Genomic DNA, 72,089 nt, shown 5'->3' on the forward strand with positions numbered 1-72,089 from the left:
CTCGGGGGCTCTCTTCTGGAGGGTCACAGGCCTTGCCAACCTCACGAGGGAGGCGCTTGGGCACCACTTGGAGGCATGCCACGTGGCACGTTTTCCTCAGGAGAACGCAGGGCAAGGGTTCCCACCGCTCAGGAGTTCATCGCCAAGACCACACAAGAACTGCAAGACGCAAGAGCCATGCGCGGTGATAGCCGCTCACAGGGCGCAGCTCACCACCCAGGCGAGGGTGCTGAGCTGCATGTCTGCATCAACGTCCCAGGGCTCAACAGGGTCGTGTCTCAGGAGCGCTTCTGGTCTTCGCGTGTGGGCCGTTGTGAGGGCCCGCCACACAGCTACGTTCGCATGCCCCTCGGTTTGACGAGTGTGGCGTCGGCCTATCAGCACGCCATGCAGCGTGACCTGACGGCTCAAGAGGCCAGGTACCACGTCGTCCTGGAGGGAATGGAGACGGTCTTCAGGAAGCCTCCTGAGCCCCCAGAGCCTCCCGAGGCTCAGGGCTCTAATGGCTCATGAGGAGTATTTTCTTCGACGCACGCCTTCAGCTACACCAACTCTGCTTCGTCTACAGAACTAGGTGACATCTTCCAAGCTCGTTAAGCTGGGAGCGCCCATTGGGCTGCATTATTGCCAGGCTATGCGGGTCCGTCCCTATGGCATGTATCCCATTTGCTTATGTCTTTAGCTTACCTTGCTGGGGGCGCCCCTCGGGCTGCATCATCCCCAAGCCGCTCAGGCCGGACCCAGTGGCATGTATCTTCCTGCATTTACCCAAGCTGATCTGCCTTCCCTGCTTAACCTGCCTACGGTTATCGCCTGCTCGATTGGCACCCGCCGTAGATACATTCACCCCGTGCAATTCGCTTGCACATCAAAAGGGGGGCTCCTGAGCATCGTGACTCAGGAGCTCTTACTGGCTCTCTGATATGTCTCCATCGTATCTATAATTTTTGATTGTTCCATGCCAATATTCTACAACTTTCATATACTTTTGGCAACTTTTTATACTATTTTTGGGACTAACATATTGATCCAGTGCCAGTTCCTGTTTGTTGCATGTTTTTGTTTCACAGAAAATCCATATCAAACGGAGTCCAAACGGGATAAAAACGGACGGAGATTTTTTTGGAATATATGTGATTTTTGGGAAGTGAAATCAACGCTAGACGATGCTCGAGGGGCCCACAAGGCAAGGGGCGCGCCCCTGACCCTCGTGGCCACCCCGTAAGGCTTGATGCCCTTCTTTCTCCGCAAGAAAGCTAATATTCGAATAAAGATCGTGTTAAAATTTCATCCCAATCAGAGTTATGGATCTTTGGGAATATAAGAAACGGTGAAAGGGTAGAATCTGAGAACACAGAAATAGAGAGAGACAGAGAGACAGATCCAATCTCGGAGGGGATCTCGCCCCTCCCACGCCATGGAGGCCAAGGACCAGAGGGGAAACCCTTCTCCCATCTAGGGAGGAGGTCAATGAAGAAGAAGAAGGAGGGGGGCCCTCTCCCCCTTGCTTCCGGTGGCACCGGAGTACCACCGGGGGCCATCATCATGACTGCAATCTTCACCAACAACTTCACCGCCATCATCACCAACTCTTCCCCCCTCTATGCAGCACTGTAACCCCTCTCTTACCCGCTGTAATCTCTACTTAAAAATGGTGCTCAACGCTATATATTATTTCCCAATGATGTATGGCTATCCTATGATGTTTGAGAAGATCCGTTTTGTCTTATGGGTTATTTGATAACCGTGATTGGTTTGAGTTGCATGTTTTATTATTGGTGCTGTCCTATGGTGCTCTCCGTGTCACGAAAGCATGAGGGATCCCCGCTGTAGGGTGTTGCAATACGTTCACGATTCGCTTATAGTGGGTTGCGTGAGTGACTGAAACACAAACCCGAGTAAGGGGGTTGTTGCGTATGGGATAAAGAGGACTTGATACTATAATGCTATGGTTGGGTTTTACCATAATGATCTTTAGTAGTTGCGGATGCTTGCTAGAGTTCCAATCATAAGTGCATGTGATCCAAGTAGAGAAAGTATGTTAGCTTATGCCTCTCCCTCATATAAAATTGCAATAATGATTACCGGTCTAGTTATCGATTGCCTAGGGACAAATAAGTTTCTCGTAACAACAAGCTCTTTACTAAACCTAACTTAGTTGTGTCTTTATCTAAACAGACCCTACTTTTTATTTACGTGCTCTTTATTATCTTGCAAACCTATCCAACAACACCTACAAAGTACTTCTAGTTTCATACTTGTTCTAGGTAAAGCGAACATCAAGCGTGCGTAGAGTTGTATCGGTGGTTGATAGAACTTGAGGGAATATTTGTTCTGCCTTTAGCTCCTCGTTGGGTTCGACACTCTTACTTATCGAAAACTGTTGCGATCCCATATACTTGTGGGTTATCACTCTCCAGCGCTCACCCCTGGCCTTGACCACGGCATCGTGACCTGGCATACCAGCGGCGGCTGAGCTCGCTCGAGGGCCGGGACCTGGGACGTAGAGTGCTTGCACCTGACCGCCTTGCAGGAACATACAGTCACCAAGACTCAAGACCAGGTGCTACCCGCCCTGAGGTAGGGCCTCGTGGGTCCCGCGCTGGCTCATGAGTGCCCAGATACACCCCGTAGCCCCGCCGTGCAAGCCACGTGTCAAGGTGGGGCTGTACACACCCTGGGGGCTCCTCCCGAAGGGGGCCCCCCATCCCACGCACAAGTGGAAGCACCATGCTCCGCGCTGGCCGTCGACACTGCCGTGGAGCGGCTATGCCCGTGCACAAGCGGAAGCACTATGCTCCGCGCTAGTGATAAACAACTAAGGGCGGCCCCATGGTCGTACCAACCTTAGGGAGCCCAGAGCGCAGCGTCTGTCCTCACCGCAATGCCTCCCTTCGGGAGAGCCGCGTGAGGGGGCTGGGCACGGGGGCTGTGCTCGGGCCACACCCAACCAGGTCTCTCGGACCTGGGCGTCACGCGCCCCTCTCGAGGCCTTGGCGAGGGCAGGTATGGAAATTTTTTGCATGCCAAGGGGGACTCCTGAGCATCGCGACTCAGGAGCCTAACTGGTCACGTAGCCCCTCACTCCTTGGTCCATCCTGGTCTTCGGTCGACCCAATGGCGGTTGAGGTATGCGCGGGCTCGGGCCCTACCAACGTAGAACATCAGTCTATCCTCGCGAACTCTCCGTATAAGCTGTTTGCACGTCAAGGGGGACTCCTAAGCATCGCGACTCAGGAGCCTAACTGGTCATGTAGCCCCTCACTCCTTGGTCCGTCCTGGTTTCCGGTCATCCCAATGGCGGTTGAGGTATGCGCGGGGCCGGGCTCTGCCAACGCAGAACGCAAAGCAAATAGGAAGGAAATCACAAAATCTCAAAGCAAATATTAGAAACACATTGTCCTCACACGTTGTCCTCATGATACCAAATGAAAAGTCTAAACGCCTCCCCAAGGCCTAATGCATGTTGCAGGAACGAAACAGGAGAGTAGCCGCAGGTCACCCCTAGACGCCGCCATCACCTGTGGAAGGCGCACTTCGTGAGCAACGTTGTCTTCACTTTCACCCCCAGCTGCAGGATCGGCGACATCGCCGGACAGAGGAGCAGAGACAAAGCCACCGAACTTCTCCAACAAGGCCTCCACCTGACCTTGCACAGCTGCGGCGGCAGCCACGTATTCACTAGTAGAAAACAGGGCTTTGGTCCAGGTCGGGTCAGCCCATTAGTCCCGGTTCAGTCCAGAACCGGGACCAATGGGGGCATTGGTCCCGGTTCGTGAGCCCAGGGGGCCGGCCGAGCCACGTGGGCCATTGGTCCCGGTTCATCTGGACCTTTTGGTCCAGGTTGGTGGGATGAACCGGGACCAATGGGCCTCGCTCCTGGCCCACAACCATTGGTCCCGGTTCGTGCCTCAAACCGGGACTAAAGAATAGACCTTTAGTCCCGGTTTGAGGCACGAACCGGGACTAATGGGGTTGAGACCTTTAGTCCCGGTTCGTGCCACGAACCGGTACTAAAGGTCCCATTTTCAAACTGTACCCACCCCCTCCGTGGATCGCCTTTTCAGTTTTAAAAAAAATAAAAGAAAATGATGGAAATGTCAAAAAAAATAAAAGAAAATAAGTTTCCCATGTGATATGTGGTCTAGTTGTTGGGAAAATTTGCAAATGTGAATTTTGACTTTATTTGCAAAATCTCTCTGAAATTTGTAAAAATGGGCATAACTTTTGCATACTAACTCAGATGAAAAAGTTTTTTATATGAAAAATCATCTACTCGAAAAGTTACATCCGAATTTAACTGGGGGAACCCCGTTAAACATTTTCAAAATCCTCAAAAACCTAATAGAAAAAAGTTACGGGGCTTTTAAGATCTAGAGTGAAAAAATCAAAAACAATTCAAACAGTGGGCAAACTGTGGTCAAACAATGGTCAAACTAATTATTCTAGAATATTAGTGTTACTAAATAATTATTTCTGTTATTTCAATTTTGGTCAAATCTGGTCAAATTATGGTCAAACAATGGTCAAACTAATTATTCAAGAAATATTAGTGTTACTAAATAATTATTGTTTTTTAAAACAATAGTTTCAAAATAAGACTATGAAATGTGTCACTTCATGCTCAAGCAAAATTCCTGAAGGTTAATAGGATTGACATCTTAGTATTGTCAGGAAAACAACAAGTGCAGACTTGGAGCGAGGGAGAATAGAACCCAGAAGTTAAGCGTGCTCAGGCTGGGGGAGTGGGAGGATGGGTGACCGTTCGGGAAGTTAGATGATTTGGAATGATGAGGGGTGATTAGAGGATAAATTGAGAAGTGATGAGGGGTGGTGATTACAGACTAGAGGTTAAAATAATTCAGAAATTTGAAAATAAAAAAAAATTAAAAAAATTTCAAAAAAAAAAATTCAAAAAAAAATCATAAAATTTCCTTTAGTCCCGGTTGGTGTTACCAACCGGGACTAAAGGTGGAGCTCCACGTGGCCGCGCCCTTTAGTCCCGGTTCTGGATTGAACCGGGACTAAAGGGATAGGCATTAGTACCGACCCTTTAGTCCCGGTTCCAGAACCGGGACTAAAGGCCCTTATGAACCGGGACTGAAGGCCCTTTTTCTACTAGTGATTGGACTTCAGCCACAGGCTCCAGCAGCTCGTCAAGGCAAGCATCGGGGTCGCGAAGGTGCAGGTGGCTGAAGACGCGAGTCAATGCAGCTGAAGACAGGACACGAGCCTCCACCTCCGCCATAGGAACAACGCCGTCAACGACTTCCTCGAGCGCCTGCACCAAGAGAGGAATCAGCTGAGCGGGGTCGTCCTCGTCGGTGGCCAGCGACCTCTCCAGGCCGTGCTCGTAAAGCGTCTTCAGCGCCTTGCGGGACCTCTTCTCGAGACCGGCAAAGGCCGCACGGTCTTCGGTCAGGACTCGCGCCTTGGCGTCGAGATCAGCCTCCCTCGCCTTCGCCTCCCGCTCCAGCTCTTCCAACCGGTTGCGCTCGGCGGCCTGCATCCGCCCCAACTCCGCCAGCTCGGCATCACGGTTCTTCACGGCGTCCTCCCGGGCCTTCATTCCCCCTCCTTCGCTTGGTGGCAGCGTGCTTCTTCAGCGAGCTTGGTGCGTAGGCCCTGCAATTCGTCCTCCAGCGCCTAGTAGCGGTCATGGGCGACCTCGGCGTCTTTCAAAGCCATCTCACGACCGGCTGCGGCGTTGGCGGCACTCTGCTTCTCCTTTTCAGAAGCCGCAGCGGCCTGGCCCAGCGCCACGCGAACCACCAAGTCGGAATGGAGACAGCCTAAAGCCAACTCCAGGCGCCTGGCTACAAGGCGTGGGTCTGCGCCAAGGAGATCCGCCTGCAGCTAGGTCATCCCCGAGAGAGCACGTTCCAGAGTAGCAGGAGCAGAAGAACCTGGAAGTGGAGGTGCAGCAGTGGGAGGAGGTGACATCATCACCAGGGCCTGGGAGACCGCGACCTCCGGAACAGATTGGACCTCATCAGCCGCGCCAGGCGCTGGCACTTCCGGAGCTAGCAGGGCCATGGGGGCTGGTTCCATGTGGCGATGCTCTTCTTGGCCCCGCGAGGACGACCGAGTTGGGGAGATGCGGGCGCTGCTCCCACCTTTCCCTGAGGAAGGAGGCACGGACACCGCATCCTCCTTCATCTTCTTCGCAGAAGACGTCGGCCTGACCAACCAAGGGCCAGCATCAGGAAATGAAGAGTGCAAACAGGGAAAAGGCGAAGCTTGAGACACTTACTGATCCACCGCGACTTACTTCCGCTTAGGAAGCCTGAAGCCTGACAGCATCGGGGCGGAGGTGGCATCGCGAGGCACCAACGACGACCTACCCCTCATTGGGATGGGGGGCTTCTCCCTCTCCCTTTGGCGGGCATCGGCCTCGGCATCGTCAGGAAGGGCGCGGAGGATCTCGGCCTTGCTCAGAGGGGAAGTCTCCCACACCTCTGCCAGAGTCTTCTCTGGGTCCACCTCCTCTCCCCCCTCCCCGCGGGGCTCGCCAGAAGACACCTCCACTGGTTTCGGTGCCGCGGGGGCTCCCAGGAGCACCGGCGGCACCAACCCACGCGCATCAAAGGTCGGTCTGGAGGCGACGAATTCCTCCCGATCCTTGCGCTGGAACAGGGGGATGAAGGCGCTTGGTGGGTACTCCTGGTTGTCCCCAACTATGAGGCGCAGGACAGCAACCAATTCATCGTCAGGCAGGGCCCCCGGCCTTAGGCGGGTCATGTTCCCCTCTTCTTCAAGCTCCCACAGGGGGCGTGCATGCGCCTAGAGTGGAGCTACTCGCAGGGTCAAGAACTCCCTCAGAAGCATGACACCCGTCACCTTTGCCGCCCTCGTGTTGCCCGGTTTCAGGTCGGTGACCATCTTCCCCAACACTGACGAGGCCCGCTCATCAGCAAGCTCCGCCCTGGTCCATCCCCCGTGGAAAGAGGGCGCCGCCATGGGCAACACCAAACGCGGATCGGTGCACTTGGCGTCCATCATGACCCATTTGGATCGAATGTTGTCGGCCCTCTTCCCGGTACTCGAGATCGAGTTGGCCTTGCCGGATGCAATGAAGTTAGCGCATCCAGAGATGTTACCCTTGCTGACACGGAGGAAGAAGAAATGGCGCAGGAGCACCATGGACGGCATCACGCCTAGGTACGCCTCACAGTAGTAGGCGAATATGGGAAGGAGGAGGACAGAGTTGGGATGGAGATGCAACGTGTGCAGCCCGTAGTGGTCGAGGACTTCATAAAAGAAATCGGAGAAGGGAGGAACCAACCCGACGGCGACACTGCTCGAGAAGAAGGGGAAGAAGGTGCTTTCCTCGGGCTCCGGCGTGTCGGAGGCAAGCTGGAGCTCGGTCTTCCCCCACTCATTGCTCTCGCCCTCCATCAGCAGGTACACGGAGGCGAGGCTCTTCTCCGTGACGGTGGGCGCCTCAAGGTCCGGCTCGTAGCAAGCCGGCGCTAAGGAAGCCTTGGCCTTGCGCAACGCCATGGATCACAGCTACGGGATGAGATTGGGGATCTGGAGATAGCGGTGGTGGAGAGCAAGGAAGGGGATCTGGAGCAACGCAAGGGAGAAGCAATGAAGGAAAGTGCTGCCTGCGCCAACCTTTTGTCAGGTCGAGCAGTTGCCGAGGCAGCGTGCGGAAGTGGAGACGCCCACGTCCAATCAGCCGCCACGCGTCAACCGAGGCCGCAGGCTTTTGGGGCCCGCGATGCTCCGTGCTTGACCCTTGGCTTCGCCGCGAAGCCAAGCCCGAGCGCACCTTGGGCCCGGGAGCTACTGTCGGCGTCCTGGGAACGGGGGTCCCTAGGCTTGCCTGTCCGCGGCCCGCGGCATGGCTAAGCGAGCAGGTCGTACGACCCATCTTCATCAACAAGGCATCCAAGACCCTCGCGAGGGGCCAAGCCTCGCAAGGCGGACGACACAAGACCTCCTCTGGAGTGGCCTAGTTGGACAGGCTAATGAGGAGCGGAGATATCAAAGCGAGGCGAACCTCACGAGGCTCTCGTGACGTGAGCCATGACGATCGACACCAGGCGGGCGCCAGCGCGCGCAGCGTCCTTATTTCCTCTTTGGTGCTAAGGAAACCAACGCAGGCGAGGAGTACCGATGCATGATACGTCTCCAACGTATCTATAATTTTTGATTGCTCCATGCTATATTATCTACTGTTTTGGACATTATTGGGCATTATTATCCACTTTTATATTATTTTTGGGACTAACCTATTAACCAGAGGCCCAACCCAGAATTGTTGTTTTTTGCCTATTTCAGAGTTTCGCAGAAAAGGAATATCAAACGGAGTCCAAACGGAATGAAACCTTCGGGAACGTGATTTTTGGAATGAACATGATCCAGGAGACTTGGACCCTACGTCAAGAATTAAAGGAGGAAGCCATGAGGTAGGGGGGCGCGCCTACCCCCCAGGCGCGCCCTCCACCCTTGTGGGCCCCCTGTTGCTCCACCGACGTACTCCTTCCTCCTATATATACCTACGTACCCCCAAACGACCAGATACGGAGCCAAAAACCTAATTCCACTGCCGCAACCTTCTGTATCCACGAGATCCCATCTTGGGGCCTGTACCGGAGCTCCGCCGGAGGGGGCATCCATTATGGAGGGCTTCTACATCAACACCATAGCCTCTCCGATGAAGTGTGAGTAGTTTACCTTAGACCTTCGGGTCCATAGTTATTAGCTAGATGGCTTCTTCTCTCTTTTTGGATCTCAATACAATGTTCTCCCCCTCTCTTGTGGAGATCTATTCGATGTAATCTTCTTTTTGCGGTGTGTTTGTTGAGACCAATGAATTGTGGGTTTATGATCAAGATTATCTATGAACAATATTTGAATCTTCTCTGAATTCTTTTATGTATGATTTGTTATCTTTGCAAGTCTCTTCGAATTATCAGTTTGGTTTGGCCTACAAGATTGATCTTTCTTGCAATGGGAGAAGTGCTTAGCTTTGGGTTCAATCTTGTAGTGTCCTTTCCCAGTGACAGTAGGGGCAGCAAGGCACGTATTGTATTGTTGCCATTGAGGATAACAAGATGGGGTTTTTTTTTATCATATTGCATGAATTTATCCCTCTACATCATGTCATCTGGCTTAAGGCGTTACTCTATTTTCATGAACTTAATACTCTAGATGCATGCTGGATAGTGGTCGATGAGTGGAGTAATAGTAGTAGATGCAGGCAGGAGTCGGTCTACTTGTCTCGGACGTAATTCCTATATACATGATCATACCTATATATTCTCATAACTATGCTCAATTCGGTCAATTGCTCAGCAGTAATTCGTTCGCCCACCGTAAAATACTTATGCTCTTGAGAGAAGCCACTAGTGAAACCTATGGCCCCCGGGTATATCTTCATCATATTAATCTTCCAATACTTAGTTATTTCCTTTGCTTTTTTACTTTGCTTTTATTTTACTTTGCATCTTTACCACAAAAATACCAAAAATATTATCCTATAATATCTATCAGATCTCACTCTCGTAAGTGTCCGTGAAGGGATTGACAACCCCTTATCGCGTTGGTTGCGAGGAGTTATTTGTTTTGTGCAGGTAAGAGGGACTCGCGCGCATCCTCCTACTGGATTGATACCTTGGTTCTCAAAAACCGAGGAAAATACTTACGCTACTTTGCTGCATCATCCTTTCCTCTTCAAGGAAATCCAATGCAGTGCTCAAGAGGTAGCAAGAAGATTTCTGGCACCGTTGCCAGGGAGGTTTGCGCAAGTCAAGATTTGACTCCTAACAACGAGCCATTTCTGGCGCCATTGCCGAGGAGTCTATGCAAAAGTCAACGTACCAAGTACCCATCACAACCCTTATCTCCCGCATTACATTATTTGCCATTTGCCTCTCGTTTTCCTCTCCCCCACTTCACCCTTGCCGTTTTATTCGCCCTCTCTCTCTATCCTCCCTCTCTTTCTCTATTTGCCTCTTTTTGCCCGCTAGCTTTTTGTTTGCTTCTATGTTGGATTGCTTGCTTGTCGCTATGGCTGGTCCCTTATCCACTCCGTTGTCCCCTGAGTTTGAAGTCTTTCACTTCAAACAAAGACAAGGACAAAACTTAAAAGATGCCTGGCTGAGGATAATGGAGTCTTATGTAACTGTACCTTTGAAGTGAACCTGAGAATTTTGCTTTGCAATTTCTATGTTGGATTAAATATGTCTCATAGACAACTCTTGGATTGTGTTGCCAAAGGCAATTTTATTGAAATTGATCCCCATATTGTGCTTGAAATTATAGATGGTATAGTGGGAACACTACCTCAACAAAAGGGGCCTCATCCTACCCAGGAAGAGACACAAGTTTTTGAAAAAATTTGTGAAGTTACTAAGATTTTACAGTAGTCTCTTGAACCTCTTAAGAACGTCAGCGGAAATATTCACTGCATGAATATGTTGATTGCTCTTTGCAATAATCGGTTGTGTTCTTTAGATCTAAAATTTTCAGAATATGTAGGGAAACGTAAAGAACCTCCTGGATTCGAGCTTGATTCCGCTAAAAAGTTGAAAACCAAAGATGGCAATACCTAGATCTAACCTTGCTTTTTATGCCTAGCTAGGGGCGTTAAACGATAGCGCTTGTTGGGAGGCAACCCAATTTTATTTTTATTCCTTGCTTTTTGCTCCTGTTTAGTAATAAATAATTTACATGGCCTCTGTTTTGGTTGTGTTTTTTGTGTTTAATTAGTGTTTGTGCCAAGTAGAACAGTTGGGAAGACTTGGGGAAAGTCTTATTATCTTGCTGTAAAAAACAGAAACTTTAGCGCTCATGAGAACTGCTGCCATTTTTATTTGGAAAGTGATATTTAGTTAATTATTTTTGCAGGTTATTAATAGATAAATTCCTCACGTCCAGCAATTTATTTTAGAATTTTTGGGATTCCAGATCTAGCGCTAGTTACAGATTACTACAGACTGTTCTGTTTTTGACAGATTCTGTTTTTCGTGTGTTGTTTGCTTATTTTGATGAATCTATGGCTAGTAAAATAGTTTATAAACCATAGAAAAGTTGGAATATAGTAGGTTTAACACCAATATAAATAAATAATGAGTTCATTATAGTACTTTGAAGTGGTGTTTTGTTTTCTTTCGCAAACGGAGCTCACGAGATTTTCTACTTTAAGTTTTTTGTTGTGAAGTTTTCAAGTTTTGGGTAAAGATTTGATGGATTATGGAACAAGGAGTGGCAAGAGCCTAATCTTGGGGATGCCCATGGAACCCCCAAGATAATCTAAGGACACCTAAAAGCCAAAGCTTGGGGATGCCCCGGAAGGCATTCCCTCTTTCGTCTACTTCCATCGGTAACTTTACTTGGAGCTATATTTTTAACCACATGATATGTGTTTTGCTTGGAGCGTCTTATATGATTTGAGTCTTTGCTTTTTAGTTTACCACAATCATCCTTGCTGTACACACCTTTTGAGAAAGCCATACATGATTTGGAATTTGTTAGAATACTCTATGTGCTTCACTTATATCTTTTAAGTTATATAGTTTTGCTCTAGTACTTCACTTATATCTTTTAGAGCACGGTGGTGGATTTGTTTTATAGAAAATATTGATCTCTCATTCTTCACTTATATTATTTTTAGAGTCTTAAATAGCATGGTAATTTTCTTAAATAATCCTAATATGCTAGGTATTCAAGATTAGTAATTTTTTTCTTATGAGTGTTTTGAATACTAAGAGAAGTTTGATGCTTGATGATTGTTTTGAGATATGGAGGTAATAATATCAAAGTTGTGCTAGTTGAGTAGTTGTGAATTTGAGAAATGCTTGTGTTGAAGTTTGAAATTCCCGTAGCATGCACGTATGGTAAACGTTATGTAACAAATTTGAAACATGAGGTATTCTTTGATTCTCCTCCTTATGAGTGGCAGCCGGGGACGAGCGATGGTCTTTTCCTACCAATCTATCCCCCTAGGAGCATGCGCGTATTGCTTGGTTTTTGATGACTTGTAGATTTTTGCAATAAGTATGTGAGTTCTTTATGACTAATGTTGAGTCCATGGATTATATGCACTCTCACCCTTCCATCATTGCTAGCCTCTTCGGTACCGTGCATTGCCCTTTCTCACATTGAGAGTTGGTGCAAACTTCGCCAGTGCATCCAAACCCCGTGATATGATACGCTCTTTCACACATAAACCTCCTTATATCTTCCTCAAAACAGCCACCATACGTACCTATTATGGCATTTCCATAGCCATTCCGAGATATATTGCCATGCAACTTTCCACCATTCCGTTTATCATGACACATTCATCATTGTCATATTGCTTAGCATGATCATGTAGTTGACATAGTATTTGTGGCAAAGCCACCGTTCATAATTCTTTCATACATGTCACTCTTGGTTCATTGCATATCCCGGTACACCGCCAGAGGCATTCATATAGAGTCATCCTTTGTTCTAGCATCGAAATGTAATCATTGAGTTGTAAATAAATAGAAGTGTGATGATCATCATTTTCTAGAGCATTGTCCCAAGTGAGGAATTAAAAAAAGGGGGAGAGAAAGGCCATAAAAAAGAAGAAGAGAAGGCCCAAAAAAAGAGAAAAAGAGAGAAGGGACAATGCTACTATCCTTTGCCACACTTGTGCTTCAAAGTAGCACCATAATCTTCATGATAGAGAGTCTTTTGTTTTGTCACTTTTCATATACTAGTGGGAATTTTTCATTATAGAACTTGGCTTGTATATTCCAACAATGGGCCTCCTCAAGTGCCCTAGGTCTTCATGAGCAAGCAAGTTGGATGCACACCCACTTAGTTTCTTTTGTTGAGCTTTCATACATTTATAGCTCTAGTGCATCTGTTGCATGGCAATCCCTACTCCTTGCATTAACATCAATCGATGGGCATCTCCATAGCCCATTGATTAGCCTCGTTGATGTGAGACTTTCTCCTTTTTTGTCTTCTCCACATAACCCCCATCATCATATTCTATTCCACCCATAGTCCTATGTCCATGGCTCGCGCTCATATATTGCGTGAAAGTTTATAGGTTTGAGATTACTAAAGTATGAAACAATTGCTTGGCTTGTCATCGGGGTTGTGCATGATGAGAGCATTCTTGTGTGACAAAAATGGAGCATGACTAAACTATATGATTTTGTAGGGTTGAACTTCCTTTGGCCATGTTATTTTGAGAAGACATAATTGCTTAGTTAGTATGGTTGAAGTATTATTATTTTTATGTCAATATGAACTTTTATCTTGAATCTCTCGGATCTGAATATTCATACCACAATTAAGAAAAATTACATTAAAATTATGCCAAGTAACACTCCGCATCAAAATTATCTTTTTTATCATTTACCTACTCGAGGACGAGCAGGAATTAAGCTTGGGGATGCTTGATACGTCTCCAACGTATCTATAATTTTTGAGTGCTCCATGCTATATTATCTACTGTTTTGGACATTATTGGGCTTTATTATCCACTTCTATATTATTTTTGGGACTAACCTATTAACCGGAGGCCCAGCCCAGAATTGCTATTTTTTTGCCTATTTCAGAGCTTCGCAGAAAAGGAATATCAAATGGAGTCCAAATGGAATGAACCTTCGGGAACGTGATTTTCAGAACGAACATGATCCAGGAGACTTGGACCCTACGTCAAGAAATAAAGGAGGAAGCCACGAGGTAGGGGGGCGCGCCTACCCCCCCAAGCGCGCCCTCCACCCTTGTGGGCCCCCTGTTGCTCCACCGACGTACTCCTTCCTCCTATATATACGTACGTACTCCCAAACGATCAGATACGGAGAGAAAAACCTAATTCCACCGCCGCAACCTTCTGTATCCAAGAGATCCCATCTTGGGGCCTGTTCCGGAGCTCCGCCGGAGGGGGCATCCATCACGGAGGGCTTCTACATCAACACCATAGCCTCCTCGATGAAGTGTGAGTAGTTTACCTCAGACCTTCGGGACCATAGTTATTAGCTAGATGGCTTCTTCTCTCTTTTTGGATCTCAATACAATGTTCTCCCCCTCTCTTGTGGATATCTATTCGATGTAATCTTCTTTTTGCGGTGTGTTTGTTGAGACCGATGAATTGTGGGTTTATGATCAAGATTATCTATGAACAATATTTGAAACTTCTATGAATTCTTTTATGTATGATTGGTTATCTTTGCAAGTCTCTTCGAATTACAGTTTGGTCTGACCTACTAGATTGATCTTTCTTGCAATGGGAGAAGTGCTTAGCTTTGGGTTCAATCTTGCGGTGTCCTTTCCCAGTGACAGTAGGGGCAGCAAGGCACATATTGTATTGTTGCCATCGAGGATAACAAGATGGGTTTTTTTATCATATTGCATGAATTTATCCCTCTACATCATGTCATCTTTCTTAAGGCGTTACTCTGTTTTCATGAACTTAATACTCTAGATGTATGCTGGATAGCGGTCGATGAGTGGAGTAATAGTAGTAGATGCAGGCAGGAGTTGGTCTACTTGTCTCGGGCGTGATGCCTATATACATGATCATACCTAGATATTCTCATAACTATGCTCAATTCTGTCAATTGGTCAATAGTAATTCATTCACCCACCGTAAAATACTTATGCTCTTGAGAGAAGCCACTAGTGAAACCTATGGCCCCCGGGTCTATCTTCATCATATTAATCTTCCAATACTTAGTTATTTCCTTTGCTTTTTACTTTGCTTTTATTTTACTTTGCATCTTTACCACAAAAATACCAAAAATATTATCCTATCATATCTATCAGATCTCACTCTCGTAAGTGACCGTGAAGGGATTGACAACCCCTTATCATGTTGGTTGCGAGGAGTTATTTGTTTTGTGCAGGTAAGAGGGACTCGCGCGCAGCCTCCTACTGGATTGATACCTTGGTTCTCAAAAACTGAGGGAAATACTTATGCTACTTTGCTGCATCATCCTTTCCTCTTCAAGGAAATCCAACGCAGTGCTCAAGAGGTAGCAAGGCATCAGGCAAAGGTTGCCATTTTGGTGCAACAAGACCAAGACCGGAAGGACGACAAGACAGAGGTCATCGTGGAGCCCAAGACAGCGTCACCACCGGAGCCTTTCGCAGGCGCAGACCACCTTTTGTCAGGATAGCTTGTACTAGCTGTCCCCCTTCAAATTTGCCCGCCATTGCTGGCTTCCTTCCCGCTCAGCATTTGGGAAGAGGACCAGGGCCTATATAAGTAGGACTAGCCACCACCATAGGCGGAAAAAGGGGACATCTTCGATCACTCTCGCCCACACAAGTTAGCCTAGCACAAGAACACCTCAACCTCAGGAGGCTGTTCTTCCCATTGTATTGTTCATCATCAACCCAAGAGGCAATCTACCACCACCACACTGGAGTAGGGTATTACACCACATCGGTGGCCCAAACCAGTATAAATCTTGTGTCTTTCTACATTGCGAGTGCATCGAGTTCGCCCGCGAGATCTTAGCGAGCTAGGGCGTAGATCGGTGGGAGGAAAAGACTTCGCTCACACCCCAGTGTTCGAACCATAAGTGTTTGCCGGAACCCCACATCCGACACTAGCCCTCAAGCGCTTTCTCCACACCACATCCAGATAGTCGCCCCGCAGCAAGAGCGGGGGCGCAGCGCTACCGCCGCAGGCACCGTCAAGAGACGAGCGACGATACGGTCGACTTCATCAACATCCATGCCAAGTACGACTACGGAGGCCATGGCGCGAGCTCAACTGCTGCTGAGGTTTCCGCCGGCGGCCGAGCGGATGGACGAATGGTGTGCCACCATCCAAAGCCTACTTGGTTTCACCAAAGCTGGGGGCTCACGCTCGTGCTACTGACCGCACGGAAGGGGCCATCCCCACGGTGCAATTCTCACCGCGGCAGCCTGTATGAGTGTAGCAGAATTAAGACCCTGATGACATTTCGATGGGCTCATATGACCCTCGAGCATATCTAGGCCAACGTCGAGCCCCGGAGGATAGGCGGAGAGGAGACGCACACATCGTCGAGCAGCGCCGCGATGAACTCCGCCGGATTGACGGGTACGATGACCTCAACGTCAACGAGCCTGCGCTCGGTGTTGGCGGGTGCCTACCTTTCGAGGTTGGCTGCCCTGCCTTTACACGAGAGCTGTGACAAGTCTGTTGGCCATCCATTCGCACGTTCAAGCTAGAGATACATGAGAAATATGATGGGAGACTGAACCCGACAGAGTTCCTGAGCATCTACACCATCGCTGTTCACACTGCCGGGGGAAGAGATGAGAAGGTGTTCGCCAAGTACTTCCCTTTGGCTCTCAAGTCCAATGTGAGGTCTTGGCTGATGCACCTACCGGAGAACTCCATTTCATCATGGGCTGACCTGTGCCACGAGTTCATTGGCGGTTTCTCTGGCGGTCATTGGGAACCTAACAGGCCCATCGATTTGCAGTTTCTCCAGTAGAAAGAAGGAGAAACCCTCCGTAAGTATTTACAGAGATTCAACAAAGTTCATAGGAATATCTCAAATATCCATCCAGCAGCCGTAATAGCTGCCTTCCAATCCAATGTGCGCAACCATCGTATCCGTTCCAACATGAATGTGCGGTTGCCCAAGACTATGAAGGAGCTTTACACACTAGTGGATAAGTGTGCTTGGATGGAGGAGGGAAGGAAGTTTCCTGGGGAGGAAGATTACACCAATGTTGATTCAGAAGATGATGATGAATCAAGCAGTCAGAAAAAGAGCAAGAAGCGCAGTAAGAAGCGGAGAGATAAGGCAGTGATGACTGCTGAAGGCCAAAGCTAAGGCCCCTGGCAAGGAAGCTGCCGCATGCACTAACTGCCGGGAAGCCGCAGCTGCTGAGAAAGCCGGGAAGGGTGATGGCCCGTACTGCAAGATTCATCGGACCAAGGGCCACGACCTTCAAGAGTGTTATCAGGTTGAGCAGCTTGTCAAGAAACAGAGAGCAGAGTATGAGAAGCGTGATAAGGAAAAAGGTCAGAATGTTACTGGCTGCAAGGGCCGAGGTGGTGAATTAAACTGCCCCGGTAAACCCTTTCAGAGCCAAGGAAAGCCCACCAGAGGTTGAGAGAAGGAAACCTGTGATGATGAGTGATGGAGGGGATGAAGAGGAAACCAGTGAGGAGGAGTTTTAAAAGGCCACAGACGCCTTGTGCATTGACGGAGGTGCATCTCTGCATGCTTCTCACCGCCAGCTCAAATGGTTGGCGCGAGAAGTCAATGCCGTGGAGCCAGCGCTGGAGGCCCAGAAGCCGCTCAAATGGTCCCGTACGCCCATCATCTTCGATGAAGAGGACCATCCTAGCCGTACCACTATGCTAGGATGTTTGCCGTTGGTGGTCTCCCCAACAATCCGCAACCTCAAGGTCACAAAGATGCTAGTGGACGGCGGGGCCGGGTTGAATCTGATTTCCCCGATAGTGATCAACAAGCTTCAGATAGGAGAAGAAGAGCTAGAAGTTACCGGCATGTTTCAAGGAGTTAATCCTGGCAGGAGCCATCCCAAGGGAAAGATCACGTTGATGGTAACGTTTGGGGGAGAGCTAAACTATCGGACTGATAGGATTGTGTTTGATGTGGTTGATCTCCCCCTGCCGTACAATGGGATTCTTGGACGCCCGGCTCTGGCTAAGTTCATGGCGGCATCCCACTATGCCTACAACATCTTGAGGATGCCTGGGCCACTGGGAGTCATCATTATCCCATCAGATGAGAAGGATGCAATTATTTGTGCGGACAAGATGTACCGGGACGCAGTCGCGGCAGAGGCAGCGGCTGAGGGAGTCTTGGACTAAGGAGTCCTCGGGCGTCCGGCCTATCAGGCATGGGCCGGACTTATGGGCTGTGAAGATATGAAGACCGAAGACTGTACCCGTGTCCGGATGGGACTCACCTTGCCGTGGAAGGCAATCTTGGCGACCGGATATGTAGATTCCTTTCTTTGTAACCGACCTTGTGTAACCCTAGACCCTCCCGGTGCTTATATAAACCGGAGGACTTAATCTGGAGAGAGATATTCATTACCATAGTCATAGAGGCTAGACCTCTAGGGTTTAGCCATTACGATCTCGAGGTAGATCAAGTCTTGTAATAGTCGTATTCATCAATATCAATCAAGCAGGACATAGGGTATTACCTCCATAGAGAGGGCCCGAACCTGGGTAAAACATCGTGTCCCTGTCTCTTGTTACCATTGACCTTAGACGCACAGTTCGGGAACCCCTACCCGAGATCCACTGGTTTTGACACCGACATTGGTGCTTTCTTGAGAGTTCCACTATGCTGTCGATGAAAGGTTCGATGGCCCCTTCAATCGTTGATAGTGACGCTGTCCAAGGAGAAACTTTCCTCCTCGGACAGATCTTCGTGTTCGGCGGCTTTGCAGTGCGGGCCAACTCGTTTAGCCAACTGGAGCAGATCGGTAGCTACGCCCCTGGCCATCAGGTCAGATTTGGGAGTTTGAACTACTTTGCGGACATCCGTGGAGATTTAATCTTCATCGGATTCGAGACCGCGGCGACCTCTCCTTTCCACCTTGACAAACATGACCTGAATCTGTCGCTAGAACGCATCCAGGAGATAGCTCCTATGACCACTCCAGCCTTAGATCCAGAGCACACTGCGGCATCAGAGGATTGGAAGTTCAATCCCGCCACGGAGGCCACAGATTACTTGGCGTTGGAGCCGCACATAGACTTGATCTCACACGATACCTGTGCCACCGGAACTCCGGACTCGTCTTCGGCCGTAAGTTCCGAACCATGTGGGCCTGCAGATGACGAACCTGATCGTTTATCGATCTTCGAATTCAGCGCCGCAGACATCTTCCGGCACTCGCCTTTAGGTGACATGCTAAACTCATTAAAAAACCTGTCCTTGACGGAGGACTCACAACCGAACTATATCCGGCCCGAACTAGGGGCTGACGTTGGAGAATTTTTCTTCCCACCCGCCGCCCACTTCATAGCCACGGTCGAGGATTTGACCGACACACTTGATTACGACTATGAGGACATCGATGGTATGGGCGATGATGCCGGAGAAGAAGAGGCCCAGAACTCGCCATTCACCGGACGCTGGACGGCCACTTCCTCGTATAATGTATACATGGTGGATGCACCAATGGAGAACAGCGGCAATGACAAGGAAGATCCAGCTGAGGATAAACCTTCCGAAATAAAATCCAAGCGCCAGTGTCAGCGGCGCCGCTCTAAGTCATGCCGCAGCAAAGACAGCAACACCGACACAGGAGAAGATAACACTCTAGAAGGCGCCGAAGACAATGAAGACCCTGTTGAAACAGCTAATGAACAAGATGAACGGGAAGATGGGCAGGCTATCCCTGGTAAGCAAGCCACGCATGAAGACTCAGAGGACGGAAGTTATCTTCCACTATCCGAGGACGAGGTGAGCCTCGGCACCAACGATTTCATCGTGCCTTAGGAACCTCTTGAGCAGGAGTGCTTCAAGAGCCAGCTAATGGCCACTTCAAGGAGCCTGAAAAAGAAGCAGCAGTAGCTTCAAGCTGACCAAGATCTGCTCAATGATAAATGGACCGATATCCTAGCAGCCGAAGAATACGGCCTCAAGCGCCCAATAAAAAGCTACCCAAAGCGCAAATTGCTACCTCAGTTTGATGAGGAGAGGCCGGAATACATACCTCCATCATACAATGCGGCTGACCGACCACCACGTGGTCGGGACAAAACGGCAATTCACGCCGAACATCAGCCAACCCCGCCTCATCGCACAGGTAGAGGTAAATTAGCCCACGGTCATACATATGACCTTCGGCAAAACTTGAACAATAAAGCAGGACATACCAGATCAATCTACAGATCATGAGGACGTGCCTCGACACACGACGACGGCCACCTATTCGGACGTGACAAACTTAGTCATGCCTGGGCTGAAAACCACAAACGGACTCTGTCGGTGTCAAAACCAGTGGATCTCGGGTAGGGGGTCCCAAACTGTGCGTCTAAGGCGGATGGTAACAGGAGGCGGGGGACACGATGTTTACCCAAGTTTGGGCCCTCTCGATGGAGGTAATACCCTACGTCCTGCTTGATTGATCTTGATGATATGAGTATTACAAGAGTTGATCTACCACGAGATCGAAGAGGCTAAACCCTAGAAGCTAGCCTATGGTATGATTGTCTGTTGTCCTACGGACTAAATCCTCTGGTTTATATAGACACCAGAGGGGGCTAGGGTTACACAAAGTCAGTTACAAGGGAGGAGATCTACATATCCGTATTGCCAAGCTTGCCTTCCACACCAAGGAGAGTCCCATCCGGACACGGGACGAAGTCTTCAATCTTGTATCTTCATAGTCCAACAGTCCGGCCAAAGGATGTAGTCCGGCTGTCCGGAGACCCCCTAACGGCTGTTCGGCGTTACAGACCCATGGATTTCTCCCTCCGACGTATATGCTCCCCGTTCGAGTCGGGCTCACCACCTATAAAGGTGGGGAGCAAGCGGAGAGCCTCCCCAATCCCTCCAAGGGGGAGCGGGTATGCCTTGTCCCTTACTTACTAAGGGGACTTGGATTTCCAATCCATCCGTTCCTCCGCGGGCTCCTAGAGTTTTATGGCCTCCAGTTGCATAATTTTACTCCCACTTCCATATTACACATCGCTGGTTATGTTGCCCTTTGTGAGCTGTTTCTGGGCTGCGAGGCTCATTTCGAGCTGTGGAAGAGGCTATTCTGCCTTGTGCCCTGTACACAGGAGGGGTCAATATATCAAGTGGGCGGAGCCGAAATATGGCGCATCGCCGAGACTGGATACCTGTCCGGTACCCCGAAGAAGACATCTGAAGACTGGCCTTCGGAGTGGTTTAACATGGAGGACGTCCTCCTTCCAGATCCTATTCGGAGGGGTCTTCCCGAGTTCAACAATGCTCCTTTGAAGAAACACTGAAGCTGGAGCCCACGGAGCCCCTAGGAGGAAGATAACGGAGAAGTCCTTTTACCTGATGGACCAGATAAAAATGCTGGCTCAATCAGGACTGACAATAATCGAGGTTATGTCAATATGTATAAGGCAGGGGGTGCAGCCACTTCAATATCGAGGGCACCCCATGTGGCGCTTTAACGGGGAAGATGATGCCACCCTCTATGGGTGTAAGGGACCGGACTCAGCTGCTGCTCTAGCAAAAATTATGTACGATTTGTTCAAGGGAGAGGAAGAGGAGTTCATCCATATTAAGCCACGGGATGGATTCTCCATGTACAACCCTCCAAGTTGGGTGAGCTGTCACTCTTTACTCCCAACCTTCTCGCATTCTTCGTCGTAAATACTCACCTTGCCGTTTCATGGCAGGAACTGCGAAAATCTATAAGGGAGGTCAACAGCCCACCTCCACAACTGGAGGACCCTGACCGGGCCCTCGACCCCGGACTCGAAGAGGATCTGGACATATTTGTGGAGTTGATAGACAAGACATTCTATCAATTGAGCTGCGAATGACGCCATGGTGGCCATCATGGCCGACTATCCTGGGCTACTCCCTGCATCACATGTAAGAAATACCGGATTCCCAACTTCCGAGAAGGATCCCCTTTTATGCACCTCACCTACCTTACACATATGGTGTTTTACAGGGAATGCCCTCGGGACGCCATGCCGAACCCGCAGTGACTCACCAACAAGGGACACCGAAGCCAGGTAGGCCAAAAAGGAAGGCGGTCAGGATTGAGATGCCGGCGCAGAGGTATGATACAGAACCTCGCTCCATGGTTGTCGTCTTTCATAAAATATAATGATGTCCATGTTTCCTAGTAGGAAAAACGCTCGCCGGACAATATCCGGAGAGGTTGCCGATCACGCCTCCACCAGTCGGACTCCATGGCCGGACATAGAGGTGGAAGCTAACACGGGGCGAACGCCGGATGCTCCTCCTACAGAGGATGCAGACAGACTATCCGCTACAAATTCCGAAGTGGAGAGCGCCATGAATCACAGGCGTCGCCGGGCCGTACTCCGTGACGCTTGTTTTTCCCAAGAGGTGTTCGATGCCTTCAACTCAGGAGACGCGTACATCCGTGCTGCTCAAAACGGTCTTGCCAGAGCCACGGACCAGTATGTAAAGGATATACGGGTAAGAAAATTTGACGATTATATATATCAGTAGCCCCTGAGACTTGAAACAGTTGACACAACTGATTTAAGGATCATTAATTGTCCAGGTTCTTACAGAGAAGAATACCCAATTGTCTCAAGAGCTGGAAGAGTGCAAAGCCCAGCTACGGGCCGCGGTTGCCGCGTTGAAGGAGTCCGAGAAGGCCCCCTCTGGTAACACTTGTTTCCATTGTAAAGAATGATAGGTACCAGATAGTATGCAGCATGCATTCAAATCTAACAATAGATGTTGCAAATGACTCCGGAGTGAATCCGGAGGCCGTGCCGGAGAATGCGGAACGTGCTGATCGACAGCTAAATGCTGGCGAGCGCGTGCTTACGCGGGTTAGGCAGGAGAAAAATAATCTCTAGGACGCCAATATCCAGTTGGGCGTGGAGCTGAAAGATGTCTGAGCCCATCTTGTGGACTCCATGAAGGAGAATAAGCGGCTTCGACGCGGCATTTTCAGTAAGTGCTTGAACGAACTTTTGAAAGAGTTCGGCGAAGAAGCCGGCTAACAGAGTTATGTCTGCAGTTATGCTGACGGGTCGTCCCGTGGAGGAGATGCCCGGGTCTGCGGGTGATCTTCTACCAGAGCTCTCACAACTGCGCGAGCAAGTTCGGTAGGTGATGCAGGGTATTTCCCAAGCCTTGTGGCCATCCGCGTCCCCGCCAAGAGGCATGGGGGAGATTATAGAGAAGCTCAAGGGAGCGCGGCAACGCTTCCGATTATGGAAGATATCATCCTGCCGACAAGGTGCAAGGGAAGCCTGTGCCATGGTGAAGACACGATATACCAAAGCTGACCCAAACCACATGGCCGAGGTCGGACCTGTGGGGCCCGATGGGAAAGAGATTCCTGTCAGTCTGGTGTATGACCAAGTAGAATTAGCCACAAAGTATTCCCAACAGGATTGTAGGCTAGACAGCCTGTTGGATGGTATAGAAGAAGAACTTAATCAGTCTTAGTGACTGTGCACTTCAAGTGACATATATAATGTCCCTAGCCGGATTGTAAATCATTTGTCATGGCGGACCTTTTCGCTTCGACCTCTGGACCCGATAGTCCAGAGTGTATCCGAATACCCACTCGGTTATGTAAAAACCGGGGTATGCATGGAAACCAGGCGTAGGTGTCATAAGTGCTTGAACAGACAAGTACCCAACTAGCTATGTTATATTACATGGATAGTAAGAAACATCTTCTAGGGAGAATAGTTCCGGTTCCTTTCCCCGGGTACGCATGCCCTAATGTGCATGCCCGAACTGCGAAAAGAGACGCAGGCTATAAACATCTGGGGGCATGTATCAAAATAAATAAAAGTCATCTTTTGTTCACTGACCGAATATTCCCTTAAGAACACTAGCTTTCAGCTTCACCCAGTCTGAGGTACACATCCAGCTGACCCGACAGTAACAATCGGAGAGGTGCTCCCCTTATGCCCTAGCCGAATTAACGGGAACGTAGGGCATAAATACAAGAGCCAGGCAACCCAGCTTGGCCAAAACTTAAGTCATATCGATGCATATAATGGCAAAAAAACGTACATGCGGAAGAATAACACATGTGTGGGGCGTAAAGCCCAGAAAAATAGTTATATTAAGCTTCTGTATAAGAAGCCCCCAGGTATAATGAGCGCGGTTAGCGCGATGGAGTGATAAATGCCGTTGCGGCTTGATCGGACTCCGCCATCTTAATTTGGTGGTAACCGGAGTATGCGTCGAGGAAGCACAATGAGTAGTGTCCTGCGGTAGCGTTGATAATTTGATCGATGTGAGGGAGGGGGAAGGGATCCTTTGGGTAAGCCTTATTGAGAACCTTGAAGTCGACGCATAGGCGTCAAGATTTGTCCTTCTTTGGTACCATCACCAGGTTTGCTAGCCAGTCTGGATGCTTTATTTCTCTAATGAATCCGGCCTCCAGTAACTTGGCTAGCTCCTCTCCCATGGCTTGCCGCTTAGGTTCAAAGTAACGCCGAAGAGTCTGTTTGACTGGCTTGAATCCTTTTAGGATGTTAAGGCTATGCTCGGCCAACCTGCGTGGGATTCCTGGCATATCCGTAGGATGCCAGGCGAATATGTCCCAATTCTCGCGCATGAACTCCCGTAGTGCGGCGTCTATAGCGGGGTTTAGCTATGCCTCGATGGATGCTGTTTTTGAACGGTCCGTTGAATGGACTTGGAATTTGACTATTTCATCCGCTGGTTTGAAAGAGGTGGACTTGGATCTTTTCTCTACTATCACGTCGTCCCTGTCCACTGTGGATCGTAGCGCGGTTAATTCCTCCGCCACAAGGGCTTCGGATAATGCCTCGAGTGCCAGTGCGGCTGTTTTGTTCTCGGCACGGAGTGCTATGTCCGGATCACTAGCTAGAGTGACGATCCCATTGGGCCCGGGCATTTTGAGCTTCATGTATCCGTAATGGGGTATGGCTTGGAAGATTGTGAATGCCTCCCGCCCTAGGAGGGCGTGGTATCCGCTACTGTACGGGGCCACTTGGAATGTAATTTCTTCGGACCTGTAATTCTCCGGAGTGCTGAATACCACATCTAGTGTGATTTTCCCGGTGCAACGTGCCTCCCGACTAGGGATGATTCCTCGGAAGGTCGTGCTGATTTGCTCGATACAGTTTCTGTCTATTTCCAGTTTTTGAAGAGTCTCCTCATAAATGAGGTTTAATGCGCTGGCGCCGTCCATGAGCACTTTAGTGAGCCGAAAGCCATCCACAATTGGACTGAGGACCAAGGCGGCTGGTGCTCGGGCTATTCGGAATTTAGGTTCGTCACTGGCATTGAAGGTGATAGCCGTGTCGCTCATTGGATTTATTGCTGCCACATGGCAGACTTCGGCAAGGCTGCGGAGTGCTCGTTTACGCCTATTATTTGAGGCGAAGGTCTCGAAGACTATCAATACTGTATTGTTATCCACGGGATGGTGCTCTGAGGTGTTTTGGATGAGGAGATCCTCACCGCTCTTGGCAACCTGCCGGAGTACCCAACATGCTCTAAGGCTGTGTGTTGGTATGGTATCCGATGTACTATGAATTTTTGCAGGGCCCGTTAAGCCATCCCTCCAATACAGTTCCACGCCATGTAGTGGGCTTTTGCTTCTTTGTAATTGAGTCGGGCGACTAATGAGAGTGCACCCTTTTAGTTCGGACTGGGGGGTTTGTCAGAGCCGGATTATCCCAAAATTTTGTTTGGGTTTTCCAGGCGCTTTCCAACGCACAGTACTTCCGTACTATGGCCGCCAAGTCAGTGAAGTGTGCTATGTCATGGCGACTTATGGCGTTGAGGATTCCCTTGTCCGTGCAATTGCTGCAAAAGAACGAAATTGCGTCTTCCTCGTGACAGTCCTTGACCTTGTTCATTACAAGGAGGAATCTGGCCCAATAGTGATGTACTGTCTCTTGGGGATCTTGCTTAATGTGGGAAAGATCGTTTGTATCTAGGTGGGTGGGTGGATTTAAGTCCAGACCTTGACCCAATCTGAGACCCCGGGGTGGGGGAGTTTCCGATCTTGGAAGTTCGGGCTCTGGGATGTTGCCCCGCAGGTTCGGCATGCAGCCTGATTCTAGGTTCAGGGTTAGGGTGAGGTCCTCCCGTGGGCGGGTATTTGGCTCGGACAGCTCGGGAATCCAGACATAGTTCATCCTCAAGATAGAGGGAGAATCGCCGCATTGCTCCTCCACCACCGCTATCTGATGGGTGACCGGCGGAGAGTTAATCTCCCTTTGGTCGGGTTTAAGCCCAATCCGATCGTAGTCCGTAGCGACTCCCATAGCGGCGATGTGATCCAAGAGCTTGTTCAAAGAGGAGATCTCCATCGGATCCATCTGCTCGGCGAATTTCGAGCCGATCTGGAGGCTATTTTCGATGACCCGAGAAGTCATCGTCGGTGCAGCTGCCGAGCGGGCGGTCATGACGAACCGCCTAGTTGGAGAGTTTGGCCTACAGCCAGGGCTCCCCCAGAGGTGATGTTGTCCTTGACAACGAGAAGAGCCATCCCTCCTATGATGACGACACAGTGGAACTCTCAATGAAAGCACCAATGTCGGTGTCAAAACCGGCGGATCTCAGGTAGGGGGTCCCGAACTGTGTGTCTAAGGCGGATGGTAACAGGAGGCAGGGGGCAGGATGTTTACCCAGGTTCGGGCTTGATGGAGGTAATACCCTACATCCTGCTTGATTGTTCTTAATGATATGAGTATTACAAGAGTTGATCTACCACGAGATCGTAGAGGCTAAACCCTAAAAGGTAGCCTATGGTATGATTCTATGTTGTCCTACGGACTAAACCCTCCGGTTTATATAGACACTGGAGGGGGCTAGGGTTACATAGAGTTGGTTACAAGGGAGCAGATCTACATATCCGTATTGCCAAGCTTGCCTTCCACGCCAAGGAGAGTCCCATCCGGACACGAGACAAAGTCTTCAATCTTGTAACTTCATAGTCCAACAGTCCGGCCAAAGGATATAATCCGGCTGTCCGGAGACCCCCTAATCCAGGACTCCCTCACCCTCAGACTCCATCAGAGCTACGTCATGATATGGCCCGATATAGAGGCACCGCACACCCTCATTGCTTCACTAATGAGGTTCTGGATCATGAATTCCCAGAAGGGTTCAAACCCGTGAATATAGAATAATACGATGGAACCACGGACCCCGCGGTGTGGATCGAAGACTTCATTCTCCACATTCATATGGCCCACGACGATGACCTCCACGCCATCAAATACCTCCCTTTAAAACTCAAGGGGCCAGCTTAGCACTGGCTCGATAGTCTGCCTACAAATTATATTGGCAGCTGGGAGGACTTGGAAGAGGCCTTCCTCGATAACTTACAAGGTACATATGTTCGACCCCCGGACGCTGATGACTTAAACCATATAGTTCAACAGCCTAGAGAGTCCACCAGGAAATTCTGGACTAGGTTCTTAACTAAAAAGAACCAAATCGTCGATTGTCCGGATGCCGAAGCCCTAGCAGCCTTCAAACACAGCATCCGCGACGAATGGCTCGCTCGCCACCTCGGCCAAGAAAAGCCAAAATCCATGGCAACCCTCACGGCACTCATGACCCGCTTTTATGCGGGCGAGGATAGTTGGTTGGCCTGTAGCAAAAACAATGCAAGCACCGGCACCCCTGAAGCTAAAACTAGCAAAGACAAGTCTCGAGGTAACATATACAAGCATCGAAACAACAGTGATAACACCGAGGACACAGCAGTCAATGCCGGATTCAGGGGCCCTAAGTCTGGTCAACGGAAGAAGCCATTCCAAAAGAACAATTTAGGCCCATCTAGGTTGGACCACATACTTGATCGTCTGTGCCAGATTCATGGCACCCTAGACAAACCACCCAATCATACAAATAGAGATTGCTGGGTTTTTAAACAGGCCGGTAAATTAAACACCGAGAACAGGGAAAAGGGATCGCAAAGCGAGGACGATGACGAAGAGCCCCAGCAACCGAACACAGGGGGACAGAAGAAGTCCCCCCAGGTCAAAACAGTGAACATGATATACGCTACCCACATCCCCAAGAGGGAGCGCAAGCGTGCACTTAGGGATGTCTATGCGATAGAGCCAGTTGCCCCAAAATTTAATCCATGTTTGTCATGCCCGATCACTTTTGATCGCTGGGATCATCTGACCAGTATCCGTCATGGTGGCTTAGCCGCACTGGTCCTAGACCCAATAATTGATGGGTTCCACCTGACTTGCGTCCTTATGGATGGAGGTAGCAGCCTCAATCTGCTCTATCAGGCACAAGAAGGGTACCAGCAAGATAGCCTGCCGGGGGAAAACTCGTGTATTTATATTAAAGAGGCATCTCACCTCTGCATGGACATACACATGCACGGGTTCCCAGCAAGGTTCATCTTTTTCATTGATATGCTAATGCAAGTACAAGTGTTACAGAACATAGACATGGACTGGAAAGGTTACATTATTTGAATTAAAATTTGGCAATCGCCTACATGTTTAAGATTGAAAAAAGATATGTGCTCCGTAAACTCCTCTCCCTGTCCCTCTTGTCCCAAGTAGTGCGGTGGGAAGAAAGGGAGAGCGGGACACACACAGGCACAACGCTACCCTGATTCTATGAGGGCCTGCCCAACGCAGCCAGACAAGATCGGGAGTGGCGAGGCTGCGAAGGAGGAAGATGTGCGGAGCACCTCGACGGCCCCCCTGGTCACCGCCTCCAGGGCTGAACAGGGGCTCCAGCACGGGCACCGGCAGAGGAGGACGCCGACGCCCTGCCAGAAGACCCCATGGGGGAGGTGGAAGTACCAGGGAAACGAGCCTTTCCCCAGCAACCAAGAAAACAGTGATGACGGTGCCAGGGAAAGAGGGGTAGAGCTGGACAGGCGGGCAGCGGGTCACCAATACAAGACGAACGCGTCGATGCAGTTGTGCTCCTACTAGGAGGCCTACCTCCCGTCTTCTCCTTCTCCCCTGGCTTCGTCTTCATCAACACCGCTCCAGGGAACGGCCAAGACTCCAGCCCGGCACCTTCCTCGGAGACACGGCGAGCGGCCAAGATGGCCAGGGGACTGGAGGCGCATCGCTCCCCACCTTGGCGGGAAGGAAGGCGTGCCTCTCGTCGACATCAGCCCCAAGGCCTTTGGGAGGGGCTGTGCTGGGATTACCAACAATCTCTAGCCCCACCTCCCAGCCAAGCCTCGAAGGAACCGAGAGATTCATCACACCAAGGACCAGGCTCACTCCCTGGGGATCAACACCAGTGATACATCCATTTTGCATCATGCTTTTATATCGATATTTATTGCATTATGGGCTATTATTACACATTATGTCACAATACTTAGGCATATTCTCTCTTATTTTACAAGGTTTACATAAAGAGGGAGAATGTCGACAGCTGTGATTCTGGGCTGGAAAAGGAGCAAATATTAGAGACCTGTTCTGCACAGCTCCAAAAGTCCTGAAACTTCACGGAAGATGTTTTCCAAATATATAAAAATACTGATAGAAAGAACTTCACCAGGGGGGCACACCCTGCCCACGAGGGTGGGGGGGCGCGCCCCCTACCTCGTGGGCCCCCTGGTGGCCCTTCGGTGGCCATCTTCTACTATATGGAGTCTTTCGTTGGGAAAAAAATCATAAGCCATCTTCTCGGACGAAACTCCGCCGCCACAAGGCGGAACCTTGGTGGAACCAATCTAGGGCTCTGGCGGAGCTGTTCTACCGGGGAAACTTCCCTCCCGAAGGGGGAAATCATCGCCACCGTCATCACCAACGCTCCTCTAATCAGGAGAGGGCAATCTCCATCAACATCTTCATCAGCACCATCTCATCTCAAAACCCTAGTTCATCTCTTGTATCCAATTCTTGTCTCCAAGTCCGGGATTGGTGCTAGTAGGTTGCTAGCATTGTTAATTACTCCTTGTAGTTGATGCTAGTTGGTTCAATTGGTGGAAGATCATATGTTCAGATCCTATATGCATATTAATACCCCTCTGATTATGAACATGTTTATGCTTTGTGAGTAGTTACTTTTGTTCCTGAGGACATGGGAGAAGTCTTGCTATTAGTAGTCATGCGAATTTGGTATTCGTTCAATATTTTGATGAGATGTATGTTGTCTCTCCTCTAGTGGTGTTATGTGAACGTCGACTACATGACACTTCACCATTGTTTGGGCCTAGAGGAAGGCATAGGGGAGTAATAAGTAGATGATGGGTTGCTAGAGTGACAAAAGCTTAAACCCTAGTTTATGCGTTGCTTCGTAAGGGGCTGATTTGGATCCATATGTTTCATGTTATGGTTAGGTTTAACTTAATACTTTTGTTGTAGTTGCGGATGCTTGCAATAGAGGTTAATCATAAGTGGGATGCTTGTCCAAGTAAGGGCAGCACCCAATCACCGGTCCACCCACATACCAAATTATCAAAGTACCGAACGCAAATCATATGAACGTGATGAAAACAAGCTTGACAATATTCCCATGTGTCCTCGGGAGCGCTTTACATCATATAAGAGTTTGTCTAGGCTTGTCCTTTGCTACAAAAGGATTGGGCCACCTTGCTGCACTTTATTTACTTTTTTTACCTGTTGCTCGTTACCAATTATCCTATCACAAAACAATCTGTAACCACTTATTTTAGTACTTGCAGAGAATACCTTGCTGGAAACCACCTATCATTTCCTTCTGCTCCTCGTTGGGTTCGACACTCTTACTTATCGAAAGGACTACGATAGATCCCCTATACTTGTGGGTCATCAACCAGCATGTGGCGACATTATCCCCAACCAAGAGCCCGGGGGCTAGCCCCAGGCTCTTCCCTTCGACATCGCCAGCGGAAGCAGAAAATAAGAAGAGGAGGGAGGTGAAGGTGAATGATTCCGCCCCTCCCTTTTATAGGCAGGGTGAGGAGGGGGAGCTCCATCTATTGGCGACCACCACCCTCCTCCACCAATTCAAGATGACTGGGCCCTCACCATGATGCCCTCCCATGCCACGCGCCTCCGTTACCTACCCCGCGTGATGCATGCAACATATGTGTCCAAGGATAGGAGCATGGTGGGAAGAGTGAATTGGCCGATTCTACCCCGTACGTTAGTCATTCACGGGCTATAACTAGAGCGTCCCCACCACTATTGGCTTTACACGACGCGCGGAGAAACCGGAAACCGGCCCGGAATGAAGAATAATGAAGAAGCAAAGAAGACTTCAAGAGACTAGCCTCGTCAGCAACCCTCGCCTGTGCACTTATTAGGCCCTACCCTGACGTCGCTCAGCAGTGCATTCGGGGCAGGCCCGGGGGCTTCTGTTAGTGCAACAAACCCTGGGTCTGTTCCCCAGACTGTGCATAGGCACGAGAATGAGGTTTAAGTACCAGCCCAAGTTAGAATACAAGAAACCAAGAGATTCGAAGGACCAACATGCAGATCAGGAGGACCAAGAATGAATCAAGGAATCAGGATACCGTCAGGAGAAGAAGCCTCCCTTGCCGGGCAGGTTATCCTGGCAAGGGGCGAGGCAACTGAGGGAGTCCTGGACTAAGGGGTCCTCGGGCGTCCGACCTGTTAACTATGGGCCGGACTGATGGGTTGTGCTGATACGAAGACAGAAGACTGCACCAGTGTCCGGATGCGACTCTCCTTGGCGTGGAGGGCAAGCTTGGCGACCAAACATGTAGATTCCTTTCTTTGTAACCGACCTTATGTAACCCTAGATCCTCCTGGTGTTTATATAAACCAAAGGGCTTAGTCCGGGGAGAGGGATATTCATTACCATAGCCATACAAGCTAGACCTCTAGGGTTTAGCCATTACTATCTCGAGGTAGATCAACTCTTGTAATACTCATATTCATCAATATCAATCAAGTAGGACGTAGGGTATTACCTCCATAGAGAGGGCCCGAACCTGGGTAAACATCGTTTCCCCTGTCTCCTATTACCATCGACCTTAGACACACAGTTCGGGACCCCCTACCTGAGATCCGCCGGTTTTGACACCGACATTGGTGCTTTCATTGAGAGTTCCACTGTGCCGTCCTCAAAAGGTTCAATAGCCTATTCAATCGTCAACAATGACGCTGTCCAAGGAGAAACCTTCCTCCTCGGACAGATTTTCGTGTTCAGCGGCTTCGCACTGCGGGCCAACCCGTTTGGCTATCTGGAGCAGATCGATAGCTACGCCCCTGGCCATCATGTCAGATTTGCGAGCTTGAACTACGTTGCAGACATCCGTGGAGATTTGATCTTCGCTGGATTCGAGACCGCGGTGATCGCTCCTAGTCACCTCGATGAACATGACCTAAATCTGTCATCGGACCACATTCGGGAGATAGCTCCTGCAACTGCTCTGGCCTTAGACCCAGAGCATACGGCGCCACCTAAGGACTGGAGGTTCAACCTCACCATGGAGGCCACAGATTCCCCGGCATTGGAGAGGCACATGGACTTAAACTCACACAATATTTGTGTCACCGGAACCCTGAACTCGTCTCTGGGTGTACGTCCCAAACCATGTGAGTCCGCGGATGCCGAACTTGATCGTTTATCGATCTTCGAGTTCAGCGTCGCAGACATCTTCTAGCACTCACCCTTGGGCGATGTGCTAAGCTCATTAAAGAAATTATCATTGGGGGGGACTCACAGCCGAACTATATCCGGTTCAAACTAGAAGCTGATGACAGGGAATTTCACTCCCCCCCCCCCCCGCCACCCACTTTATAGCCACTGTCGAAGACTTAACCGACATGCTCGATTACAGCTCCGATGACATCGACAGTATGGACGACGATGCGGGAGAAGAAGAGGCCCAGGACCCGCCGTTCACCGGACACTAGACGGCCACTTCCTTGTACAATGTATACATGGTGGATGCACCAAAGGAGAACAGCGGCGATGAAAAGGAAGATCCAGTTGAGGATAAAACAACTGAGATACAATCAAAACGCCCGCGTTAGCAGTGCCGCTCTAAGTCACGCCGCAGTAAAGATAGCAACACCGGCACAGGAGAAGATAATGCCCTGGGAGGTGCCGACGACAACGAAGACCCTGTTGACGCAGCTACCGAACAGGATGAACGGGAAGATGTGCAGGTCAGCCCTGGCAAACAGGCCACGCCGGAGGACTCGGAGGACAGTAATTATCTTCCGCTCTCCAAGGATGAGGCGAGCCTCGGCACCGAGGATTTCATCGTGCCTGAGGAACCTCTAGAGTAGGAGTGCTTCAAGCGCCAGCTAATAGCCACTTCAAGGAGCTTGAAAAAGAAGTAGCAGCAGCTTCAAGCTGACCAACATCTGCTCGTCGACAGGTGGAATGACGTTCTGGCAGCCGATGAATACGGCCTCAGACATCCAGCCAAGAGTTACCCAAAACGAAGATTGCTACCTCAGTTCGACGAAGAGGTGCCGGAGCCCATACTTCCCTCGCGTAATGCGGCCGACCGAACACTACGCGATCGGCATAGTGCGGCGGACCGACCACCTTGTGGTCGGGATAGAGCATCAACCCAAGCCGAACAGCAGCCCGCCCCGCCGCCACGAAAAAAGAGAGACAAAACAGTTTGGGGTCATACACACGACCTCCGGCAGACCCTGGATAGTAGAGCAGGATATACCCGATCGATTTACGGATCGCGAGGACGTTCCTCGACACGTGATGATGGCTACCTATTCGAACATGACAAACCTAGTCACACCCGAGCCGACAACCGCAGACGGACTCCATCGGAGCTACGTCGCGACGCGGCCAGATATAGAGGCGCCGCACACCTTCTTTGCTTCACCGATGAAGTAATCGATCATGAATTCCCTGAAGGGTTCAAACCTGTTAACATTGAATCATATGACGGAACAACCGACCCCGCGGTATGGATCTAGGATTTTATTCTCCATATCCACATGGCCCACAGAGATGACCTCCATGCTATCAAATATCTCCCAGTAAAGCTCAAAGGGCCAGCTCGGCACTGGTTAATCATCCTGCCTAAAAACTCTATCGGCAGTTGGGAGAACTTGGAAGAAGCCTTCCTCGACAACTTCCAAGGTACATATGTCCAGCCACCAGATGCCGATGGCTTAAGCCACATAGTCCAACAACCTGGAGAGTCAGCCAGGAAATTTTGGACTAGGTTCCTAACCAAAAAGAACCAGATCGTCGAATGTCTGGATGCCGAAGCTCTAGTGGCCTTTAAACATAGCATCCACGATGAATGGCTCACCAGCTGTCAGCGTTCTGGGAATGGGGGTCCCCAAACTTGCCTGCCTGCGGCCTGCGGTGTGGCTCGAGTGGGGGCCCAGTGCGGCCTAGCTTCATCAGCTCAAACTCAAGACCCCGGAGAGGGGCCAAGCCCCGCGGGGCGGACGACAGGAAGCTTCCTCAGGAGCAGCCTCATCAGGCAGGCTCACGAGGAGGCGGAGAGATCAAGGAAGGGGCACCTCGCGAGGAGCCCGTGACGCAAGCCATGACGATTCAGATCAGGCGGGCGCCAGGCGGGCACCGGCCAGTGCAGTGTCCTTGTTTCCCCTTCGGTGTAAAGGGAACAAGCACGGTCCAAGGCATCGGGCAAAGGTTACCATTCCGGTGCAACGAGACCAAGACCAGCAGAGCGGCAGGACGGAGGTCATCGTGGAGCCCAAGACAGCGTCATCACCAGTGCTTTTGGCAGCCGAAGACCATCTTTGGTCAGGATAACTTGTACTAGATGTTCCCCTTCAAAATGGCCAATTGTTGGCGCCCTTCCCGCTCACATTTTGGGAAGAGGACCAGGGCCTCTATAAGTAGGACTAGCCACCATAGAGGGAAGGGGATCCGGACCAAGTAGAACATACCACACCAGCTCAAGAACACCTCTCGCGAGGCCGTTCTTCCCCCTGTATTGTTCATCATCAGCCCTTGAGGCAATCCACCACACCGCACACTGGAGTAGGGTATTACACCACATCGGTGGCCCGAACCAGTATAAACCTCGTGTCCTCTGTGTTCTTCTTTCTAGCCTAGATTTCTTGCGAGCCATGGAAGCGTGAGTCGGTAGTGGAAAGATCTCCATGCGCACCCTAGAGTTCGAACCTTAAGGGTCTGCCGGAACCCGGAATCCGACATTTGGCGCGCCAGGTAGGGGTGCACCGGAGTTCTCCCTCTCGACGACCCGCTCTCCATCAACATCGCGTTTCGCCCCCATGGTGGACAACGCACCGCCCGCTCCGGCAACCGATGCCGGCACTGGGGCCGGGGGGCTCCGAGCCTTGGCCCCCACCTTGTGACAGGTGCAGTGCCCGCACAAATTCAAGCCTAAGATGCCGCCACGCTACAACGGCGCGACGGATCCGCTGGTTTTCCTGCTGGCGTATGAGGAGGCCGTCCTCAAAGCCGGGGGAGACGACCGAGTGATGGCCAATTGGTTCCCCATGGTCCTCGCCGTTGACCGCGCGCATGGCTCCTCCACCTGCCGACGGCTTCTGGGACCTCCTGGGAGGAGCTGCACGATCTCTTCCTCGCCCGTTATGCCGCACCAGTGCCGCCCGTCGTTGCAGCTCTCCTGGGTAGCTCACAGGCACCACCCTCGAGCCGCCACGTCAAGCCATTCACCCGCCGGATCAGCAGCGCCTCCAAGCGTCGAGAAGCCCCCCGGGCTGGGTGGCGCCTGAGGCCGATCTAACCTTCGACTCGGATGATCAACCCATCAACCCCATCAGTTCGGGCGCGCTCCCGATGCTGTGCACCCCCACCATCTGCCAGGTGGCCATCACCAGGACCCTAATCGATGGTGGTGCCGGCATCAGCGTGCTCTCGATGTTGGCCTTCAGCCTCCTCCACGTATCGCTAGACCGGCTTCTGGCTAGCAGGCCTTTCTCGGGTGTCGGAGTCAGTTCCACCGCCTCCTTGGGACAGACCCACCTCTCGGTGACCTTCGGCACCCATGACAACTTCCGCACAGAGCTGATTGACTTCGACATCGCGCCCTTCAGCCTCCCCTACAACGCCATCCTCGGCTATCTGGCCTTGGCCCGGTTCATGGCAGCAACTCACCCAGCGTACAACCTCATGAAGATACCCAGAAGCAGCGGCGTCCTTACCGTGTAAGGAGACACAAGGGATGTGCTGCAGGCGCTCAAGCTTGCCTTCAGGGCGGCCGCGGTGGTGCAGCCCACCAGCACCGACGCCCTTGAGCCCAAGGGGGCTGCGCCGGCTAAAAAGAAGCAGCTGTTCACCCAATACAAGGCGGAAACCAAGCAGGTACCTGTCGACGAGGACGGGTCCACTGACGCTACCTTCACCATAGGAGCCAACCTCGAGCCCAAGCAGGAGAAGGCCCTGGTGAGGTTCCTGCGTGCGAACAAGAAGGTGTTCGCATGGGAACCTGATCAGTTAGCAGGGGTCCCGAGGGGTGTGATTGAGCATCACCTTAACGTGTGCCCCAACGTGCGCCCCGTGAAGCAGAAGGCGAGGCGATAGTCCACTGAGAAACAAGCTTTCATCGTTCATGAGACCCGGAAGCTAGAAGCGGCAGGAGTTATCCGCGAGGTCCGTTACCCAGATTGGCTTGCTAATCCGGTCGTTGTGCCGAAAAAGGGAGGAAAGGAAAGCATGTGTGTCGACTTCACCAACCTCAACAAAGCCTGCCCACAGGATCCATTTTGGCTCCCCCGCATTGACCAGATAGTCGACTCTACCGCAGAGTGTGACCTATTGTGCTTCCTAGATGCCTTCTTAGGCTATCACCAGATCAAGATGGCGGTAGAAGACATGGAAAAAATGGCTTTCCTGACCCCATGTGGAGTGTACTGCTACACGTGCATGCCATTTGGGCGGTGCAACCTGTCAGCGGCTGATGCACATCGCCTTAGGCCGGCAGCTCGGGAGGAACGCTGAAGCTTACGTCCACGACATTGTGGTGAAGTCCCGGGAGGCAAAAACCCTGATACAAGACCTGGAAGAAACCTTTGCGGGCCTCAACGAAGTGGACCTATGGCTCAACCCGGAGAAGTGCGTGTTTGGGGTCCCCTCGGGCAAGCTCCAGGGTTTTCTCGTGTCCCACAGGGGCATCGAGGCCAACCCAGAGAAGGTCAAAGCAGTCGAAGACATGAGCCCGCCAAGGACCCTCAGAGAGATGCAGAAGCTCACCGGGCGTGTAACCGTGCTAGGGCGCTTCATCTCCAAGCTGGGGGAACGAGCACTGCCCTTCTTCAAGTTGATGAAGAAGAAGGGCCCCTTCGAATGGACTGAAGAGGCCGACAAGGCATTCCAAGATCTCAAGAGGTACCTTACCAGCCCACAAGTGATGGTAGCTCCGCGTCCATGAGAGCCCCTGGTGCTCTACCTTGCGGCCACCCCCTACTCCGCTAGCACAGCCCTAGTGGCGGTCAGGGAGGAGCACCGGACCAAGGCCACAGCCACCGTCCGGGCTGAAGCAAAGCAAAGCCAAGAGGGCCTTGCGAGGACCATGACCGCAGCCGGAGTGGAACAGCCGCAACAGGAGAACGCACCCAGGGCAGGAGAGGCCTCTTCAAGCGACCAAGCACTGGGGGCTCCACCATCTCAGGAGACACCTCGACCTCTGGAGGATGCAAGCTGCGCCAACACCCTCAACCTCGTCGAGCATCCCGTGTACTTCGTCAGCACGGTGCTACGGGACGCAAGGGCGCGCTACCCCATGCCTCAAAAACTCCTCCTCGCGCTATTAGTGGCCTCATGCAAGCTGCGGCACTATTTCCAAGGCCATCCCATCAAAGTCGTCTCAGCGTACCCCTTGGAAAGGGTACTCAGGAGCCCCAACTCAACTGGAGGAGTCACTGAATGGAACATCGAACTACAGGCATTTCAGCTAGAATTCAGTACGACCAGAGTCATCAAGGGAGCCACACTTGCGGATTTCGTGGCAGAATGGGCAGAAGCACCGGGGCTCGAGGCAGGCGAGGACCGATCACTTTCCCCAGGAAGTGAGGCACCAGACGGCTGGGTCATGTACTTCGATGGGGCATTCTCCCGACATGGTGCGGGAGCTGGCACAGTGCTCGTATCCCCCACTAAGGACAAACTCTACTACGCCGTGCAACTCTGTTTCTAGCACGGAGAAAAGGTCTCCAACAACATAGCAGAGTACGAAGGCCTGATAGCAGGCTTGAAAGCCGCAATCGCCTTAGGGGTAAAGCACCTCATCATCAAGGGTGATTCGCAGCTCCTCGTCAACTTCTCCAACAAGATATACGAACCAAGGATGAGCACATGGAAGCCTACCTTGCTGAGGTTCGCAAGATGGAGAAGCAGTTCTGGGGGCTGGAGTTGCAACATGTGCCACGCGGCACCAATCAAGAGGCTGATGACATTGCCAAGAGGGCATCCAGGCGGCTGCCTCAGGAGCCTGGTGTCTTCGAGGAGCGGCTCTTCAAACCCTCGGCGGCACCGTCACTATCGAGCACGGCGCAACCAAGGGAGGAGCTCCCTCAGCCGCCTACCTCGGGAGCTCTAGCCTGCGGCCCGGCATTAGGGGCACGCCTACTCCTGGCGTTAGAGCCTTAGAAAGGGTGTTGGATCGCAGAGCTCAAGAACTACTTGATGCAAGGGACCCTGCCGGAGAGCGAGGAGGAGGCAGAGCATGTAGCGCGACAGGCCACGGCTTACTGCATCAAGGATGGGGAGCTCTACCGGAAGCGACCTAATGACGTGTCCCTACGTTGCATATTCAGAGAGCAAGGGAAGGAGCTGCTGGCGGACATACACAGCGGAGACTGTTGGCACCAGTCATCGTCGCGAACCCTCGTCGGCAAGGCATCTCGCAGTGGATTCTACTTGCCCACAGCACTCAGCGACGCTGTTGAGCTGGTGAAGGCTTGCGAGGCCTGCCAGTTCCATGCTAGGCAGATCCATCAGCCGGTGGGGGGTCTATAGACTATACCCCTCTCGTGGCCATTCGCAGTTTGGAGGCTAGAGATTCTGGGCCCGTTCCCTCGGGCGCCAGGGGCTATCGCTACCTCTAAGTCGCTGTGGACAAGTTCACCCAGTGGGCTGACGTTGAAGCTGTCCGCACCATCCCAGCAGGCTCCGTAGTCAAGTTCATCAAGGGTCTCGTGAGCCGGTTTGGGGTGCCTAACCGCATCATCACCGATAATGGTTCACAATTCACCAGTTATCTCTTCAAAACATACTGTGCTAACCTTGGAACGCAGATATGCTATGCCTCGGTGGCGCACCCCCAGAGCAACGGCCAGGCCGAGCGAGCCAACGCGGAGGTCCTGAGGTGCCTCAAAGCCAGGACCTTCAAGAAGAAGTTGGAGGCTTGCGGCAGGGGCTGGTACGACGAGCTCCAGTCCGTGCTGTGGTCTATCCACACAACCGCAGCCAAGCCGACTGGCAAGACCCCGTTCGTCCTCGTCTACAGAGCAGAAGCTGTCCTCCCTCACGAGGTCAGGCGTCGCTCCGCGCGGGTCCTGGCGTTCGACGAGACGCAGCAGGACGCCATGCGGGGGACGTATCTCATGCTGGGGGAGGAACGCCATCGAGAAGCCGCGCTACGAGCAGCAAGGTATCAACAGGCTCTGCGGCGATACCACTGCCGCAACATCCGCCCCAGAACTCTTGAGGTAGGGAACCTCGTGCTCAGACGGGTTCTCTCCAGGGAGGGGCTGCACAAGCTCTCTCCCATGTGGGAGGGCCCATTCAAGGTTGTTCATGTTTCCAGGCCTGGCTCCGCGCGCTTGGAGACCCCGGAGGGGGTACCCGTCCAGAACGCATGGAACATTCAACATCTCTGGAGGTTCTATCCCTGAGCGAGGCCTAGCGCCTATGGAAAGGCCCGGTGCCTGTGAAGAAGGCTAATGCCTGTGAAGCTGCCGCATTTTGGGAAAGGCCCAGTGCCTGTGAAGCTGCCACATTTTGGGAAAGGCCCGGTGCCTGTGAAGAAGGTCAATGCCTGTGAAGCTGCCGCATTTTGGGAAACGCCCAGTGCCTGTGAAGAAGGCCAATGCGTGTGAAGCTGCCGCGTTTTGGGAAAGGCCCGGTGCCTGTGAAGAAGGCCAATGCTTGTGAAGCTTGCCGCCCGTGACACTCTCACGTAATAAATGAGTGGGGCTGTACACGCCCCGGAGTCTCCGGAGTGCCGCCCTCGAGCCTCGGGGGCTCCCGCCCATGCCCAGTGGCAGTACTTAGCTCCGCGCTGGTGAGAAGACATCGAAGACTAGAATAGGTGCCGGACGCGGATTTTTCATTTGCTTTCTGCAGTTGGCTTGTTCGTTCTTGTTTGAAGTTTTACTGGAGCTGTTACCGTCTCAGGTTTGTGATTCTTTGTCCTTTTCACTCACTTGCCTCGTTTTCTCTCGCAAATCTCACGAGGGAGGTTCACGGGCGCCTCGCGAGTGTTTTTTGACCCGATCGTTTGAAGCTTTCCTGTCCGGGTCCGCTGCGGGAGCACCCCTCCCAGTCCGTGCCCCACGGGCTTCGCGACACGAGCGCGGGACCTGGGCCGATTGCCCTCGCAACCAGATCGAAGCCTACTCCTCCTGCTAATCCTTGCAGGACATGAAGCGCGCGGTGAGGCATCAGCCTCGGGAGGCGAGGACCGCGTCAAGCCCCACTGAGCTAAATAATCCCCGCACATGGGCACGCGGCGCAGTAACATAACATAGAAATAGCGGAAGCAGCACAATGATTAACAGCAACAGTTCTAACACGCCCCGTAGGGCCCTATACTACCTTCTTTTTTTGCGCAGGGAAAGAAGAAAAACAAAATGGGCACGACTTGCTCGGCACCAACTTGCGGCGAAAGCCCGAGCTGCCTCTGGGGGCTCAGGAAGACCCCTCCTCTCGCTTCACCGGGGCGCGATGGCGGGCTGACCCGCTACCTTCACCCAGGCGGGCGCGACGGCGCGGGGGCTGGTCGCGGCCACCGCTGGAGGAGCTGCTGCCTGAGAAGGAATCTCCAAAGCTTGGAGAGCCCCAAGCGTCGCTGCCTACACGCCTGCCGCCGTCTTCATCCTGGTCAACACCGGGGCTGGGCAGGCGGTCGCATTCATCGTCTTCGGGGCAGCACCCAGCGTGGCGACCGTCTTCCCCGAACACCCTCACGTAGAGGGTGGCGTCGCCATCGAATTTGAAGTGCAGGGTGCACCGCCGGCTCAGGCCACGCACACAGGCAAACATTTGCCAGCCGCGGGTTAGGACCGCATCCCTAGAAGCGGAGACCTCCAGCAAAGCCCAGGAGGCCCTGCTGCAGCACCATCTGCCTGAAGCCAGAGGCCGCCCCGAGCGCCGGCCGGTAGTTCACCTACGAGGAAACAGGGGAGCTGGAGCCAGGTGCTGGTCGGGTCCGCCAACCACACGACGAACTCCGGCAGCACCTCCGCCGAGCGAAAGCGCGGCCTGGGGGGGCCTCGCGGCCACGGCGTGCCTCCCATCGGCAACCTGGCGCTCACCACCATGCAGGGAACCGCCTCCATGGCCACGGGAAGCCACTATGGGGACCGCGGGGTGCTTGCGAGGGCGGCCCCAGCCGTGCTTGGTCGGTGGGGAGTCTGGCCCTGCCGGACGAGCTTTTCCTTTCTCCGCGGCCGAGAATCTCTTCGGCGGAGCCATGGGAATGCCGAGTAGCCAAGAAGAAGAAAAAGAGTAGCAGGAAGGGATACGCTAACGAGGCTCGCACAGTCCCGTACTTATAGCTGGAGAATGCCAACCGCCCACCACCATGATCGCAGGTAATCATGACCCATTTCTCTGCATGCAGGGACTTGCCAAGACGTCCGATTGCTGAGGCGTCGTGGGGAAGCGCATACGCCCACGACCAATCTGTCACCACGCAGCGCCCAAGGCCGCAGGCTATTGGGGCCCGCGGCGCTTCGCGCTTGCCCCTTCGCTTCTCTGCTAGGCCCAGCCCGGGCGCGCCTCGGGCTTGGGGGCTACTGTCGGCATTCCTGGAACGGGGGTCCATAGACTTGCCTGCCTGCGGCCTGCGGCGTGGCTCGAGTGGGGGCCCAGTGCGGCCCAGCTTCATCAGCTCAAACTCAAGACCCTCGCGAGGGGCCAAACCTTGCGGGGCGGACGACAGGAAGCTTCCTCAGGAGCAGCCCCATCAGGCAGGCTCGCGAGGAGGCGGAGAGATCAAGGCAGGGGCATCTCGCGAGGAGCCCATGACGCAAGCCATGACGATCGAGATCAGGCGGCCGCCAGGCTGGCACCGGCCTGTGCAGTGTCCTTGTTTCCCCTTCGGTGCAAAGGTAACAAGCACAGTCCAAGGCATCGGGCAAAGGTTACCATTCCGGTGCAACGAGACCAAGACCAGCAGAGCGGCAGGACGGAGGTCATCGTGGAGCCCAAGATGGCGTCATCACCAGTGCTTTTGGCAGCTGAAGACCACCTTTGGTCAGGATAACTTGTACTAGATGTTCCCCTTCAAAATGGCCAATTGTTGGCGCCCTTCCCGCTCACATTTTGGGAAGAGGACCAGGGCCTCTATAAGTAGGACTAGCCACCATAGAGGGAAGGGGATCCGGACCAAGTAGAACATACCACACCAGCTCAAGAACACCTCTTGCGAGGCCATTCTTCCCCCTGTATTGTTCATCATCAGCCCCTGAGGCAATCCACCACACTGCACACTAGAGTAGGGTATTACACCACATCGGTGGCCCGAACCAGTATAAACCTCGTGTCCTCTGTGTGTTCTTATTTCTAGCCTAGATTTCTTGCGAGCCATAGAAGCGCGAGTCGGTAGTGGAAAGATCTCCGTTCGCACCCCAGAGTTCGAACCTTAAGGGTCTACCGGAACCCAGAATCCGACACCCGCCACGTCGGCCAAGAAAAGCAGAAATCTATGGCAGCCCTCACGGCACATATGACCCGCTTTTGTGCGGGTGAGGATAGCTGGCTGGCTCGTAGTAAAAATACGGCCAGCGACGCAGGCCCCTCTGAGGCCAAAAACAGCAAAGGCAAGCTCCGACTTAACACACACAAACGCCGAAGCAATGGTACTAATACCGATGACACTACCGTCAACGCCGGATTCAGCGGCTCCATGTCCAGCCAGCGGAAGTAACCGTACAAGAGAAACAATCAGGGACCATCCGGCCTGGACCACATACTCGACCATCCGTGCCGAATCCATGGCACCCCAGAAAAACCAGCCAAGCATACCAACAGAGATTGCTAGGTCTTTAAGCAAGCCGACAAGTTAAATGTCGAGAATAAGGAAAAGGGATAGCAGAGCGAGGACGATGACAAGGAGCCCCTGCAGCCAAACACAGGGGGCAGAAGAAGTTTCCCCCTCAGGTCAAAACGGTAAACATGATATACGCTACACACATCCTCAAGAGGGAGCGCAAGCGCGCACTCAGGGACGTCAACGCGATAGAGCCAGTCGCCCCAAAATTTAATCCATGGTCGTCATGCCCGACCACTTTTGATCACAGGGATCATCCAACCAGTATCCGTCACGGCGGTTTAGCCGCACTGGTTCTGGACCCAATAATTGATGGGTTCCACCTGACGCGAGTCCTGATGGACGGTGGCAGTAGCCTCAACTTGCTCCATCAGGATACAGTGCGCAAAATGGGCATTCATCCATCACAGATCAAACCCACAAATACTACCTTCAAAGGAGTCATACCAGGTGTAGAGGCCCGCTGTACGGGCTCAGTCATGCTCGACATTGTCTTTGGATCTCCGGACAATTTCCAAAGCGAGGAGTTAATCTTCGACATAGTCCCCTTTCGCAGCGGCTATCACGCACTGCTCGGACGGACCGCATTCACCCGATTCAATGTAGTGGCACACTATGCTTATCTCAAACTCAAGATGCCCGGTCCACGCGGCATCATAACAGTCAATGGAAATACGGAATGCTCCCTCCGTACAGAAGAGCACACAGCTGCCTTAGCAGCAGAAGTACACCGCGGCCTTCTCAAGCAGAACCTTTATTCAGCTGCCGAGCCCACGGACACCGTCAAGAGGGTCCGAACTACCCTACAGCAGGATAACTCGGCCCGTCAGGAGCTCGACTAGAAATTCGGCCTCCATCTCAGTCCCGATCAGGTAGTGGCATTCGTGTCGCGCGTACATAATTACGCACTCAAAATTCCATGGGCATCGACGGAAGCATAGCTAGCTTGTGATCCACAGTACGGCTCAACCGACACTGGATACACACATATTGTCACTTTAATTCGTTAACTTTTCAGGTTTCAATTCCGCAGGCCCCATCGGATGGTCTGATCATCGGTACTCTTGAAGGACAAAAACACCAAGGCAACAAGAAGCATTGACGTACTGGGGAATTTTTAGGTGGTTTCTTTAATGATCCCTTTACCTATTTTTCATGACCCACACGCAGCTCTCCCTTGGGTAAGGCATAGTAACCAGCCTCTTGCTTATTGCATTACTTGTATAAACGCGCTTTAATGCACCAATGAAATTATAATAAGAACAGTTTGCGGCTCAAATTTTACGGCCCTAGTTATAACTTGTTCTTCTTTTTATTCCTTTTTGTCTTTTATTTTCTGGTAAACCCTATCAGGTAGCACCCGTACACTTTGGTACATTCGATGTTTGCCAGGGGCTTGATAGCACCCCACACTACGACAACAAAAGTCCGAACACTTTTTATAAGTATAGTTCGGCACCCCGAATTTAGCACTATATGCATTGGCTCTAAATCATGTCTTTGGTCAATAGTTGGGTTGACCGGCTCCTGTGCTTGCTACCTTACGTTCTGCTATATCGGCTAAGGTAGTAAAGGGAGAACTACTACGATTGTGCCTTGGTTTATCCAAAGGAGCACCTCAGTAGAGAAAGCCGAAAACTCACTGTCATGATGCGGTGAGAGCTGGTCAGCTGTTCGGAGGTTGCAAATCGTTGGAGATTTCTTCTGCATTACCCGAAGGATCGATACTTCCCGATCAGACACTAATAGCATTCTAGTTCGCATACTAGGGGCTGCGCCCATGTTTTTATTGTCGAACTCTTATGGCTAAGTGAGGGCGTTAAAGCCGCATAGTCTGGTTGCCTGGTTCGTTGCGCTAAACAACTCCTTCAAGGACCATATAATTGGATCAAGGTTGTTTAGATTCCATCCCGAACACCTCCGTACTACCTACATGGGGGCAGAAGCTGACGACTAGTTAACCCTTAGATTTCATACAACACGGCCGCACAGGAGGTAAAATTTAAAAACATAACAAGCATTATATTACAAACCCACTTTGTTCTATCATACAAGGCAGAAGAACTTGAATATATTCATTCAAAGATCATGTATTTCGCACATTGATCCGCAACAATGCGGGACCCCTCCAAGACATCGCCAAAGTATCGCTCGGGTGTGCGGTGCTCCTTCCCTCAGGCGGCCCCTCGGTCGCCAACTTGATGGCGTCAATCTTCGCCCACCAGACCTTGACATAGGAGAAGGCCAGACGTGCGCCTTTGATGCAGACAGACCACTTGATGACGTCCAGCCGAGGACAGGCATCAACCAGCCTCTTCACGAGGCCGAAGTAACTGCTGGGTATAGCTTTGCCTGGCCACAGCCGGATTATTAAATCCTTCATGGCCAGTTCGGCCACCCTGTGCAGCTCGACCAAATATTTTAGCTGACCGCTGAAGGGCACCGGATGTTTTGGTGCAAAATATTGCGACCAAAACAACTTCTCCATGGAGCCCCCTTCTTCAGCTCGGAAGAACTCCGCGGCGTCAGTCACACTGCGTGGCAGATCAACAAAAGGCCCTGGAGAACTCCGAATCCGGGTTAGTAAAAGATATTTCCTCTTCACATTCTTGCTTTGCATATTGAATGCCTTACCCGCCACGATTTTCCTGGCCTCCTGGATCTCCTGGAGGGCGCCCTGGGCTTCACTCCGGGCCGCCTCCGCAGCCTTGGAGAGTTCGGCCTCTTGAGCCGACGCATTATGCTCCAAGGTCTCGCACATCCTCACCACGTCCCGGAGCTCCTGTTGGACTTCGTTGACCCAGGCCTTGAGCCTCTTATGTGCGGCCTCCTCCTTCACAGCCTTCCCCTCGGCTTCGACCAGGGCCTCTCTCAGGGCCTCGACCTCGGTCGTCGCTTCTGTACATATCATGACACTTCGGTCAAATGCATGTCATTTTACTTTTTTCGAATACATAACGGGTTATCACATACCTTCTTTTTCTTGGAGCTGCCTCCTCACCTGGCCAAGCTCCTCCTCGGCCTGCTCCGGTCTCCACTTCAGTTCGGAGACCTCGGCAGTATGTGAGGCCGCGGCCAGCAGCGACGCCTGCGTATTCATTTCAGACAATCCAGTTAGTTTCCTGCAATAAATGATTGATCCTCTGTCCGGCTTTTCTTTCTGAACACCGGACATTGTCTCAGGGGCCACTATCTATATAGGGATTTTCTCTTTATGCGTCGCTTACCTCAAAACCTGTTAGCAGGCTGCTGCAGGCTTCGGTTAGTCTGCTCTTGGTAGAATGAACCCTTTCAATTACCGTGCCCATAAGAACACGGTGCTCGTCCACAATGGAAGCGCCTCGTAGCGCTTCCAGCAGATTGTCCGGTGCCCCTGGATGGACAGGGGACACCGACGGAATAGGCATACCCCATTCTTTCAAAGGAGGTTGCGTGCCGGATTCTGGAGCCGTACCGGTCTCCGGAATCTAGTCTGGCTGAGGGCCAAACTGAATACGGCCCTTCTCACCACCAGTCTACATGGAGATCGGCTCCCCCTGGTGTCCGGTGACGGAGGCATCGCCTTCTGGTGCCTCCTGAGCCTCTCCCCGGCCTGGGAAAGTCCTTCGGGACGGCACCTCCATGTCGTCCTTGGCATTGGGGGAGTGAGGGCCGACGGTGACTCGCTGGCCATCGCCTGTGAATCCAACGAACCTCCTGAGGAGGATCGCTGGGGGCGGTCGTGGGCCGGACTGTAATAACGTGACCAATCATGTCAATACAACAAGGAGGAGAGACTTGGTTTATGGGCAGATATGAGTCTTAGCACCTACGATGTAGCCCGAGGCTTAGTGCGGGGGCGTTGCTCCGGACTGCTTTCGACATCCCATATGAAGCTGCCCACGAGTGGGCCTTTCGCCTTCTTGGGCACCTCCGCCTCCAGAATTGGGGAGGCCGCCCTCTTCTTCCTCCCCCCATCAGGGGGATAATCGCTTTCCACCTCCCCATCATTGTCGTCTTTGGCGGCGGAAGAGTGGGTCTTGTCTTCAGACGTCACGTCTGAAGCGCCCTTGCGACGGGGGCCACTCTGGACCCCCTTGGCCTTCCCCTGGGCCTTCTTCTCCGGCGCCTTATGGGGCACCGGTTCCAGCATCTTCGCTAAATGCGGGATGACAGGTTCTTCAGGCAGCGGAGCCGGACACGAGATCTGCTTCACCCTCTTTATCAAGTTCTGAAGAAGCAATGACAATAATTGCATAGATATCATCCTCGAAACAAGCAAGTAGGGGATGTGTTAATGATAACATACCTCCTTGGGGAGGTGGTTAATGTCGTGTTCGCGGTCCGAATCTGTGGCCGACGGTATCTTGTTGCCCTTGAAGAGCAACTTCCAGGCATCTTCGTGAGTTGTTTCGAAGAGCCTGTCCAGGGTATGGTGCTTCTTCGGATTGAACTCCCATAGAGGGCAGCTTCGGCTCTGGCAGGGGAGGATCTGGCGCACCAGCATCGCTTGGATTACGTCGACGAGCTTGATGTCTTTGTCCACCATGCTTTGGATACACGTTTGCAGCGCTATCAGCTCGTCTGATGAACACCAGTTCGGGCTCTTCTCGACCCAGGAGGTGAGTCGCATGGGAGCGCCGGAGTTGAATTCGGCAGCCGTGGTCCAGGTGGCATCGTAGGGTTCTGTGATGTAGAACCATTGTTTCTGCCATTCCTTGACGGTCTCCAAGAAAGTGCCTTTTGGCCATGAGACATTGGTTAGCTTGCTCACCATGGTGCCTCCACACTCTGCGTGTTGGCCATCCACTGCTTTTGGCTTCACATTGAAGATTTTGAGCCACGGCACGAAGTGGGATTGGATGCGGAGGAAGGCCTCACACATGACGATGAAAGCCGAGATATTGAGGAAGGAGTTCGGGGATAGGTCGTGGAAGTCTATCCCGTAGTATAACATCAACTCACGGACGAAAGGGTGAAGTGGAAACCCTAGCCCACGGAGGAAATGGGGGATGAATACTACCCTCTCACTGGACTTCGGTGTGGGGACGATTTGTCCCTTGGCTGGAAGGCGGTGGGCGATTTCCTTCGCCAGGTACTCGGCCGCCCGAAGCTTGGTAATGTCCTTCTCCCTGACGGAGGAGGCCATCCACTTGCCTTGACCGCTGGATTCAGACATGGTTGAGTGCTTGCTCGAGTGGGAAAAATATGAGAACTTGGGAGCTGGAGGTCGAGAGTGGAAGGGCAGAGCAAGAGAGAAGGTGTGGGAGAAGAAAGGGGATTCTTATCTCCTTATAAGAGTAGTGAATATTGAACGCCTCCCCACTCGCCTAAAAATTCACCTACTCCCAAGGGCTGTGTAAATGACACGGTTGGGTTACCCATGCCCGTATTGACGAGAATCCCGCAATGAGGGGACATGATCTCTGCTTCAACAAGACGTGCCAATGACAACCGCGTCTCGAAACGTGGAGCGGCAGACCAAAAACGGTTCGAAATTATGACCGGGCAGGCGTAATGTCATGTTGTAAAAAGTTGTCAGCAGATTGGACTCGTGGATTATTATATTCTCTCTGTGTTTGTGTGTGGTGTGTGTGTTACAGGTCCGGACACGACCAATACGTCCGAATACTATCTTGGAGTTCGGAAGGAGGAACCCGCCTTGCATTGTCGAAGACAGATCTACGCGCCGGATACCTTGTCATTGAAGCCAGGTTCAGGGGCTACTGAGGGAGTCCTGGACTAAGGGGTCCTCGGGCGTTCGGCTTGCTAACTATGGGCCGAACTGATGGGCTATGAAGATACGAAGACTGAAGAATGCACTCGTGTCCGGATGGGACTCTCCTTGGCATGGAGGGCAAGCTTGGGGACCAAACATGTAGATTCCTTTCTTTGTAACCGACCTTATGTAACCCTAGATCCTGCTGGTGTTTATATAAACCAAAGGGCTTAGTCCAGGGAGAGGGATATTCATTACCATAGCGATACAATCTAGACCTCTAGGGTTTAGCCATTACGATCTCGAGGTAGATCAACTCTTGTAATACTCATATTCATCAATATCAATCAAGCAGGACGTAGGGTATTACCTCCATAGAGAGGGCCCGAACCTGGGTAAACATCGTGTCCCCTGTCTCCTATTACCATCGACCTTAGACGCATAGTTTGGGACCCCCTACCCGAGATCCGCCAGTTTTGACACCGACAGCCACCCCCAGATGCAGACAACCAAGGCGCCCCGGCAGGCCCTGCCGGGGCTCACGGAGGTAGAGCCGCCTCACTAACCACTCCAACACGACCCACGTTGTCAATCAGTGCGGTGTCGAGCCACGAAGTGATTAAGTGGCAGCCATTCGCCACATGGCAGCCATTTCCTACAGAAGAAACCCACAGATGACACCCGTCCCGCGACGTGTCAAGAGAACAGGCGCGGAGCTGGCAAGATAGCCCGGCAAGCCTTGACGGGCAACCAACAATGTGACGTTGAGCAGTGCATTTAATGCCCCCTGTAAGCCCGCAGAGTTAGGTATGATAGCACTGCTTGCTATCTTATCAGTGCATAATGACTACTTTGCCATTGTGGTTACCCCTTGATCTATAAAAGGAGGTCCATGGAAACCATAGAAAGGGTGAGAATGTTGGATAACTCACACCTCCATATGCGGGTAGTCGCTGCTGCCTGAGGCAACCCCTGCCGGGAAAGTGTACTGCGCTCCACCACCACCTTTTCCACCATCAATCCACCAATGCAGGAGTAGGGTTTTACGCCTTGCGGTGCCCGAACCTGGGTAAATTGCCTGTGTGATCTCTGCAGCCCTGCCCCCACATTCGTCCGCTCTTTGTGCAACGCGTTGCCCCCTTGCCGAACCAGCAAGGGACCTCCTGGTCCCATAGGTGGTCGTGGTTTCCCGCGACACCTTCTCAATACAAACCCAACACACAACCTTCGAGCTTGTTGGGTGGTTAGGCAAGTTGCCAAAAGCGGAGAAGCCATCCTCGGAGGCTCACACTCAAGCAGATGTCCAGCAGCGCCCTTGGATGACAACATCGAGATCCTACGGACCTACGAGAAGTATTCCTCACAAAATCAGAGGAAACGAGACCTTCGAGAGCTTGGTCAAATACACCATGTGGCAGTGACGGACTCATGTACAGACACACCCATCACCTTCAACGAAGAGGACCAGCCAAGGTCGCGCCCTATCCAAGCACCTGCCGCCCTCTTCCTTGATCCCATAGTGGATGGATTCCGACTCCATAAGGTGTTGATGGATGACAATATTGGGTTAAACCTCATTTACAAACACAACTTGGACAGAAAGCAGCTTGATAAATCGCGCATCGAGCAAAGTCACACCACCTTTCAAGGGATCATCCCCGAAAAAGAGGTGTGTTGAACGGGCCGAGTTACTCTCGATGTAGCATTTGTAACTCCCGAGAACTATTGATTCGAGGAATTACTCTTCCACATTATGCCCTACCACAATGGTTACCACACCTTATTGGGGTGTCACACATTCGCTCAATTCCATGCTATACCACATTATGGGTATATGAAACTCAAGATGCCAGGGCCTAATGGCGTGATCAGTAACAAATGATCTGGACAGAGCTCTTCGGGGCGAGAACAAAACAACATCGCTTGCCCTCGAAGCATTATCCGAGGCCCTCCGAGCCGAGAAATTTACCATGCTTTGTTCAACTATGGATAAGGACGATGTAATCCTCAGCAAAAATCCCAAATCCACATCATTAAAGCCAGCAGACGAAATCGTCAAATTTCAAGTGCACCCGATAGACCCTAACAAGATAGCATCCATTGGAGCTTAGCTAGACTCCGTGCTTGATGAGGCATTGTGCAAATGTTTCCGTGAAAACAGGGACATCTTTGCCTAGCACCCTTCAGATATGCCAGGGATCCCACGAAATCAAGCCGAGCATAGCCTAAACATAATCAAAGGCTTCAAGCCAAAAGGCGCCATGCCAATTTTTGAACCCAAGCATCAGGCCATGGGTGAAGAACTAGCAAAATTGCTCGAAGCCGGATTCATCCGAGACATCGAACATTCCGAGTAGCTGGCTAATCTGATCATGGTACCGAAGAAAGACAAATCATGGCGGTTGTGCACCGATTTCAAGGGCCTAAATAAAGCCTACCCCAAGGATCCTTTCCCCCTGTGCCGCATAGACCAGATTATAGACACCGCCACCAAACAAAATTCACTATGTTTCCTCGATGCCTACTCCAGATACCATCAAACTAAAATGAAGGAGTCTGACCAAGTGGCCACAGCCTTCATCACCCCCTATGGGTCGTTCTGCTTCAATGCAATGCCCTTCGAATTAAAAAAATGTAGGTGCTACTTACCAGCTCATGATCCAGACATCTCTGGCAAAGCAAAACGATCAAGGCATATGTGGATGATGTGGTCATTAAAATCAAGCAAGTTAGTCATCTAGTGGACGACCTCCGCCAAACGTTCGATAGTCTGCTGACTTTCCATATACGGCTCAATCAGGACAAATGTGTCTTTGAGCTACCCGTGGGCAAGCAACTCGGATTCATTGTCTCCCATAGAGGAATAGAGGCTAATCTAGCCAAAATCCAAGCCATGTCCCAGATAGCAGTTCCTACCGAGCTAAAACACGTCCAAAAATTGGTCGGCTGCATGGCGGCCTTGAGCCGCTTTATTTCACGACTTGGTGAAAAGGCCTTACCACTCTACAGGCTACTTAAACGAACCAAAAACTTCGAATGGACTAGTGACTCAGTGGCTGCATTGGAGGAAATTAAAACATTATTGGCATGTAATCCCATCTTGGCGGCACCCAGCTTTGGTGAGCCAATGCTGATATACATTTTGGCCACAAACCAGGTGGTCAGTGCAGTCCTTGTCGTTGAACGAGAGGCAGAGGGTCACAAGCTCCAGGTGCAAAAGCCAGTCTACTGTGTATCCGAGGTGCTCACCCCGTGTAAAACAAGGTATCCGTATTACCAAAAGATCGCCTACGCAGTTTTCATGGCATCCCGAAAGCTCCCACACTATTTTCAGGAGTGTTCGGTCATGGTGGCATCCAAAGTACCTCTGAATTATATAATTAACACCAAGGATGCTACAAGTCGTATAGTCAAATGGGCCATTGAGCTCCTCCCTTTCGAAATCATATACCGATTGTGCCGAGCTATTAAATCTCAGGTGTTGGTGGATTTTTTGGCTGAATGGACAGAAGCCGAGCTCCCTAGAGAGTATAGTACGTACTCGCATTGGACGATGTACTTCGATGGCTCCAAAATGCTCGCTGGACTAGGGGCTAGAGTGGTTCTCACATCTCCCACCGGCGACAACATCCGGTATGTACACCAGAATATGTACACCGACTCTAACAACCTGGCCGGATACGAGGCTCTATTGCATGGACTTCAGATGGCAGTGTCAATGGGTGTACAACGGCTTGAGGTACGGGGAGACTCTAATGTCGCCGTCTCTCAAGTCAACAGCGAATTCGGTGCAAAAGACCCAAAATGACAGCATATCACAATGTCGTCCTAAAAATATCCGCCTAGTTTGAGGGTCTGGAGTTCCATCATGTCTCTAGACACAACAATCAAGCTGCGAATATCCTTGCTTGAATGGGCGCTAAACGTGATCTCGTTCCCAAGAACACCTTTCTGGAATGACTCTTCAAGCCGTCCGTGGTGTGGCAGGATGATGGCACGGACGCCGGAACCAACGATTCAAGAATGATCATTGCCCCAACCACCGAACCAGACGACTGAATTATCGGGGCTCGGCAATTGAAGAGACGTCTTCGGCCCATGAAGTCATGGCAGTAATCGTGCCATGGACTGCGCCCATCCTCGCCTATCTCCTCCGCCAAGAGTTGCCCGATGACTAGACTGAGGCAAGGCACATAATTCGGCGATCTAAAGCCTATAAGGTGCATGGTGGCAACCTTTACAAGAAAAGCACCACCGGAGTCCTCCAAACATGCATATCTAAAGAGGAGGGGAGACAGCTCTTGGCCGATATTCACACTGGCATGGGCGGTCACCACGGAGCAGCTCGAGCCCTGGTTAGAAAGGCTTTCCGAGCTAGGTTCTTTTGGTCCATCACCCGCTCAGACACCCAAACATTGGTCCAACATTGTGATGGTTGCCAGCTCTTTGCAAACCATAGTCACCCCTACGGCCCTTCGTTCAATACCAATCACTTGGCCTTTTATGGTCTGCAGGCTGGACATGGTTGGACAACTTAAAGGGGGGACCAAGAAAAATAAGTATCTACTCGTTATGGTACATAAATTGGCAAAATGGATTGAGGCGAAACAAGTAACCTCATCCAAGTCTGGGCCGGTCATTGATTTCATACCCGGCGTGGTTCACCGTTACGGTGTCCCCCACAGCATAATAACTGATGACCCAGAAGTATATGCGATCAATCGTAGTTCTTTCGATAAGTAAGAGTATCAAACCCAATGAGGAGCAGAAGGAAATGACAAGCGGTCTTCAGCAAGGTAATTTCTGCAAGCACTGAAATTGTTGGTAACATGTAGTTTGATAGTATGATAATTTTTAACGAGCAAGTAACGATAACTATAAACAAAGTGCAACAAGATAGCATAATCCTTTTTGTAGCAAAGGACACGTTGGAACGGTCTCTTATAATAAGCGAAGCGTTCTTGAGGGCACACGGGATTTTTATCTAGTCACTTTCATCATGTTGGTTTTATTCGCATTCGCTACTTTGATAATTTGATATGTGGGTGGACCGGTGCTTGGGTGATGTTGTTACTTGAACAAGCCTCCCACTTATGATTAACCCCCTCACAAGCATCTTCAACTATGAAAGAAGAATTAAGATAACAATCTAACCATACCATTAAACATATGGATCCAAATCAGTCCCTTACGGAATAGAGCATAAACTAGGGTTTAAGCTTCTGTCACTCTAGCAACCCATCATCTAATAACTACCCCACAATGCATTCCCTTAGGCCCTAAGATGGTGAAGTGTCATGTAGTCGATGTTCACATGACACCACTAAGGGAATCACAACATATATATCATCAAAATATCGAATGAATATGAAATTCACATGATTACTTCTCCCGTGGGCTCAAGAACAAGGGCAACTACTCACAAATAATATTCATGCTCAAGATCAGAGGCATATTAAATAGCATAATGGATATGAACATATAATATTCCACCAAATATATCATCTAGCATCAACTACAAGATGAAGTCAACATTACTAGTCACACACACATACCAATCTGAGGTTCCGGTACAAAGATTGAACACAAGAGATGAACTAGGGTTTTGAGATGAGATGGTGCTATTGAAGATGTTGATGAAGATTAGCTTCCCAAAAAATGAGAGGGTTTTGGTGATGAGATGGCTTCGTCCCCCCCACCCCCCGGAGGGAAGTTCCCCGGGCGGAATCGTTCCACCGGAGGCCAAAAGTGCTCCTGCCCAAGTTCTGCCTCGAGACGACGGTGCTGTAACGCCCACGATGCGGCTATATCTCCCACGTGTCGAAGCACGACTTAGAGGCATAACCGCATTGTAAGCAATGTCGCAAGTGGGGTAATCTTCACACAACCCAAGTACTGAATAAGGAAAAAAGGTACATAGTTGGCTTACAATCGCCACGTCACAAAGTAGCTTAAATATAGCATTACAATCATCCAGATACAAGCAAGTTCCGACTATGGAACCAAAATAAAGACAACCCCAAATGCATAATTTCCCCGATCGCCCCAACTGGGCTCCACTATTAATCGTTTGGAAAGCAAACGTAGTATCGTCCTGAGTCCTCATCAAACTCCCACTTGAGCTTAGTCGAATCTCCTGGAGCGGTATCATCGGTCCCTGCATCTGGTTTTTGAAGGAATCTGTGAGTCACGGGGACTCAGCAATCTCACACCCTCGCGATCAAGACTATTTAAGATTGTAGGTAGGGAAAAGGTATGAGGTGGAGCTGCAGCAAGCACTAGCATGTATGGTGGCTAACATACGCAAATGAGAGCGAGAAGAGAAGGCAAAGGCACGATCGATCAACTATGATCAAGAAGTGACCCTAGAACAACCTACATTCAAGCATAACACGAGACCGTGTTTTCTTCCCGGAGTCCGCCAAAAAGAGACCATCACGGCCACACACTCTGTTGATTCATTTTAATTAACTTAAGTTTCAGGTTTTCTACAACCAGACATTAACAAGTTCCCATCTGCCCATAACCGTGGGCACGGCTTTCGAAAGTTCAAATCCCTGCAGGGGTGTCCCAACTTAGTACATCACAAGCTCTCACGGTCAACGAAGGATATTCCTTCTCCCAAGACAATCTGATCAGACTCGGAATCCCGGTTACAAGACATCTCGACACTGGTAAGACTAAACTAGCAAAACCTCCCGAATGTGCCTACAAATCCCGATAGGAGCTGCACATATCTTGTTCTCAGGGCACACTCGGATGACACATCCTACGAGTAAAACCAACCCTCAAGTTGCCCCGAGGTGACCCCGTAGTCTACTCGGTTCGGACCAACACTCAGAGGAGCACTGGCCCAGGATGGCTTAAAATAAAGATGACCCTTGAGTCCGCGGAACCCAAGGGAAAAAGAGGCTAGGTGGCAAATGGTAAAACCAAGGTTGGGCTTTGCTGGAGGATTTTTATTCAAGGTGAACTGTCAAGGGGTTCCCATTATAACCTAACCGTGTAAGGAACGCAAAATCAAGGAACATAACACCGGTATGACGGAAACTAGGGCGACAAGAGTGGAACAAAACAACAGGCATAAGGCCGAGCCTTCCACCCTTTACCAAGTGTATAGATGCAATAAAGTAGACAAGATAAAATAATGATATCCCAACAATAAACATGTTCCAACCAGGAACAAACTCCAATCTTCACCTGCAACTAGCAACGCTATAAGAGGGGCTGAGCAAAGTGGTAACATAGCCAAACATGGGTTTGCTAGGACAAGGTGGGTTAGAGGTTTGACATGGCAATATGGGAGGCATGATAAGAAAGTGGTAGGAATCGTAGCATAGGCATAGCAATAGAGCGAGCATCTTGCAAGAAAAGATAGAAGTGATTTTGAGGGTATGGTTATCTTGCCTGCAAAGTTCTCCGAGTTGACATAAGCTTGATCCTCGTAAATGTTCTCAACGGTCTCCTCGATCACGTAATCATCTCCCGGCTCTACCCAAAGCAAGAACACAAGCAAAGGGAGACACAATCAACCACGTGCAATGCACAAGCAACACGATGCAAAACATGGCATGATATGCGGGATATGATATGCGATGCATATGCATGCTTCGGAAAGGAAAGATTGAACCTAGCCTTAACTTGGAAAACCAAGAGTGCTGCTGGAAAGATGAGTTGATTTCGGTCAAAATCGATATAAAGATCACCGGAAACGGATGCATGGTTTGCAAATGACAAGCAGAACAAATATGGCACCGATCTGCGATTAACAGCGCGAGGCCATCTAAATGCATCAATAACAACAAACTACTGCACTCTAACATAACAACAAAGCACATGGAAGTGATCCACTCAAGATTCTTGACAAAATATGAACACTGAGCTACGGCTAATTCACTCAATAGGAGGTTCAAACAAGCATGGTAAAAGTGCAAAAGATAACAGGTTACAGACTTAGTGAAAATAACATGTCAGGAATTTAACATCAGGAAGCAATGTTTAGAGCAAGATAACAACATGCTACAGGAACATATCATTGCAAAGCAAGGCATGGCATGACTCTACTCAAAGCATACAACAAAAGTCCCTTACCGACCATGAGCTAAAAGGGATCAGAAAATACAATGGCAACCATGTGAACATAGCAACTTCCGTTAACAGATTTAGACTTAGTAGAAAACTAGAACATGGCAAAACAGGTCACGTAGGCATGTTTACGAGCTCGATGCACTCACCACAAGGCATTGCATGACAAACTAAGCATACAGCCAGCAAGTAGACATGGCATAGAAGCTAAACATGGCAATAACAACCTCATAGCATGCACGGATCAACTACAACAACCTCGGCAAAATTGCTTAACATGTAAACAATCTTCTAGGAACATTTTATAGCAAAAGTAGAGCAACATTGAGTCATGCTAGGGGACTCCATAATTGCAAACAAAGACATGGATGGATAGAGTATAACATTATCTCAAAATCATCCTTACTGAACATGCTCAAAAGAGGCATGGATCACTCTGTAGCAACATGAATACATGGCATAAAAATATAATCAGGGAAAAGACTTAGAAGATTTCTAAGTCCCTGAAATCAGCAACATTATGAGAGCAACTTTGCATGATTGTGCTAGTCACCACAGGGATCACAAAAATACATGGCATACACCCCTGTAAAGATGGCATGGCCTACTTCAAAACACATGTAGGGCTCAAGTTCATAGGAGGCACACATCAATCATGGCAAAAATGACAAATGTCCAAACTTTGCTAAGAATCTGAAACTAACATTGCATAGCACTCTTGCAACAGCATTTAGGGCATCAAGATGAACTCAAATGAACATGGTGCAATGGAATGAAATGAAGTACTCGTCGAGACGAACAATTTGATATGCTACACGCCCAAAACGGAGCCACGGGTGCAAAGTTATGATGCAATGAAACATGCTAAAAGTAACTGGGACTTGGGAGAAAAAGTCAACCCTCTCAGATCTAGGGTTCTTCACGGGCGTGCGGACCGAGGAACTCCGGCGAGGGGATCTGCTCCGGCGAGGTAGGCAGGCGAGGAGGAGGGCGAATCCGGCCCTCCCGAGGTGCGCCGGCGACGAGGGGGCACCGGACAGCGGGGGCGGCGTCTCCCGCGGCGGATCCGGCCGCAGTGGCGGCGAGGTGATGAGGCGACGATGGCGGACATGGTGGCCGGCGATGGCGGCGGCGGCGCCGGGCGGTGAGAGGCGCGGCAGCCTCGGGCGGTCTCGGTGGAGACGAGCGGCGACGGGGTACGGGCCCTCAGGGACCGGCGCTGGGCCAGGAGGGCCGGTGCGCGGGTGGCGGCATGGTGAAGTGGGAGCGGGGCGGTGGCGAATGAGGGGCTGCCACGTGGCGGCGGCGGCGTGGGTCAGACACGTCCGGCCCGGTGGTTTTCGTCCGGCGGCGCGAGGAGAGGGGGAGGTTAGGGTTTGACCCGTGATTTTCGGGGGAGATGCCTTTTATAGGTAGAGGGAGCTAGGAGGCTCCAAATCATGATCAAACGACCGAGACGATGGAGGGGGTTTAGCTGGGCTTTGGACCACTTTGGAGGGGTGTTGGGCTGCAACACACACGAGACCTTTTCGGTTCCTCGGTTAACCGTTGGAGTATCAAACGAAGTCCAAATGGCACGAAACTTGACAGGCGGTCTACCGGTGGAAACCAAGGCCGCTTGGCAAGTCTCGGTCCAATCCGAGAACATTCAGCACCCGTACACGAAAGGAGGTAAAAGGGAACACCGGAGGACATAGGAGCGCCGGAATGCAAAACGGACAATGGGGAAGATGCTCGGATGCATGAGACGAACATGTATGCAAAATGCGATGCACATGATGACATGATATGAGATGCATGACAAAGACAAAAGTAACACGAAGAAAAAAACCCGACAACGAGGAAATATCATAACTTAGTGCCAGAAATGGCAAGAGTTGGAATACAAATATGGCAGGTTACATATGGGGTGTTACAGGTGCTCTGTCCCGAAAGTCCTCTCCTTATTTTTCTAGGTTAAAAGACCTTATATACCAGAATATGGGCACCAGAGGTGGGCCAGGGTGCCCACTACCCACTAGGGCGCGCTTGGGGGGTCTGGCGCGCCCTGGTGCCTTGTGGCCACCTGGGGCCCCCCTCTGGTAGTTCTTCTCTCTAGTATTTATTATATATTCCAAAATAATTCTCGGTAAAATTTTAGCTCATTTGGAGATCTGCAGAATGGGTATCTCCGACATAGCTTTTTTAGGTCCAGAATTCTAGCTATCGTCATTCTCCCTCTTTGTATAAACCTTGCATATTATGAGAGAAAAGGCATTAGAATTACTCCATAAAGTGTTATAATGCATAAAACACTATATAGAACAGTCGGAAAACATGATGCAAAATGGACGTAACAATAATGCACAATGGATCCAATTTTATTGCCTAGGAAGTAAAGGAATGGTGCGCTAACTTAGGCATTAAGCTTGACTATGCCTCTATATACCAGCCACAATCACATGGACAACTCGAGCAAGCCAATGGCCTAATTTTGAGCGGCATTAAGGCCCATTTGGTCCGATCTTTGAAAGAGTCCGACTGCCACTGTGTTGAGGAGCTCAACTCCATACTATGGGGCCTGCGCACCACCCCCAATGGCTCCACGATCTATACGCCATTCTTCATGGTGTATGGGGCAGGGGATGCTCTCTCTAGTGAAGTTATTCACGACGCACCTCAAGTGCGCATGCATGAAGAAAAGGAAGCTGAGCTTGATCGGCAAGACCACCTGGGCGCCCTAGAAAGAGAGCGCGACATAGCTCGGGCTCGTTCTGCTTTTTATTAGTAGCAGGACAGACGATATCAGACCAGGGAAGTACGGGCAGAGTCTTATAACCTAGGCAACCTTGTCATGTACCTTCCAGAGAAGCAAAAGCACAAATTATCACCAAATTGGGAAGGGCCCTTCATAATTGATGAGGTACTCGCATGGGGAGCATACCATCTCCGCGATCCAAAGGATAACCACCTCAAACCAAACGCATGGAACACACATTGGCTTCAGCGCTTCTATCGCTAGGCCGACGTCATCACCCTCTTCGGCTTATCCTTCTCGGATTTATATCTTCCTTTTTTCATTTGGCAAGTATTTTCCAGGTTGTGTTCGGTCACATCGACTACGTTAAGTTTCTCTCGGCAAAACATCTTTAAATGTACCACATGTTTTTTACTTGGGGGCTTCTTTTACGATGCCAGTAATATACTCTCTGTGCAACCATCAGTTTTGTCCTGTTTGCAACCTTCCCATATCATTTTAAGCCATCATATGCATCAATTTGACTTAAGTTTTTGCCAAGATGGGTTGCCTTGCTCCTATGCTTACCCCCATGTTCTCAATTGTTCGGCTAGGGAGTAAAGGGAGCACCTCTGCGATTGTTATGTCCGGGTTATCTGGTGCGTACCTCAGATGGGTGAAGCCGAAAGATGGCAATCTTAAGAATATAATTGATCGTCCATGACGGAAGTGAAAATAATTGGTAGTTATTACCAGTTTCCGGGGTTATTTTCCCGAAGTAACCATGACCCACATATTTTGGGGATTAGGTTATACGTCCATGGTAAACATGACAACCGAAGAAAGGAACCCATGCAGGAACTATTTTTTTTGAAAGATGTTTCTCACGTTAAGCAGTAATATAACATTCCTCCCTCAGCGCGTTTTGTCTGTTTGCACCAGATGGACGAATTGCCTGGTTCACCAAAGTGTTCTTCCAATGTTCTCAAAGCACGTAGTAGGAAACACTCCTCGGCCAATGGCGGAGGAGGAAGAAGTCGATGGTCGGTTAAGACAAGGTTCAAAGCACGGTTGGAGATAATTTGATGTAAATTACATATCTACATAGAATCAAAACACTACTGTCGGTCGAGACCATCTATTTAGACCTTGAGGGCACAATCTTCCTGGGAAATCCGAGCAGCAGCCATCACTTGGTCATATACCAAATGTACTGGCACTTCCTGCCCATCTAGCCCTATCGGCCGAACCCGAGCTAAATGCTCCAGATTAAGCTTGGTGAACTGGGTTTTTACCATCGCCCAAGCGTCCCACGCTCCCTCTCGACAATACGACATCTTCCACAGCTCAAAGCGGCGCCAAGCTCCCTTAAATCTATTAGTGAGCTTGGTCATCCCTTCCGGAGCCACCTTGGCAGGCCATAACGCCTTGAACATCCTCTTCATAGCTTTTCGGGCTCGTTCATGTGCGACGGATAGCTCCTTCAGGAGGTCCGTCCGAAGGACCTAGCCTCCTCTTCGGGGCGTTCTGTCAGGAGAACTACAGAGAGACATGGCATTGTTTATATGGCGACATCCACACGTAGTCTATGTATTGAAAAATCAGGTCGCACTCACCGAACATGCCAGCTTTCAGTCTCTGGTTCTCCTCCTGGGATGGAGCCACTTGAGCTTTCAAGCTCTTAATTTCTTAGGCATGTTGTTACTTTTCTGCCTTAAGCTTATCCCTTTCCTCATGTCTTCGGGTCAGCACATGGTAGCTAGCCTCTTGCTGTGAAGCCGCATACCTTTGAGCTTCTCTGGCAGAGGCCAGATCCTTCTGCACTTAATTTATCGACTCAGTTGCTATGGAAGAATCATTCACTAGAAAAGGTGTTCCATTGATACAGAACGACCGGAGGGGGCCCCTTGCTGCCCACAAGGCACTAGGGCACGCCACCCCCTGGCACGCCCTAGTGGGTAGTGGGCCCCTGAGGCTCATCTTTGTGTGAAACATACGCCAAAAAATTCTATATATTCAGGAACCCCTAAAATTTACCCTAGATCAGAAGTTCCGCCGCCGCAAGCCTCTATAGCCACAAAAAACCAATCTAGACCCTGTTCTGGCACCCTGCCAGAGGGGGAAATCATCACCGGAGGCCATCTTCATCATCCTGACGGCCACCATGATGAGGAGGGAGTAGTCCACCCTCGGGGCTAAGGGTTTTTACAAGTAGCTATGTGTTTAATCTCTCTCTCTCTCATGTTCTTGATTTGGCACGATCTTGATATACCGCGAGCTTTGTTAATATAGTAGGATCATATGGTGTTTTCCCCTCTCTATCTTGTTGTGATGAATTGAGTTTTCCATTTGAGATTTCATTATTATCAGATTTAATACTTTTATGGATTTGAGAGCACTTGATGTATGTCTTGCTATGGATACATGTGGTGACAATGGGGTACCATATTGATTCACTTGATATACGTTTTGGCCCTCAACTCGTAGATTCCCGAGGTGACATTGGGGTAATCTATTCATAGGGGTTGACGCATGTTTCCATCCTTGTTTCTCCGGTAGAAATCTTGGGTCACTCTTTGAAGTTCTTTGAGTTGGTTTGAGTATTATGAATCTGAAATTGTTTGATAAATATCGTATAATCAACTCATGGATACTCATGGTGATATTGGAGTATCTAGGTGACATTAGAGTTGGTTGATATGTATCATATGGTGTTATTTTAGTACGAACTCTTGGTTTCTGTGACACATATAGGAATAGCTCTACAGATCGATCGGAAAGGATAACTTTGAGGTGGTTTCGTACCCTACAAACAATTTCTTCTCATGTTCTCTACTAGATAACACTACAAAAAAAAGATACATCCATGACATTTTCGGCCGAACAATTTTATTTCCTGTCATACATATGACACTTCTATGACGATAATTGTGACAAAACCCGGTATCATCATAGATGTGGTGGGCTCCTACTTCTATGACAAAAAATCATGACAGAAAATGGGCTTTTCGTCCTGGGTGGGCCGGAGACATAGCTGCATGACATTCTTTGGGCCGTCCATGACGGAAAAAACCGTGGTAGACGCGAGGGCGAGGAAAATTTCGGGGAGTTCCCGGTTACGGTGGGAGGTCGAGGCCGAGCGATGCGCGTTTCTCTCGTACACGTACGCGCATGTGTGCGAGGCGTTGGCTCTAACTGAACCCGAGCGAGGCGTTGGGCTCTAACTGAACCCGAGCGATTGCACTGCAGGCTACGCGTTACTAAACCCGAGCGATCGATCGATGGCTGTTAACTGAACCCGATCGAGCGATTCCTTCGCTACTGCTGCTAACTGAAGCCGTCGATGCTGCCTCTGGATGAACAGTGAGCATTGGGGGGTGGATGAACAGTTCCCGATGGGGGTGGATGAACAGGACCCCGTGGTGTTGCCTCTGGATGAACAAGACCCCGATCGATCGAGCCGGTTGGTGCTGGATGAACAGGACCCCGTGGAGGGCTGGATGAACAGTACCACCCCGTGGAGAGCAGGATGAACAGTAGACGGTGGAGGGCAGGATGAATAGTAGCCCGTGGAGGGGTGGTTGAACAGGAGCCCATGGAGAGGGCTGGTTGAACAGTAGCCGGTGGAGTAGCTTGCGGTGGAGGCTGGATGAATAGGAGCCCGTGGATGAACAATCACAGGTGGAGGCTGGAGGAGGTCGACGGTGGATAAACAGTAGCTCGTGGAGGCTGGAGGGGGTCGACGGTGGAGATGAACAATATCCCGTGGAGTCCCGTTTTGCGGTACGCCACACCCCTCCCGATCAACAGGACCCCCGTTTCGACCGTAGCGCTCCAACACAAGTCCGTTTCGTCCGTTTTGCGGTATGCCACACCCCTCCCGATCAACAGGACCCCCGTTTCGACCGTAGGATGTCTGTTTCCTCCGTTTTGCGGTACGCCAGACCCCTCCCGATCAACAGGACCCCGTTCCGAACGTAGGAGGTCCGTTTCCTCCGTTGTCCGGTACGCCAGGCCTCGTTTCCATCACCTGTTCCGTCCAAGCCCTCCCGATGAACACGACCACGCATTCCGTTCTGACCTAGCCGGTTGGCTCCCACGCGTTCCGTTGCCTCCCCATGAACACGACGCATTTCGTTGCCTTCCCATGAACACGACGCATTCCGTTGCCTCCCCATGAACACGACGACGACGCTGTTTCTCCGTTCTGACCCAGCCATGTACACGAGCCCTAGCCGTACGTATGCGCGAGTAGGCATTCGAGACCCTGCCCGTATGTACACATACGTGGCCGCATTTTATTTCTTGCACCCTGGCCGCTGTACGTACGTGTACATGCTATGTGCGCGCCTCTACTATGACACGTGTGCGCCTCTACATCGACAAGTATGTACATACACGTTCGCGACCAGAATGACAACGCTACATACGCTTCGACCAGGTGGGTCCCGACTGTCAAGCACTTCCTTGACTGCGAAGATGTAGCTGGTGGGTCCCAGCAATCAGGAGGCGAATCATTTTTTGCCTGGACGCACTTCCTTGCATGCGAAGATGTAGCTGGTGGGTCCCAATAGTCAGGGGGAAATGTTTTTTCGCAAAATAAGGTGGCCCGTTCGGTGGGTCCCGCTGTCAGGTGGAGGAATAATTATTTTGCACGTAATAAGGAGGCACTTCCTTGCTGCGACAGTGGACCCAGCTGTCAGCCTCTCCACATACAGTCCACGTCCGATGGAAGCCGTTCCTTGACCACGTTGACCACGCCGCGCCGAGAGCACCAGGGCGGTGGACGACGGCGAGGCCTAGGAAGGGGAGGACGCAGAGCCGGGGAAGACGTGGCAGTGGATGCCCACGTGTAGAGGAGTACGAGGGTTCATTGGTTCGCTGCGGTGTGAGGCTGCCGTCGCGGCAGAATAACAGGGGGTGTGGGTGAGTAGAGGAATGGCCTGGCCAGCGGTGGGAGTAGTAGGGGGCGGTGAGGCCTCCGCCACATCGCAGCCGGCCACGGGAGGTAGGAGCACGAGGCACGACCGGCGCTGGTTTGGGCGGTTGGAGCAAGAAGACCAGAGGTTGAAGAAGCACTACGGCCGTGGGATGGACATCGTACGGTCACTGGAGCTAGAATCGTGCATATTGACTAAGCTGGCAAAGCCCTCCGTCCCCGTCAACTTAGTAGGCCCACAAGTCAGCCTGCCACTATACTGGGTCCCAGCTAACAGGGGGAGTATTCATTTTTTTTGTGCATAATAAGGAGGCACTTCCTTGCGTGCGAAGATATAGCTGGTGGGTCCAAGCTGTCAGCGGCGGTAACATTTTTTCGCGAAATACAGAGGCCCTTCCGGTGGGTCCCTAGTGTCTGGTGGAGGAATCATTATTTTGCACGTAATAAGGAGGCATTTCCTTGCGTGCGGCCGTTGACCCAGCTGTCGGCCTCTCCACATAAAGTCCACTTCAGATGCATGTCGGTCATTGACCACATTGACCAGGCCGCGCCGAGAGCACCAGGGCGGTGGACGACGGCGAGGCCTAGGAAGGGAATGACACGGAGGCAGGGAAGACTCGGCAGTTGTTTCCCATGCGGAGGGGAGTACAACTGTACGAGGGTTTACTGGTTCATCTGCCGACGCCGGAGAATAACAGCAGGTGTGGGTGAGTAGAGGGATGGCTAGGCCAGCGATGGGAGTACAGTGGGGCGGTGAGGCATGCGCGGCAGTAGAGCCGGCTGCGGGGAGGAGGGAGCAAGCAGTCCCGCCGGCGCCTGTATGAGCGGCTGGAGCAGGAAGAGCAGAGATTGAAGAAGCACGACGGCCGTTGGATGGCCATCCAACAGTCACTGCTTGTGCGTCAACCTTTTTTTAGGAAAGCCTCAAATCTGTGGAAAACAGCATATAGCCCATCTGCCATTATTTCTAATAATTTGCATTCCATTTGCTAATTATTAAGGTTTTTTTGGAGCCCATATTCTTTTTGTTAGCATTACAGCCCATATTGTGGCCACGGTTAAAAAATTATATGAAATTTTGCATATTTCGGTGCGGTCCGAACTGTTTTTAATCCCAAAATTTCGACTCACATTCAAACTGATTTTAAAAATAAATGTATATCAATATAAAATCCAACAAATTCTCCACGCATAAAAATTAATGTAATTTCAAATCTCGAAATGAAAAAAAGATATTTGAAACTAATTGCCGGTTTGATGTGTTTTAAAAATGTACAGCCCATTTCTCATTACTGATGGGCCATTTTCTCGGCCAGCCGAATGAAAGCTCTCCTCGTCTTGAAAGATTTGCAGCCCAGCAGGCTTGACTGTGGCCGTGGACCCAGCTGTCAGCCTCTCCACGTACAGTACTCTTCCGATGGAATGTCATTGACCGTGTTGACCACGTTGACCACGCCGCGCCGAGAGCACCAAGGCGGTGGACAACGGCGAGGCCTAGGAAGGGGACTACGCGGAGCCGGGGAAGACACGGCAGTGGATGCCCACGCAGACAGGAGTATGAGGGTTCACTGTATCAGCTGTGGTGTGAGGCTGCCATCGCCGCAGGGCCTGGCTAGCGATGGGAGTAGTAGGGGGCGATGAGGCCTCATCGGCAGCACAGCCGGCCACTGGAGGCAGGAGCAGGCGGTCTCCCCGGCGCTGGTTTGGGCGGCTGGTGCAAGAAGAGCAGCGATTGAAGAAGCAGCAGGACCGTTCGATTCTAATCCAACGGTTACTGCTGCTAGAATCGTTTGTTGACTAAGTTGACAAGCCCTACGTACGCGTCAACTTAGTAGGCCCACAAGTCAGCCTCCCAACCGGTGCGCCCTAGATGTCAGTGGGAGGAATCATTTCTTTTCGCGTAATAAGGAGGCAGTTGATTGTGTGCGGCCACGCCAGCGGAAGGAGTAGGGTGGGCCGGGGAAGCCTGCGCGGCATCACAGCGGGCCACAAGAGGAGGGAGGAGGCAGTCCTGACGGTGCTAGTTTAGGTGGCTGGAGCAGGAAGATCAGAGATTGAAGAAGCACGTCGGCCGTTGTATGGACATCCAACACTAACTACTGCTAGAATCGTGTGTTCACTGACAAAGCCTTGCGTAAACAAGTCAACCTCGAAATCTGTGGCGTGTACAGCCCATTTGCTATTATTTTTTATAATTTTTACTCATTTTCTAATTCATATGGAATTTATTGCAGCCCGTTTTCCATTTTTAGAATTGCTGGCCATTTTCTGGTCAGTACCAGGGTCAAAAAATTAACTAAATATGTGGGAAATTTTGAAAATTCGCAAATTTTTGCCGAGGTTCGAAATATTCTTAATCCAGAAATTAATAGCCATACTAAAACAAATTCAAAAATAAATTAGTACTATGTCATGTTAAATCCAATGAAATACGTATAAGATATCAGTGAAGAACAAAAACAAAAAAAAGAAACTTATATCCCATTTGCTATAAATTTTGGAATTTTCAACCCCTTTTGATATTACTTTTAACAGACATTGACCATACTCTTAAGGCAGGCCGGAATGCATCCCTCCTCATCTTGAAAGATTTGCAGCCCAGTAATTCGAAGAAAAAAAATAGGCCTAGCTTGGGTATCCTTCAAAAAGAAATACTGGGATACCTATTTTCCCAAAGAACTGATGCATGAGCATTTAGCTTTATTTATTTATTTACTTATTTATGTTTAGGGGACCATGAGCATGTACCTGGGCCAGATTCATGTGAGAGCCTCCCTTCCAGTTAATTATGGGCTTCTCTATTGGGCCTTCATCAGTGGGCTGCATGTTATCAACAAGTGGAAAATGTGTTCCGAGTTTCAAAAAAATGTGTTCCATACGATAAATAGTATGCGCTACATACGGTACGGGGCACTAAAGGATCGAACCATGCAACGACTTCCAAAACATTGTGTTTGTCGTTCTAACAACACATTTATTCAACCAACAGACGAAATATACTACTGATTGTACATTGAAAACAGCAGCAGCAGCAACCAGGGCTGGGGGTGCAACAGAAGCAGTAAGCAGGCCAGAAGAGCGAAGACGCAGCTCTCTCTTCCAAACCAAACATCAGCTATCATTACAAAAGGGCTACCAAAAAGAACAAGTGTATGCATCAAACTAAATAAAGATCCTACTACACCAAGTGTACGCATCTAACTAACTGGCTCAGTTAGACGTTACTATTTATTAAGCTGTGGAGATTGGCTGACGGCTTGAACCAGATGGGTGCCTGACGGGGGAAACTCCAGCCAGCAGTCGAAGTCTGATACTTGCGACCGCCTCTCCTACTTTGGGCTGCAGAGCATGGCGGCACATATCAGGGTATGGTGCATGCAGAGATGCATGGTACGCTGTGTACACACAGTTTTGCCTGATGAACAAAACCGCGCTGCCATCATGATCCTTGCCGTCGGTTATCTCCTGGTTAATCGGATAATTCAGTCCGACAAACAGAGAGCGTGTACCAAGGCTACTTACCAGCCTCCAGTCAAAAATTCCTGAAGGCCCAGAGAAGCTGGGGTCCTGCTCAAAGACCTTGCAGTGACTGTGATTGTATTCCGTGAAACAACACGTCCGGTACATGCGAACGATCATCAATCTTTCGCCGTCGTCTGATCGAGCCAGGAACCACCTGCAACTGCCATGCCGCTTTTCTTTGAAAGGTTCTGGGATTAGGAAGGGTAGGGACACCAGGCGGCCTACAACATCATATCAAGTTGGAGTCAAATAAAAAAGGGCTCTTGGTTTAGTCAATCTTAAGAACAGCACGTTATGAGCATGAATATTTTTTTAGCAAATGTTGACAGTAATATAAGCAAGCCATCATGATATCATAGGAAAGTAACATACTACTGTAACAGCCGTTTGTAGCGATGACTGGAGTAGGCCAGCAATACGTCCAGCCATAGAAGGAGTCGACAGCGTAAATGAATCCCTTATGTTCAATGGCATCGGAGAACCATGGAGGATGTATGATCCTGCGATGGACGTGCAGATTTATTCACTTACCGCAGTGACCTGTCAGATAGGCGAGACTACGGTTGAAGAACGCAATTAGCCTGAAGTCTTTATAATTCGCAGATCTATTGGGCACTTGGCAGATTACAACCTTGAGCAAATCAAACTTGGTATCATGTTGGCTACTTTAAGATTCCGAGTATTCTGGGCCGCGGTGCCAAAGCAGTGAAGTGTTAATCGAAGAAAGGGGGATCAATCGCTGGGTGTAGACCTCCACGAGCATCCAGCTGCCGCGACCGTCGACGAGCACTATCCAAGACGTGTTCATGCCGACCCAGTACATACCGTTAATGTAGTTGAGGCTGACGGGGATCGGATCGCAGTCAAGGGGGTTGATGCTCGCCACCCTACGATCTTTATGCTGCGTGACACGCTGTTTCTTAAGATCAGGCGGCATCAGCAAGCAAGGAGCTGGCTTAAAAAGCTCTACCCTGAGGGCTTTGAGTAAACGGTACAGCCCCGACGAGCACGCGGCGAGCGGCATGGTACTGAGATTGTCCACACGCGAAACAATGAGCTTGATTACATCTGTGGGGAGCGAATTCCAGCCACTCATTTGGCGGACGCTGCTCGATTCTGCCATTGTTAGTGCTTGGGTTTCGGATGAGGGGGGGAGGCGCCTTAGCGGGGATGGAAGATTGGACGAGATTATGTGCGGACAAAGATGGAGAAGCGAATATGTGCTGCGGGAAGTGGACAGGTGATGATGACTACAGCACGCCGCTTGACTTACGAGACACATAGCAGCAGCGTAGGGTCATGTCGATGCCAGACAACTTGCTTGAGTGATCACAGTACTGGTACTCCCTACAATGCTATGCCCTAACTTGCTTGAGTAGAGTAGGACTTTGCTCTACTACTAGCAGCGGAGGAGTAGTATATTCTAATGACCGAGCGTGGAATGACTACGACCCGTGCTCAAAGACCGTGTCTACGTGGTATTTCGACATGGGCGACAGCCTCAAAGCTAGTGAAGTCTATTTTAAACCTTGAGGTTGTAGAGTGTGACGCAAATGAACCTTCAAGTCTAAATCCCTAAAGTTGGCACCCTATACTCCTCAATCCCGGTCAATTTAAACCTTAAATGCGTTTGGCGCACCTGGAAAATAGCGATCCTGGCCGAGATCACGGTCTACAGTCACCGACCAGCCGGGTCTACTTGTCATATTCATCTCCCAATCTCTCTGACTCTCTCTCTGAGCGACCAACCCTAGCCATCAACTCGTGCCCGTTTGTTCCAGGAGAAGGGATTTGTATGCATGGGTGAGTGAGAATCGACCCAGGCTGTGTACGGGTTGCGGGTAGACGTAGCTGGACGAATTCTTCGACTCGATGGAGGTCCTTGGAGGTCATGTCGCTGGCGTCTGTGGCCTCGCCGGCAAGCAGCGTCCACCACAGCGACGACAGTGGCTGACTCTGTTGTTGGACACAGACCCCTGCATCGTCGTGGATCATCGCCGGAGGTTCATCAGGTCCCTAGGCCTCCTAGACCCTGTCTTGATCGATTTCTGCTGGAAACAAACAAGCAACGCATGCAACCGAGACGTAGTATGCGGCTATGTGCCGGCAGCCGCGACGACGCAACACGCAAGTCCAGCTCGTCCAAGTCCACGGCGAGCCCAACGCACCTGGCGTACTCGTGGACGGCCCTGGTGCGCGCATCATGGACGAGGTTCATGATTTGGGCTGACTGATTTGCGTGCCGCTGCTGGAGACGACGCCATGCCCGTGCAGCCGCACCGTGCCTCTGGGCGCGTTAGCCGAGAGTTGTGCGTCGTGCCTAACCGTGTCACGGGGCAGGGCGAGGTGGACGGAGGTGAGGCCACGCTCAACCGACACACAGAAAGGAGGGATGCATCAGCAACCACAAGCTGGGAGGTGTTGGCTCTGCCGTCTTCCTCGCGATAGCTTCAGTCGATGTGATGCCGCAGGTCAGGGATAATCGGAAAAATCGACGGGTGCGTCACATGAAAAATATCTAAGGCGCCGTCGAGCTCGGGTCCCGGCGTCCTAGATGCGCAGCTCCACGCGCTGGCCTTGCGGCCGTGGTCGCTGTGCTTGTTATTCTAGGAAGATGGACGCTAGGAGAGAAAAGACAAGATTGAAGAAGAAGAAGAAGAAAAAGAAGAAAAAATGACATGTGGGCCCGTGTGGTCAGCGAGAGAAACAACCAATCCCAGTCGGGATTGTCCTTCCAAACAAGTATAGGATCAGTCTAGGGTTTAGATTGACTGGGATCGAGGAGTACAGGGTACTGATTTCAGGGATTTAAACGTAATGGTTCATTTGCACGTACATAAGTAATAGTAGTACTCCCTCCGTCTAGGTGTATAAGTCTTCCCTCCTTCTTGGTCACGGTGCACAACCGAAGATGACTTATTGACCTGGACGGAGGGAGTAGCACAGTCTGCAAGCATATATCGAGAGAGACGTGTAGTGCGATAGTATATAGTAAAGTTTGTGATATATGCATGTACTTGAAAAATGCGTATAAATACACAAGGTTTCCAAACTTTCCCTTTTACATACTTAATTAAGGATGCTTAAAATTCTTGAACGTTCGGGATTTATCATTTGCGTCCCAAAAAAAATGAGATCGCCTTACGAAACAAAAATTATACTCCTCCTAAAAGCCACGACGCTCGCAGGAGCGGTTGCGGCACGCCACGAGTGCCCTGGTGCGCGGACGTTTCCCAGCGCGCCGACACAACGCCTCTTCCTCAGCCTCGCAGCTCGCGAGGTGCTGATTGGCGGCTTGCCGGCGGGCGAGCGCGATCTCACCGATGTGGTGATCCGGCGCCAACAGGTACTCCTCCTCGCTGGAAGCGTGCACCCGGTCCACGTACCGCCAAGCGTAGATGAGGCGCTTGGGCCCGACTGCACTCAGGGCGTCGGCACGGGCGTCCTCCGCCACCCTCACGGCCCTCACACGAGCCTTCTTCCAAAGAGCCAATTGCCTGACTCTCTCGGACGCGACATAGGCCTCCCAGGCAGCTTGTTCCGTGGTGCGCTTCTCTTCCTCGGCCTTCTTCTCCGCCTCTATTTTGGCGCGCTCTGCTGGAGGCAAAGCCTCCCACAAGGCGACATCCATTTCTTTCCAAATCTCCTCAAGACTGGGGGGCTCGGTGGGCGGCGCGGTGTTCTCCTCGTAGCGGGGAGCCGACGCGTCCTCCGGCGCGCATGCTGGCGAGATTGGGAACGCTGACGCGTCCACCTCCACGCATCGCGGCGAGGAGCGGAACGCCAACGCGTCCTCGTCGACTAGTGGCGGCGAGGAACGGAATGGCGACGCGTCGCGTAGCGGCGAGGAGCGGAACACCGACGCGTCCGCCTCGACTAGTGGCGGCGAGGAACGGAACGGCGACGCGTGACCGTCCGCGCGGTGCAGCGAGGGGCTCCTAGGGCTTGGGAGGGGCGATGCCATGGTGGTCGACGTGAGAGGGAGGGGGAGGAGATAGCAATGAACGTGAACGTGAGGGGGAGGAGATAGCGATGTCGTGGGAGGCGCAGTATTTATAGCGAGCAATCGCACACCTACGTAAGATATGGACTGAGCTGCATTGACTTAACTGCCGGTCCAGTTGCGTCATTGACATGTGGGCCAGACCCCTGTTGGGCCCATATGTCAGTGACTGAATGCACCTGCAGTTAAGTAACAGCTACATGGGCATTTTTGTTGGAGTAAATTACGGGGGAGCGAAGGGGTGGAAATATTGCTAGTCACAACGGATTGGACGAGCGTGGGGGGAGGAGAGTCATGCATGCTGATTTTTTCACACGGGGTGGAGTGGTGGGACCGCAGGAGGGAGAAGGAGAGTTTGGCAGGCATATTGTTTCCACAC

Source organism: Triticum urartu, chromosome 7A (assembly GCF_056163025.1).
Source record: "Triticum urartu cultivar PI428250 chromosome 7A, HENAU_Tu73, whole genome shotgun sequence".
Lineage (NCBI taxonomy): Eukaryota > Viridiplantae > Streptophyta > Magnoliopsida > Poales > Poaceae > Triticum > Triticum urartu.